General features: G+C 35.0%; 5 protein-coding genes and 1 long non-coding RNA gene across 9 annotated transcripts; 4 read left to right on the forward strand and 2 right to left on the reverse strand.

Annotated features, from left to right (window-relative positions):
• Nucleotides 1–952: 952 nt before the first annotated feature.
• Nucleotides 953–2052, reverse strand: LOC133852516 (uncharacterized; the record flags this gene model as incomplete). Its single annotated transcript, XM_062289284.1, has 1 exon — nt 953–2052. A coding segment is annotated over one exon (1029 nt), but the record flags the coding sequence as incomplete, so codon positions are not given.
• A 335-nt stretch (nt 2053–2387) lies between these two features.
• LOC133852766 (uncharacterized) lies at nt 2388–7343 on the forward strand. Of its 2 annotated transcripts, none has more exons than XM_062289512.1 (9): nt 2388–2525; nt 2804–2923; nt 4478–4539; nt 4633–4869; nt 4946–5113; nt 5286–5335; nt 5692–5824; nt 6623–6660; nt 6883–7343. In XM_062289512.1, the coding sequence occupies exons 1-9, from the start codon at nt 2486–2488 to the stop codon at nt 6977–6979; spliced, it is 945 nt and encodes a 314-aa protein (XP_062145496.1). In that variant the 5' UTR covers nt 2388–2485; the 3' UTR covers nt 6980–7343. The 2 variants fall into 2 exon arrangements, with proteins under 2 accessions (XP_062145496.1, XP_062145498.1); XM_062289514.1 differs by having other exon boundaries at nt 2433–2525; nt 2756–2923.
• A 21149-nt stretch (nt 7344–28492) lies between these two features.
• On the forward strand, nt 28493–33827 carry LOC133852493 (RNA-binding protein BRN1). 2 transcript variants are annotated; one of them, XM_062289259.1, is made up of 9 exons: nt 28495–28850; nt 29009–29091; nt 31590–31641; nt 31818–31943; nt 32060–32139; nt 32329–32508; nt 32724–33066; nt 33171–33314; nt 33420–33827. In XM_062289259.1, exons 1-9 carry the CDS (start codon nt 28679–28681, stop codon nt 33545–33547), a joined length of 1308 nt encoding a protein of 435 aa, XP_062145243.1. In that variant the 5' UTR covers nt 28495–28678; the 3' UTR covers nt 33548–33827. The 2 variants fall into 2 exon arrangements, with proteins under 2 accessions (XP_062145244.1, XP_062145243.1); XM_062289260.1 differs by lacking the exon at nt 33171–33314 and having other exon boundaries at nt 28493–28850.
• Nucleotides 33828–34143: 316 nt separating this feature from the next.
• On the forward strand, nt 34144–36460 carry LOC133852436 (uncharacterized). Its single transcript, XR_009895946.1, has 3 exons — nt 34144–34495; nt 34594–34749; nt 36109–36460. It is a non-coding gene; the product is annotated as an uncharacterized LOC133852436 (long non-coding RNA).
• Nucleotides 36461–44051: 7591 nt separating this feature from the next.
• LOC133852471 (protein OVEREXPRESSOR OF CATIONIC PEROXIDASE 3-like) lies at nt 44052–44846 on the forward strand. The gene has a single exon (XM_062289236.1). The coding sequence runs from the start codon at nt 44140–44142 to the stop codon at nt 44578–44580; it is 441 nt and encodes a 146-aa protein (XP_062145220.1). The 5' UTR covers nt 44052–44139; the 3' UTR covers nt 44581–44846.
• A 2202-nt stretch (nt 44847–47048) lies between these two features.
• LOC133852340 (rho GTPase-activating protein 2) lies at nt 47049–50402 on the reverse strand. 2 transcript variants are annotated; one of them, XM_062289081.1, is made up of 4 exons: nt 49904–50402; nt 48772–48901; nt 48309–48659; nt 47049–48073 (listed from the first exon to the last, which is right to left on the reverse strand). In XM_062289081.1, exons 1-4 carry the CDS (start codon nt 50212–50214, stop codon nt 47450–47452), a joined length of 1416 nt encoding a protein of 471 aa, XP_062145065.1. In that variant the 5' UTR covers nt 50215–50402; the 3' UTR covers nt 47049–47449. The 2 variants fall into 2 exon arrangements, with proteins under 2 accessions (XP_062145065.1, XP_062145066.1); XM_062289082.1 differs by having other exon boundaries at nt 48772–48892; nt 49904–50401.
• Nucleotides 50403–56412: the final 6010 nt, after the last annotated feature.

A 56412-nucleotide genomic window follows, 5' to 3' on the forward strand; every position in this document is an offset into this window, starting at 1 on the left:
TGCATTAAATGCATGTAGAATCACACCTACTTACATGCTTAAACACCTATTCGATTGAACGAATTGCACTTCCATCAATCGAAGCCTGACAGACCTATCTGATACGGTTCATTTCTTACCTACCTACTCGCTTGACACTTTCACGTGGAGATACTATTTCGATTGATTGAAACCCTACTTCGATTGACAAAGGCTGGCCAATTTAGACTCATTAAATGCTCATTACCAGATCAGTCGAACTCCCACTTCGAGTGACTAAGGTCTATTTGTCACGTGATACTTAGGTGGCCATCCCATTTTCTTAGCCCCAAAATCAACACCTTTAACCTTGATAGTAGACCGAGATCATCCAATGCCGAAACACTCCCATTTGGCCCAAAGGGCCATCCCCTATTGGCGGCAAACCACCTCAAAGGGCTAGAGGTGGTTCGACCACCCCCTGTTTGGCAGAAAGGGCTGGCTAGCCACCCCATCTATATTTTTTTAGTTTTATTATTCATTTTTGTTTGTCTATTTTTTAAAAAATTTAATAAAGCATATGAGCCACGTGACAGTTTCTGATTGGTTTGATGTGTCATCTTTGTTAAAATTATGGACGAAAGTACCATATAGCTATTTAGGCTCAAGACATGTACTATCTACGACACTTTTGAAAATCGAAGCGGTCATTTGATATTAGACCTTAGGGCATCTCCAGCAGATGCTCTACTTTAGCCAAAAAGTTAAATTTGGCTATTTTTGTGACTTTTTCTTCTTCCAGCAGACTAGTCATCTTAACTTTTTTCTTAACTTCATCAACAGTGAATAGCTACTACTGGTTATTTACTGTTCATCAGTTACCTAATTTTTTATTATATTTTCTCTTTCTCTCACCCTCACCCTCACTCCAGTCTCTCTCTCCCTCGCTCACTTCTCATCTCCATCCCTCTCTTTCAATCCCGCATGTCCCCCACTTCTCCGCTTTGGGTTCAACGAAAAAGGAAGGAGAAGAATTGAAGAAGGAGATCTGAGAAAAGGCGCCGATCAATTTTCTAAGTTAACTCTAACTTTGGAAGGCGTTCTTGGAGAATTAACTCTGACTTTGGAATGCTGCTTTGCTCTTCTTCTCTGTGAGTCCCTGCTTACATGAATAGATTTCCTCTCTTTCCCACTCTTTGACTTCAGCTCTTCAATTTTCGTTTCTTTCAACTTCTGCCACCCCGAATGTAGATTTTCTGTTGAGAGTCCCTCAGTTTCTTCCCAGTTCCGATTAGCAAAAACACCATCATCTGCATTAGTTCTTAGGCTAGCATTCTTAGAATTCAAGGAAGAGGCAGAAGAATGTTTCCTTGAGCCAGAAGCTACCAATTTGCACTTATCCCTCTTAGTTTTCCAAATTGTTTTTGGTTGTTCCCATTTCAATGCTTCTTTCTCTACTGATTTTGCAGACTCCCATTCTGCTTCATATGATCCTCCTCCTAATTCCAACAGCTTCTCTTCCATCGCCCGCCGATCCATTTTCCTCAATTTCCAATCTCTGCCAACCCTCCTCCTTGGTGTTCTGGATTCGGCTTCCATTTTCAGTGAAAACTCCACATCTCTGGGCAGTTCTCTCACTTTATTTAAACCCAAGACCATCTTGTTGAACTTCTTAGCGTCTTCTCCTTCCCCCACATCAGGAAAACTTGATCTACAGCCCCTTGAAAACGGAACATCCAGCTCATTGTCTGATTCATACCACACTGATTTCAAGACCCCTCCATCAATCTTCTCCCCATTAGCACCCCCTTCTCCAAACGACAGTCTCCAAAAAGAGCCATCATCATCCCCGCCATCAATCTTCTCCCCGATCTGGGAATTGCAGTCCCTGTTTACTCGTATCTCCTGATTTGTGAATTTGGGTTTGATCAATTTTGGAGATAATTTGTGTTTGTTGTTGTTTTGGCCGGAAGTTAATTGGGTGTGGAATTCTATTGAATCCACCGGCGAGGAGGAGTGAACGGAGAGCGTTTTGGCCGGAAGTTGGTTGGGGGTGGAATTCTGGTGAACCCACCGGCGAGGAGTGACCGGAGAGAGAGAGAGAGAGAGAGAGAGAGAGAGAGAAAGGGGAAGAGGGAGAGAAAAAAAATAAAGAAAAAGATTAAAAAATAATATTTTAAGAAAATGAAGAGTGGAATAGAGATTATTGTTGGAGTGTTTTTAAGATAGCCAATGGTTAAAGTAGAGATTGATACTTTTTGAGTAGCTATTTTAACTCTAACTGCTGGAGATGGCCTTATCTTGTATACTTTAAAGGTATTTAACCCTTATAATTTTATAAACTCATTTTAAAAAAACTATAGGAATTTATTTGTTACTAGGCGAAAACATATGGACGAGTCTAGCAACTTTTCCAATAAAAACACAAAAACAGCTGGACGTGACTAACAAAGATATCAAGATATCTGTACGTGCGCCTTGGTTTACTTCTCCGGGTCACGAACTGGAGCACCCAGGAAAGGGGAAAATGGACGACCAAAATGGTTCCCAGAAATCCTCCATTCCAGGTTACATTTCATTTCTCAAACAACGATCTAACTGGTTGTTTTGGTCGCCTAGAAAGTCGAGGGGGAAAAAAAAAAAAAAATCATATTTTGAAAAGATTTTCCTGTAAAAAACGAGGCTCCTTTCTCTCCCACATTTTTCTCGGCAACCAAACGAGATGCTACACAGAGTTTTGTTTTATTTGGCTGATATTAAAATATGGTTTTTTTTTTTTTTCTTTGGTTTTTGAAAGTAAAATTCATTCTATTTTGTGTGTTCGAATGAGTATTGAAACAATTAGGGTCTGGGAAACTCCACAATGAAGAGCGAAGTTGGGTGGTCTCGCCGTCCGATGTATTCTATCACTTTGGTACCAGTGGACTCTCTGTTGCGGTTGCCACCGGTGTCACCCATCCTCTAGGTTCTTCTTCCCTTCCTATGCTTTTTTGTATGTGTTACCTGAGAAAAAGTTACATACATACATATTTTGTGTTTGATTTCGTAATATTGGTGTGAAATAATTGGTTTAGCTGCGAGTCAATGCATGGTGGCTCATTGACATTATGGATAATAACTCAGGATATGTACGACAAGAAATGAATTTTAAAAGTGGGTAATAGATTTAGATGTTGAATTTGTTATTAAGAGACAGTTGTTGCTAATGTAATTGAAGTCTAAGAAAGGATTTATGGTGGTTTTGTTGAATTTTTTTTTTTGGGGTCACAGCTTTGCGATCTGTTTGAGATCGCTATGCAAATGTCTGCTGAATCTGGCGGGTATAGCCGGAAATGTTAAAATTTGTGCTCAACTACCAGAACTTGACCATAAAGTGGACTGACACGGAATTGGAACTTATAATATATTGCGATAAAATGTGCTTCTGTTGTAGAACACTATCATTGTCTCCAAGCTCTTCAATGACACATAAAATACTATATGTTTACAACTTTGGATTCAAGTTGTGCAAGAATGAATGGTTGTTTTTCAAAGGGAATTTTTTGGTTTATTATTGATTCTGTAAGGGTTGATGGTGAAGTTGCAAGTGGATCCATATTCAAGGGAAGGTTTTATATATGACAGAAAGTTTGTCTAACTGGCTCCACGCAAATGATGAGTAGTATATAGTAATCAGAGTAATGGTTCTCTTTCTATAAGCCCCTTGACTTGCAAGAATTTTGTAGAACATTATTTCCAAGTTGCTTCTGTTGAGGTAGAAGGCCATCTATGTGGTCAGGTACTGTTGTCAAGGTTCATTCTTGCATTTGGAGCATATCAGTGGATTGTTTACTGGCGTTGCAGCTTAGGGATCAAGTAAGAAATTGAAGGTGGTTTGCTGACTTTTGATCTTACAAGCTGGGAGTCTTTGTGTGAAAGAAAGAAAGTAACTACAGTTATGCATTTCAATTTCTACTGATAATACTCTTTATTGTCTTAGCAATCATAACCCCAAGGGGTTGCCTCAAGTGGTAAGGGCTTTGGTCTTTGTGGTAGTCCCATAAAGTCTAAGGTTCGAATCACCTTGAATGCAAACAATTCCTTGGGGCCAGCCCACCGACGAAGCGGAAATATTACCTGATCCGTGTGGAGGGGGGCGCTTTACACGGGTCCGAGGTTTACCTGACTGGGATGTGTACACGAAGTGACCCTGCCTTGGAGGGGTTCCTCGTCATTAAAAAAAAATGTCTTATCAATCATTCTTGAGTATTGAAAAAAGTGAAATGGCAAAAGTAGTATGAATTTGAAGTAAAGACAGAGTTATGGATCTTGATGCAACTATTCCTAATGTAATTTATTGCAAGGTGGCATTAGATCAAGATTTTCTATTGGATGGTGAGGTTAAGTCAGGACTTTTGAAAATTTTATACATTATCAAAGAAACTATACATAAAAACCAAGAACAAGAAATTATAAAAGGGCAATCATTGTATTACTGTTGAATCTATAGGTTTCTAATTTATCTCATATTGAAATGCAGATGTACTCAAAGTTAGGCTGCAAATGCAACTTGTTGGCCAGAAAGGTCCTTGGATAGGAATGGTATTTTGCTAACCCTTTGGTATGCTTTAATTATTATGATCTAGTTTATCATATTTCTTTGCCCTGAGGTTTGTTATATATGGATGTATACAGGGAAAGTTATCTGTTCAAGTATTGAAGAATGAAGGACCCAGGTCTATGTATCTAGGATTGGCACCTGCATTGACGAGGTCGGTTCTTTATGGTGGTCTACGTTTAGGCTTGTATGAACCCTCTAAGTTTGTTTGTGACTGGGCTTTCGGGTCCACCAATATCTTGGTTAAGATTGCATCTGGAGCATTCTCTGGTGGCATTGCAACTGCACTTACCAATCCAGTTGAGGTTCTAAAGGTAATGCCACCATGTCAGATGAATTTTAACTATTCTTTTTGAATTTGATCTGAAAAATCAGTTTTGCTTTCATCAGGTACGGTTACAAATGAATCCAAACTTGAGAAGAGGACCTATTGGAGAATTACAGAGAATTGTTTCTGAAGAGGGAATTAGAGCTCTCTGGAAGGGGGTTGGCCCTGCTATGGCCAGGGCGGCTGCTATGACTGCATCTCAGCTGGCATCATATGATGAATCCAAGCGGGTCAAGTTCTATGCATGATCTTTTTCACTTTGAATATCCACAAAGTAATCACCATTTCTGAATAGTTAATGTTATATTTGATCGGTAATCTGAAAAGAATGTTTGTCTTAATATATATTTTCTTTCTTTTTCCTGTTTACCAAAGGTTTTCTCCAACTTTCTATATGTGCAGATTTTGATCAGGCAGACATCACTTGAAGAAGGATTCCCTCTTCATCTCATGTATAGTACAACTCTTAGGTTTCCTTTTATCTATTGTAAAAGTTGGCAGGTCAATGGAAGATGATGGAGATTATTTACATCAAAATTTAACAATAAATAAAAATATAAAAACTAATATACATAGTAAATCTATTTTCTATTCTAAAGTAAATGAGAGATAATTTCTTTCTTTTTGGGGCATAGATAAAAATAGTATATCAGAAAAATGAACTGGCGACATTATATGTTAAACACTGTTTGAGACATGTATAAAGTATACTCACTCCATATTCTATTGTTGCATATCAAGTAGGGCAGATTATTTGTTTCATATATTTATTGCATTTATAGCTGACTGTATATTTCACTTTTTGAAGCTCAAGTACGGTTGCAGGCACTGTGAGTACCCTCGTAACTGCACCCATGGATATGATTAAAACCCGTCTCATGTTGCAACAAGAATCTAAAGGAGTTGGGGCCTACAAAAATGGATTTCATTGTGCATATAAGGTATTTTGACTTTGTTTTCATTTTCATTTTACATTCAATGCTATCATTTCATTCCTTTTTTACATGTGTGTGCATGTGGCTGTTATTGTTGGCAATTTTGTAACTTTGACCAACTGATATCACAAGGCCTTTTGCCTGTCAACTTCGGCCAGGTTTCTGTTACAGGGGCAGGTCTGGACATTTTACTGAGAGGGAGTATTGGATGTGCGTTAATAACTAGAAGTTAGTTTTGTGAATGGTATGATAGCCTAAAAAACAAACTATTGAAGTAGGACATGACAACATGTTGGTAGTTGTTTCCCCCGTTTTAGCTGAAGTGAGCTTTTTCTTAAGATGGTATTGTTGAAATGGTAGTCATTTTCCAAATTGTATGACTTCCTTTGGTATTTAGGGTTCCTTTGTGTTGATTTGCCTCTTGCTGGTCCTGTGGGTAGAAAACATGATTCTGTTGTGGCTATGTGGTATGAGCCAATAAATTTTAGTCCTTTTTTATTCTTGTGGCTCTAATGCCAGATTGGGCACAAAATTTTTTTCACCATTTGTCACATTTTTCTTATTGATGCTCTAAACTATAGACTGCTTTAGCTGCTCCACCTACAAATTCTGCACTGGCTTTCTGTTGTATTTTGAGCTTGTATTCTCAATTTTATTTTCATTTTGCTTGCTTTAATTTTTATACAGTTGCCATTCTGTTGGCTCTTGCTACACTGATATTTGAACAGTGATACTGGCGGAACATTTCTTTCATTTTTTGCACACAGCTTCATCTTTCTTGCCTAATGCATTTGTGAGTTTCAGGTTTTGCTTACCGAAGGGCCTAGGGGACTTTACAAGGGGTGAGTTTTGGTTCAAGCATTCACATTCTATGCTCTCTAGTTTGGTCCATGTATCACGTGTGTACATGTTTACTTCTTTGTAATATTCATGGCAAAGCTTGTCATGAAGTTTCAGATGTATTTCTACTACTACTAGGCTTCCAATGTTATAACTTGACCACATAACTGTTTTTATTTGTGGTCTTGCACAATATGAGGAAGCTAACTTCTATATTTTATCAGGGGCCTCGCCATATTTGCAAGATTGTGTCCACAGACTACAATTACCTTTATACTTGTTGAAAAGCTACGCGAGCTTGCTGGATTGAATGCCATCTAGTCTCGGAATCGACTGTTTGCGACTGACTGCCGTCATTTTCTGACTAGAACGGCTTTTTCTGTAGCATCGCACATTCATTGCCAGGAAGTCCTAATTGAGGGACCTTGTTTTAGACTTCATATACAATTCTTAGGTGACTGAAATGTCATTCCATTATAATGGAACCAGGATTCCTTTGGGGTCCAGTTGCAATGGTCTAGAATTTTCAGTTTCTCTGGATTTTGTTGTAATAATATTCTTTACCCGCCGTTCCCACATTTTCCTGGGGTCCGGCTGAATTCAATTGAACAGAATCTACTTGTTCTTCCTGTATTGCTTTCATGATTGTTTTAATAAAAGGGAGGGTGACATATCTATGTTTCCATGTGCTGCATCTATTATTATTATTATTTTTTGGCATTTTTCCATTATTTAAGGTTAAGATGTCCATGGAGATCTTGCTTGGGCTGACCTAGATGAGTTGGAAGCCTGATGAGGAACAGCTTGCAAGCCAGACTCGTCGTCATATGTTTGACCGAGACTTGGTCGACCAAAAATTTAGGTACAACTAACTTGTATTTGACTTCAGGGCAGTTTTTCACAGTTACAGTCCAGCTAATCCATTAACAGTTACGAATGTGCTACACTTCTCTTAAAATTGCCTTCCAATCTATAAACGATACGGACCTCATTGTCTGTGATTTATTATGTTGCCGTTTGTCAGTACTACATTCTTGTCTGTTTTTTTTTTTTTTTTTTTTTTTTTTTTTTTTTTTTTTTTTAACTTGGTATGATATGGTAATTGACTTTTACATGGTATTTTTAGTAGACTCATCATATTTTACTAATCAAAATAATTAAAAATAACTTTTTACTATTTTAGCTATCCCTTTTTTAAAGTGCTTTCATCGGTTATTTTAGCTATTTATTTTTACTATTTCATTTAAATATTATTTTTTCAAATATTTTTTTATTCTTTCTCTAACATTTATGCTTTTGAATGTTAGTATTTTCCTAATGGACATATTTTTAAATATTTGTTTTGTTCTAACAGTCATATTTTTAAAATTTTATCTTTTCTTAACAGTCATATTTTTGAAATAAAATATTTGTTTTATCTTAACGGTTATATTTTTTTTTTTTTTCCTCAACGGTCATATTTTTTAAAAAATGTCGTATGCTCTCAATATAAAAAAAAAAATTAGGATAAGAAATATAGAAAAAGAAAAAAAAGAATTCATTTTATTTTTTGGCTGGTGATTGGTCTCTGACCTTGATCAATGTTGAGAATTTATTTTAAAAATGGCCCATATAGACCGGAGGAGAAGCGGACCCTAGTTCAATAATTGCCAACCAATTGGGTTGTAACTTTGAAAACATAGCTGAGGACAGGTCATCGTCAGCCCACTTTCAGGAAATTTGACCTAGGATATATTCCGGCATGGCATGCAAAAGGTTTGGGTCCCATCAAAATTATTTTCTGGTTATTAGTGGCCGCCAAGTGCCGATCAATAAATTTCACCCATAATGTATTTAAAGTGAATATATATATAATTATGTATAGCTCTATGCAAATTGGATTGAGACATGTGTACAGGATAATATGTTCAATCTGAAAGATTTACAAGCGGTTGCGGTTGCGATTAGTAGTTATTAAAATTCATAATTGCAATGCATAACCGGTTTTTAGAAATGACTATTTTGAACCTATTTTTGATGTTTTGAATCTTCCTTGAACTTATTTTAGATGGTTTTGGCCCTTTTTAAAATAATTAAAATGTTTGAAAATGTAACAAAGGTCAAGAATATTATTATCATTTTTTTTTATGAGTAAAAATCAAGTTTATTAAACTCAAAATGAAAACCCTATATCAAACGCACCAATAAATTATATATATATATATATATATATAAAAAATGGTAGACGATTAGCGGTTATTAATTGCCTTCGCCTATCCGTAAAATCGCTAATTGCCCCGTCATAGACGATTAGAGATTTTTTCCAACCACTTACAGAAGCAATTATACAATTAATAACCGTCGGCTTGTACACTCCTAGACTATATAACATTCCTCTTTTGTTTAATTTTTTTTTAGAAAAAAAAAAAAACTTTGTTATTTTCTTACACTCTTTTGTCACTTTCTAAACGCAATGGACCAAAACCATTGTAAAGACTTGTCATATCGGTAACTGAACTTTTTTTTTAATATATATATATATTGGCAACTTAGAGCATTTTCAATGGCTTAATCATTTAGACTAAAATGACTAACCAATTTACTAAAAAGTCCCCCCATCCAATTATACAAATCAAATACAAAATGCATTTGTAAATAATGCAATTTCACGTGCATCTATTTTTTTATTTGTCTATTTTTCTTTCACTCACTCTCCTCCTTCTTTCTCTCTCTCCAAAACTCATTTACGTTATAGTAATATTTTAATATATCTTCAAATCTAGGAATAATTTTGTTGACTTTATAGAAAATACTATCTAAAAAAATGACAATGTTAAAAAAAAAAAAAATTTGACTTATTATTGAAAAAGTATATAAGAATTAAAATAAAAAAAATATTTAAATAATATAATGAAATAATAGATAATCAAATGGATGGTACTTTTTAAAATTTATTAATTAAAATAAATAAAATGGATTTTTAATTAAGTCATTTTACATATAAAAGTGCTTGAATTATTAAAAAGAAAAAAAAAAAAGGTCTAAATGGACGGTTTTTTTCTCTTTTGGCGTGGAGACGAGGGGAAGGTGAAAAGAGCCACTTGCAAAGGAGTTTGTTTACCTTGGAGTTGGAGGAATGAAGTATGAAGGAAGGAAGGAGAGGTTTGGCGGGACAGTCTGGGTCTGGCGTACTTATCTTTGTGCCTCGGTTTCCACGATGATCTACCATTGTACCCCGCCCTCCCTCTATTTACACTTGTACCCTTCTGCTTCAAAGTTCAATCAGTCACCAGATTCACACTGCCACCTCTCTCTCTCTCTCTCCATACTCCCCATACCACAATAAACAACGGTATCCGTACCCCCCTTTACACGAAAATGACTCTGACATAAGTTTGGTCAACCACACCGCAAATAACGCTATGGTCGCTTCTTTTTTGGATTTTGCTTCCCTTTAATAAAAATTAGGATTAAATACGTACTTGTTCCTTATAGTTTGCAAATTTTATTTTTTATCTTCTTAGTATTATTTTTTTTAATCATAAATAATACATGTGCTATGAAAAAGAATGTAAATAGTACCTCCGTCTACTTTTTTATCCAAACCTAACGAAAATTTACATCAACCCTACGTGACACCATTCAAAATATAACACGTGGCCACAATATATTTTTTTGACCGGTCTTGGGGTGGCCGAACCAACCCTGTGGTCCATGAAGGTGGTTCGGCCATCCCAAGGATAAAATAGAAAGTAAAAAAAATTGAGAGTTTTGCCTTGGGGGTGGTGGCCAAACCACCCCCGTGGCCCATGGACCCCCAAGGGCAAAACGGTAAGCAAAAAAATTTGAGAGTTTTGCCTTGGGGGTGGTCGAACCACCCCAAGACCGACCGATCTGGGGGTAGCCGAACCACTCTGGTGGTCCATGGGAGTGGTTCGGCCACCCCTAAGGGCAAAACGGTAAGCAAAACCCTCAAATTTTTTTCCTTCACATGAGTTGTCCAAGTGTCCTCTCACCTGTACGGATAGTTTATTACACCCCATCCTCATCTATAAAAGAAATAATAATTCTTAAGATTAGGATGCATGTATGCAAAATTTTCAAGCGTTAAATCTAAATATGGAGATAGGGAGTAGGTTATTTTTTCACCTATAATGGTTATAGTCAGAATTAATTTCCTAGTGGTTGTTGAAACGATTATTAATCAACTAATGTATGGATGTTTTCCACATTCTAAGTACATAATTATCCAAAACCATATCTACAAGAAAGCTACCTGCAGAAGTTAGCTTCTGCTTCTTTCCAAATGCAGGCAGATAGATATATACGTAATACGTTACTTCATATATATAGCGACCCTTGAGGTGAGAATCTAGCTGCAGGCTGCAGGCTGCAGGCTGCAGGCACCATCCTTTTCAAATAAAACCAGGTTCTGCATGTGGCACTGAGGATCATCTGAAAACAAACATGTAAATGAGGAAAGGAACATGAGCAAAGCCCGACAACTTTGTTTGATAATATCATAAAACCTTTTTGTTGTTGTTGTTGTTGTTGTTGTTGTGTCTTTTGTTTTTTTTTTTGTTTTAAATAAAAATATTAATAAATATACTTTAAAATACAAAGGGAAAACTTCATTTGTCTCTTTCGATTCATTGGGACTTAATGTTATAATCGGTATAAATCACGTGTGACTCAAGGTTGTATAAATATTGCTGTCATTGTTGGATGATAACTTGTAGTCGATGCAAACTGAGTTGTATTTTCTGTTTATAATATAGGGAAAAAAAAAATGGTACAAAGACTTAATCTTTTTTTTTCTTTTTTCTTTTTTCTTTTTTTTTTTTCTGAATAAAAAATAGGTAAAATTGCAAATGGGTAGTTGCGTATACACATACGAATGAAAAAGAATTAAGTCTCACGTTGAAAACATAACATAAAAACGAGTGGTTAATATAATATAATTGAACTCAAACTCATTAATTTAAACTTTTGAATTGATTGATTCTTAGTATGTAGTAAATAGGGCACCCATAATTAAGTGGGTAGCCGAAGACTGTTAATGAGGATTAACATTTGAACGTTACTCCTCAAGGGTTCAACTTCTTTATGCTAAAAGTGTATAAAAACGGTGGGATACAACATTTTAGTTGGTGTACGTGTGTGCAACAATTCGCAACATCGAGCATGTGAATGAAAAATGATCAAAGTGGCTCTCTATCTCTCGCTCCCTCTCTCTTGTCTCTCATTTTTGGAGAATGGTGAGACATTTAGACTGTGGGTATTGTAAGTATCGCTCTAGTAGCATATCCTATCGCTAAGAAAAGAAAATGTTACAACGCAGGAGTTAAAGGTACGTAAAAATAACTTCATCAAATCCTTTTTTCGGTGCATGAGAAGTACCAAATTTATATTTTTGTTGCGTAATATTTTTCTAACATTGGTATCAGAGCGTGCAATGATGGAGAGAGGGGGGGGGCCGGTGGGGGCCATGGCCCCCCCTCAACTCTTAAGAGAAAAAAATAATAATAATAAAAAATTTTAAAAAAAATTAGGGTAAAACAAAAAAAAATTAAATTAAGGTATTTTTTTTTAGATGAATCAAATTAAGGTTTTTTTTGCCTATTGGCTCCTAACAAGATTTTTTTTTTCCTTGCCCCCTTCCCTTTTATCATCTCTTCCACTATTGTCAAAACTTTTTCCTTTAATATTTCACGGGTAGCAATGGACATGCCTGAGAATGTAAGAATGGAAGGATCTTTACAAAGTTGTAGAGGCTTTGTTCAAAGTAAACGAAAATGGTTTAGTAAAGTAGTGCATTGGAAGAAGACAAGTGTAGATTTGAGGAGTCACAAGCTTAATCAAGCTCAATTTCCTAAGAATGTGTGGAAAAAATAACTGAGACTTTTTTTATTTTTTATTTTTTATTTTCTGAATCTTTGGACAATAGTTTTCTTTACTTTTTTTTTCTTTTTTTTTTCTAAAAACTCTTTTTACTTTTGCTTATTGATTTTTAATTTGAATGGAATAATAAAAATATCAAAACTGGGTTATGTTTAATTTACTTAAAATTTACCTTTATACATATATTTTAACCCCTACTTAAGAAAAAAAATTATTTGGCCCCCTCCCATTAAAATGTCTGACTCTGTCCCTGAGAGCGTGTTAGTTGTTCTTGTGCGTATCTGTACGTTTTTTTAAAAAAAAACAATAGCGCTTTTGAGTGCATGAGTAGCCGTGCTTTTAGGTGGTGGACTGCGTGCACCACCATACCATGCAACCCCACACACTGTATGCACCATAATAGGATGTCGTGCGCACACAACATGTAACATCCAAGATAAAAATAAAAAGAAATAAGAAATTATAAAACTTAATAAAAAACGTACGGAATAGTGCATGAACATAGGGTACGTTGTTAATGATGATGAGTTGAGCACGGGAGGGCTCGTAAGTGTTAGGTCGAAAGGACCGAACAACAGGGACAAAACATGACAAATTTGGGTTTCTGCATAGGCCTTGATTAACCAAGACACAGTCTCGATTGACGGAGATGTTAGTTGCATGTATCACAATGGATCTTGAGCGGGAAAATCATTTGTCGAGATTGATTTTGATCGGCCAGGCAAGTCATGCCACGTGTCAGCAAATGTGCGAGGTCATGTGGGGCATGAAACATCATGTAATGCTGACAAAGCATCTTTCAGTTGACCGTGAAGCAAACTTGATCCACCATGCTTGCATGAATCGACTTAGTGAGGCTCTTTAAAGGCCAAGCTGCTTGAGAAACAATTTCATTTCATCCTTGCTCATCCAAAACACTTAAAAGTCATGAGTGAGGTAGAGAATAGGGAGAGAGGGGATTGGAGTGGTGCAAGCTCCGAGTATATTTGGACTATATTTGAATAGTAGAGGCATTGGGTATACGAGTTGATGTGAGAAAATGGTGAAAGTATGGTTTTTGGGTGTTTCCACTTCGAGGAGGAAGAAAACTCTGTCCAGTAACCCCGGTCGACCAAGCAAGGACCTCAATCAACCAAGTGCACTTGAGAGCCTCAGTTGATGCTCGGTCAATCGAGAGCCACTGTCACGCCCCCGTTTTGGGAAATAAGGGAAACGCGAACTAGAGTGCTAAAACAAAACATTTTAAATGGAAGCGTGCATATACAACATATAAATTTAAATTTCCTATTTTTATACCTTTTTATTAATAATTCTTTACAACACCTTGAATTTTCCAAAAGAAACATACTATACAAAGTAAAGATTTGGTCGGTCCGCAATGATCTATTGCTCTTTGCGAGATCTATGCCAATACCAAGAAATGACGTCATCATATTGGGTCATCTGGAAAGGGTTGAGGGAAAAAGGGGTGAGTTCGACAACTAAGTAAGGAAAATACAACACCAGGAGAATAAAACATGCTGTAAAACCTTATTGTCATACTCTTTAGTCAAGCATAAAGACAGATTTAATCTAGCTCACTGAAAAGAATTAACTTCACATATGATGAATTGCATAATGTAAATTGATTTACAACCTAACCCAATAGTATGTTAATTTTAATTTATTTAGATGATTTAAGTGTTTTTGAATATATTAAAAATTACGATGATGTTTAGAAGTATGAATATGATATGTGATTTTAGATTGAGTATAAGTTGGAGATTCAAGTTATGAAAACTGTCTGAGAAGTGATATGCTAAGCTGTTTATGTTTTATAAGAAAACACATATTAAAGCATGATTCATAAAATGAAATATATTGTTTTATGACAGGTGGCATAGCATATAAACAATTAAATAGAATTTGAAGAATATGAATAATGGTATAAAAATGACAGTTTATGCAGTTTAACAAGATGAACAATTAAACAGATTTTCTAATGATTCAGTAAATTCTTTTTATCAGTTTTCTCTTTAATCCTTTATCTGTGGTTTAACCATTTACAGACTCTAAACCGCTGTTACTCGTGAGTGGAGCACGTTGGCTTTTGTCATACAGACCTATGGACTCAGCCTGTCGTCACAGGGGAGAGCCGTTCCGAGTTGGGGATCTTCCTTAGGTGAAGGCCAACCTCGGCTGGTAGCACACACCAACTTATGGTATGCTTGCCATGCTACCCTATGGGTACCAATCCTAACTGTAATAGTGCCTCAGGGTTAAACAATTACTGCACATGAACGTTTTTCTGTAATACTATAGGCTCTGCTTTATTTGTATACTTTATTTCAAAACTGTAAGAGCCGCTTTCATAACTGTAGTCATGTGCAGAATTTAACTTTAGAATATCTTTTCTTTCAAAACTGTATTCATGAATAGAGTCGTATACTTTGGATTGCTCTATAGTCATAACTTTCAAATGCTCTCTTTTTCATCATTGTAAGTATGCATAATTTCATAACTTTGAAATGCTTTTAATCATATCTGTAATTATGCATAAATCATAACTTTAGTATGTTCTTAATCATATCTATGAGTATGCATAATTCTTAATTTTGAAATGCTCTTAGTTTTAACTATAATTATGCATAAATCATAATTCTTAAAAATACTCTTAATCATATCTATGATTTATGCTCAAAATTCTTAAACAATATCATATGAGTAATAAAGCTTGGCATTAAAATCACATGAGCAACGCTTTGTAAAATTCCCCAACACTTTTTTTCAAAAGATTTGTAATAAAATCTTGTTGGGGGTTTTTCGGTGTTGTATCCCCTTACCTGAACTTTCCATTAGCGTCAGGATCGAGCCTTTACCTAATAAAACACGAGGATAGATTTAGCTGAGCGTTCTGAAATTTCAATTCTAAGACTTAAACTAAATTATCCTATATGTATATTCTATATACAAAATCTCTATCCAATTACAGCATAATTTATATTCATAAATTAGCATCACTACTTTAATAGACCAAATCTTCAACCCTTAGAAATTTCAACAAAAATACAGCCAAAACCCCTAGTCAAAGAATCAACTAAAACTATTTTACCCACTAATTAACCAAATTCCTCAAACAACATCAAATCCATAATATTCCCAATCCAAAACCCTCACTCTAAAATTATTCCATAATAATCATTTATAATAAAATATGTCAACAAAACCACTACTAGTAATCATCCACAATTCAAACTCAAACAGTGAACTTTGAAAATCACATGGCTAAACATGGGTCACCTCCTAATTTCAACCCCACGGGTTTGACCCAAAGACATCAAACCCAACCTACCCATAATCGGTTAACACCTACAAAACACACACAATAATTAAACAAGAACTCAACTATGCGAATAAAACCGGGTATACAACTTGGTTCCACACACTAAATACCCATTGCCATCTAACACGAGTTTTGCCTAAATTTACACACCCACAACATCAAGACAATAATCGGCCAACACAACACTGAATAACCCATTTGCCGGAACAATACACACCCAAAACACACGGCAGATCACCAAAATCAACAAAATCATGGCACTCATCCGGCTGTGAATCAAGTCTAATTAACAACAGAAAATAATCCATAATAACTCAGGAATAAAATCACAAGAAACTACAGAAAATCTACCAGAAAGATCATCAACGAATGATCCTCTGTCCAGACGCCGGAAATCATCTCCTATCGCCAGAAATCGTGCCCTTAAACCTCCGGAGATCGGCTCCTTGGTTCTGTCAGTGTCGCCTAGCACCACCCACCGGCCGTTCTACACGGTTTCTGCTTCTGAGTCACTCGGGTCTCGGGTCTCACCGGAAATCAGCCTCTGCTTTGCTGGACGACGCCGTCAGCCCGCCGTCGTCCCACCGGAAATCGAGCTTCCGGTCGGTCAATGGTACTGACCCACGGACGTGGGTCTGGGTTCATCGAGTCTCACCCGGGTTCTCTCCCTCTCGATCAGTCTCTGAATCTCTCTCTCTCGGTTTCTCAATTTCTCTCAGTGATTCTCCCTCTCGATCAGTCTCTCTGACTCTCCCTCTGTTTCTGTATATTCGGTGAGAAAAGAAGAACAGGGAGAAGAAACGAAGGAGGAAGAAGATGAAGGAAAGAAAGAAGAGAAGAAGATTTAATAAAAAAGACAACTTGCCGTGCAAGTTGTGAATTTTTTTTTTTTTTTTCTCTACTTATTGAATAAGTTAACTTAACTTACTCAATAAGTTTTTTTTTAAAAAAAAAAAAAAAAAAAAAATCTGGGGTATTACAGCCACGCCATACAGTGAGGCTCGATAGATTCTTCAATCGACCTAGATGGCCTAGTTTTGCGAAGTTAGGGTTTTTCATGGGCAAAAGATAGTTAGGAGTACAAGAAGAGTATTAGGGTTTTACGTACAGAAGAACAAATTCTAACGAGTAAACATAACAACTTGTAGACAAATGCATTATTCGAATTTAAATTGCATAGGCAAGAAAATTTTAAAAAAGTTGTAAGAAAGCTCCTTACTAACAATATTAAATACATTTTACATGAAATATTTTACCACATATATGCAAGTAAATAGATACATGCAAATTTTTATTTGTGATATAAGCCCGACAATTTACATAGTTTTACGTATATCAAAGTATGCTTAAATATAGTTAACATGTTTGTTTAGAAAATAGGATTTAAAGAAAAATAGATCGATTTTAAGAAATGGTTTCAGAGAGGAGAAAAAAAAACCAATTTTGAAATAATGATTTAAACACAAGATTTAAAGCAAGAAGAATTTAAGTAATGAAAAGAAAGAAAGGTTAAAGGAAGCTAGAAAGAAAAAGGAAATAAGTTCACAGTAGTAGAAAGTCAAAACATGATGTCAATCTTTTGCTTAGTCATGTTGTGATCGATTTTCTCAAAATGTCGGTATTTTTCTCGGTCATGTGAAAATTATTCTTTTGCTCAGTCTTTTGCTCGATCAGGTTGTGGTCGCTTTCCCATGATGTTGATCTTTTACTCGGCCATGTGGAAATTATTCGCGGCGTTCAGTCTTTTGCTTAGTCACAATTTTTGGGGTCACACGTGGTACCGACTTGGTGAGTGATCAAGGTGTGACCAGTTTTTCCCATGATGTCGGGTTGGTGTTCGTTCATGAGAAAATCCCTCTAATTTATGAATATCTGTAGAGTTAAATAAGCTTACGAGAACCATTTCTTTATTTAGCGAAGTCAATTTAGCAATAAAAGGCAGGATAAGCTTTTTTTTGGATTATTGTATTCTCATATTTGCGCACTAATAAATCTAAGGGCTTGAAACTAGAAATTGTCTCATCATATAAATGTGATATGGTTCAAATTAATTTCTCACAAATTCTAAATAATTTTGTTGTGGGGATTTGTTAGAGAAAATTAGACTTTTTTTAAAAACAAATTATTTTTTGAATCGCATTAGTGAAAAGTATAAGTTTTATGAAATCTTATTTAAAGTTATATGGTAAGAAAAAATGGATAACTTCACTAAAAAATATCAAACTATCGGTTGTTTTGAGAAAATGGTACTAAACTATCAAATTTCTCAAACTAATGTATCCAAGTTTCCAAATGTCTCACTTAAGGATACTCCGTCAGGATTTGCTGTTAAATCTTGCCAAAATCCCCAAAATACCCCTCCTTTTTTTTTTAGTGAAAAAAATGCTAGGATTTAAATATTGGTCAGAATTTAACAAAATTTGCAAAAATACCCATACCTGAATCTTTGAAAATTTAATAATTTTTTTTAAAAAAAATAAACACTGTGGTATTTTAGAAATTTTGACAGCATTTAACAGCAAATCCTAACGGAGTACCCTTAAGTGAGACGTTTGATAGTTCAATACATCTTTCTCAAAACGACGGATAGTTTGATACCCTTTTGTGAAGTTATCCCTATAAAAAATTATCACGCAATATTGTGACTTTTGAGAATGGTATGTTAGGTTAATAATGGCACAAAATATTAGTTATATCACATTTCGATAAATGTAATATGGGTTTGTTGCCTCAATCCTACCAAGTTGTCCTTGGATTAATTTCATTCATCTATCTAGTAATGGTGGAGTGATCATGAAATTAGTTGTCGCAATATGAATTTCAATATAAGTGATTTCTAAGAGATAAATCAAGGATCTAAGTTTTCTACTTTTTAGTTAAGTTACAGAAACTATTTACATTTTTAAATGTGAAATATTTTGTGAAAAAACATTTTAATTTGAAAAAAAAAAAAGGTTTTATTATGCCATAATACTAATACTTTTACAAACATTTTATAGGAAAGGTTGACGAGAATAGTGGAAGTAATTCTTTACCTAGTGGGAGTATACCACTAGAAGAATGTTTTACCTAGTGCGAGTGTACCACTAAGGAAATGACTCACATATTTCTGTTAGACTATAAGATCCTTAATGAGTAGCATGGTAGCAATATAGAACTTATTTTCTCGTCATTCAAATGCCAAAAATAATTTTTTATATGTGCTCCGTTAAATATATTGAATTCACGAGATATGAATGATTAAAATATAATATTAGATTTACTACACTTGAATGATCAGACATGGCATTTTTAATAGTTGAACACTGGTAAAGTAGACTTGGTAGAATATATATTTTCCCTGCTTAATAGGTAACCATTTGCTTCCAATGAGAAATTCTTTCTCATCTTCACATCTTCACATTTTATTCATGAAATGGGTTGGATTAGTATTAGTTTGCTCATTAGTTTACCCCATCTACCTGAATAATCAGTCTCAACTCGGGAGGAAGAACTAGTAATAGACACAAAACCAAGATCCATCTCATGGCCCTCAATGGGTTGCCTTAGAATAATCATCTATCACACATTTTAAAATTATTCTTAAAGGAGTTGGATAGTTGATTCTCACAGAAGAATTAGATGGTCAGTCTCGGTAAAATTAAAGGCGCGAATTATGAAGAGTGCAGAGATTGCAACTTGTACATTTTCACGTGGTCTAAAACAACCATCTATGCAAAGATACCCAATATATCTAGTCGTTATTATTAACGATTTTAATATATAATGGTTTCTTTGAACACTATCAACAATCTTTGAAAAATATCCTCTTAAGTGAATGTTGCTGACAATTCAGCTATCGTATGATGATAATTGTCGCCTAAGGTAGAGGTGGAACAAGAAATGTAGTGTGGGAAGGGGCCAAATTAAAAAATAAAAAATTGGGGGCAAGAAATTAATTTTTGAAGGTCTATTGTTAGTATTTTGGCCTTATTCTGTGTTTGGACAAAATCACTTAAGTGTAAAGATACTGTATACAGGGATTCCACTATTCAGAGTCTGCAAGTCAAAAGAATTCAAGTTCCCTGTTAGCCGTCAGGACGATCGAGTCATCTCGTCCGGATGCCCATCTGTCCACTGTTCCATCCGTCCAGACGACGTGTCATACCGTCCGGACACTAGACAGACCAGTATCATCTGTTCGGACGAAGTGTTCATTTCGTCCAGACCCCATACTGTATCGAGAAGTTTCTGTTCCAGCTTGCATCCGTCGGACGTTTCAGCAACATGTCCGGACGCCTTTCAGCACTCGATCAGTTTCTGATTTCTTTCCAAGTTCCAAGAAAGGGAAGATCAATCAACCATCCGGACGATGTGGTATCCCGTCCGGACGCGCGTCTCCGTAAGGCAAGAATCGCAATTCAAATATGACTGTCCGGACGTCTGACAGTTGTGGTCTGGACGCGCATGCATCAAAGAAGGAAATTGCCGATTCGACTTTAACCGTCCGGACGACTGTCTATCATGGTCCGGACGCGCACATTACCGATATGGAAATTGCGTGTTGAAGAATAGCCGTCCGGACTATCATTCCCCATGGTCCGGACGCTGGAGAGCCTTGTAAGGAAATTACTTGCAGCGGACGTGCGACCGTCCGGACGATGTGCCATCCCGTTCAGACGATGTCCTTAAACAGGAAAGATTTCTCCGTGAAAATTTCGGAAAATCTGTTCGCACAGTTGTCCATCTGGACGGCCCATGTCCACCGTCCGGACGGTGCCCAGGTATATTTTGCCTGACGCTCATTTGAGCCTCCAGCCTATAAATAGAGGCCCCTGGGCACTGAGAATTGCAAGAATTCGATATTGAATTCCTCAACTGTTCAGAGACGTGATATTTCCTCTGAAGCCATGTTCAAGTGTGCTGTTGTTGTGCTACAACTGAAGTCTATCTTAGAGGTCGGCTCTAAGGTAAGGAGTTTCATTGAAGACCCCTTCAGGTAGTTGAACCTGGTTGGGAAGTGTTCGTGTTGGGTTACACGTCAGAGATCAATGTACGACCACTGCATCGGTACATGTGAGTGTTACTGTCTTGTATTTAGCTATGTCTTCTGAATAGTAGAATTCCTGGGTTTGGCTGCCCCGGAGTGATTTTTCTCTTAACTGAGTTTTCACTTCGTTAACAAAAATCTGTGTGTCATTAACTTTCCGCTGTGCTTTAATTTTTGTTAACACTTATGCACACACTTTATTTTTAGAAGTCAATTCAATTTTTCATCTATGATCATATATATATATATATATGCTTTTTAGGGGATTTTTTTTTTTAAAAATAAAAATTTAGGAAACTAGCTTATGGCTTCTGCCCCTTGCCTTATGAATGGTTGTCCCGATTATGAGATAGTGGACATGAGTTTGTGAAATTTAGCTCAGACTAAGGTTTTGTGAAATTGTTTGGAGATGAATGATTTCTAGTAGCATATATTCAAAACCCACACACAATTAATGAGATGAAGAGTACAAAAGAATCTATATTCTGAATTTTGTGACTAAGATGGCTCATAAAGTTTTGGGTTTTTTGTTTCCATTGTAATTTACTCAGGGGACTTAAAAGGTTGAATTTCACTATAGGGTAGACATGATTTCTTTTGCTTTAGGGAAATGACTTTGTGGTACGATCTGGACAAATTATTGGAGGTAATAGCTAGCCTATTATGATTGTCTTTAAGGACTTAGTCTTAATCGTTTTACCTTAAATGAGTTAAAAAGTTGGTTATCTAACATGTTATTGCTAAATACAAGAGATTCCTTAAATGCCTCAATTTCGCAATATGATTTGCCGACTGAAATCTAAGGTCATATTGTGAGTTTGACCGAATATGAGAGTCGTAATTAGAGTCAATCATTTTGAGGTCGTTTGCTAAGATAAAAAGGAATATAATGGATGAAAGTTGAACATATTGATTGATTATAGTAGATTCAGGATTTTTGAAGAGTCACTACACGTGTAGTTGCGCATAGAGAGAAATAGTCCTAAAAAAACTACTTGATTTTTTTGGTTTAAATGTTTGTAGTTGACAATATGATATGTCTTATCTCTTAAATGATGAAGTTGCTTTTTGTGCACATTATAGTGATGTATTCTCTAATCATTGTGGCATGACTATGAATATTTTGAGAGCACACATATATTCACCATGTATTCGGTGCCATGGTGAAAGGTATGTCGACATGCTTAGGTTGGCTCACTCACACGAGCAACCATCTTAGGTGTTTAGGTAACGAGTAGAGATAAGACATTATGTCCTTTGATGCTTATGTAGCACATAGAGTTGGTTGACACAAACATATGTCGCCTTAGCTAGGGCAAAGATGAGATCTTTATTTTTGTTAAGTTCATGCATGGATGTCCCACAATCCTTATAGCCTGTGATTAACTAGATATAAGACCTTAATTTGGCGCTTGAGGTGGCGAGCAAATAAATGACTCGGTTAGGCACTAGCACTTAGACTAAGATTTGTATAGTGTATTGAGTTTAGAAATATGTTATTTTGAAAAGAGAAGTCCATCGTAGCGTGTATTTCATAATATATGTGCTTATTCAACTAACAATGGGAGCTAGAGGATCATTCCTATTTCCACACGGTGTGAGTCCCATAGGTCATTGCAAATAACCTTATTTATGCCCTATTTGACCTTTGACTATGTCACGATGTTAAGGTTTTAGTGTCTCCTATTTTAGCATGTTGCCTATGACCATGTATAATATGGTCTAAATGGGCATTGCTAGAAAAGCAAGTGGATTGAAATTGACTGAGATGGGGGTAAAGGGAAAACTATTTGGTAACACATCTGTCTTGTGTGTGTACTCACTACTAACAAATTGTATTGCATCTTGGATGTTGCAACATAACTGTGGGAACATCATGTGAAAGAACACGAGGTTCCTGTTCTACCCCTAAATTAACAAACGCAATCAATATATATATATATATATATATAAATTGCAATACGGTATTTAAAACATAACAACCATAAAATCAAACGCACATCCACAACACAAAGATTTGTTGATGAAGGGGAAAACCCTTTTAACAAATCAAAGGGAAAAACCATGGCAGGGCAGCCAAAAATCAGAAATTCACTATATGAAGAACCATATTATAGACAATAGAAAACACTTACAAACCCCTTGCAAGTAATTCTTCTAGACTCTGTAATACAACAAGCTTCCCACTTGCCTCATTGCTCAACTATCTTTATAAAGTGCATTTTCTCACCGAACCATCGGTAGGCTTCTTTGTAGACATAGTTGTGTATGGTTGAAGATGGTAAGACAATCAACTCATCAAGAGAGGAATAACTTAAGGCTTTTGCATGTCTTCTCTTGGAACTAACAATAGTGAATGATAGCTTCCCAATGGAGGGAAATCACTCAACCTTCATTACCCAAAAACCTTTGAAACTCTCAAGAATATTTCCTAAAAGCTTACTTAAAACAGACCCAAAGAGAAAATATATGCTGGAGTAGATTTTCAGTCTTCACGTCTTAACAAAAACTAATTCTCGTTTTTCTGTTAAGACGGGAAAAACAAAATATCACAAATCTGATTTCGTAAACTTCACGTCTTAATGGGAATAAGGTCGCGTCAAGACATGAAGAGTAAAAACTCATAAATGTGACATCTCTGATCTTCATGTCTTAACAGTCATCTAATGGGGAAAGCAATAGCTTCGTGTTACATTTCCGTCTTGATGTGACATCCAACGGGGAAGTCAGAAGCTTCACGTCACGTTCCCGTCTTGACATGCCATCCAATGGGGAAGACAGAAACTTCCCGTCACATTCCTATCTTGATGTGCCATCGAACGGGACCTCCAGAGAACACCTAAAACATCCTCATTACTTGCCTGTCTTACCGGAACATCGAACGGGACTTCTTTTTTCCTTTTTCACTTGCAATCAAACATCAAGACACTTGTGGAAACTAAAACCAAGATCTTTACATTGTACATTGAATAAGGCTAAAATAAAACCTAACATCATGCTTTTGTAGAGGTTAAGCATTACTCTAAGATATTGAACTCGAGAGGGATTAGAGATGCTTAATATCTAATGTAACTAAATGAGTTGAGGCATAATGAGACACATATAGGGATGTTACTATGCTGATTCTCATTATTTGGTATAGTGCTACAACATTTTCTGCAAGTGTGCTCAGTGGTTGCACAATTTATTTACTAGTATGAACATGATTGAAAGCATATAGAAAAATGCATCGCTGGACCTTGCCCATTGTGTTTGAGTGGGAGATATAGTAAATAGGGTGCCCATCAATGAGAAGTCCAAGAGGAGTAACGGTTGAACATTACTCCTCAACACACTAAATAAGGTTCCACGTTTATTTTTTTAGTGTATCAAATCGGCGGGACATAACGTGTTAGTTGGTGTGTGTGCAACAACTTGCAACAACGAGCATTGGATGAAAAATGATCAAAATGACTCTCTCTCTCTCTCGTTTTCTGATAATGTTGAGACATTTAGATTGTGGGTATTGAGGGTATTATTTTAATAGCTCACTCTATTGCTGGGAGAAGAAAATAATAGAACTCAAGAATTAAAGGCACATGGAACAACTTCACAAAATCTAGTTTTCCATGAATGAGAGATACCAAATTTATATTTCCAAGTTGTACCATTTTTTTAACAATCCTAATATCTTATGATATAGTTTTACTAAAATAACTCTTCTATGAGTAATTCTCCTCAATAAGTGGCATAAACTATTGTTATCCAATGAGTAAAGAATTGTTGGGCTCTTGATTATGATTTAGGCCCAAATTCATTATTTTTAGCTTTTGAATTGAATAATATCCTAACCTATCATATTGAGAAATGTTAATTCATAATTTATGATACACCTTTCATCCATTTTATGTTCAAATCTATCATTGAATTTGTAGGACTCGCCTGTATATCCAATTGTGAATTTTTAAAAAGATGAATGAGAGAGAGATATGTCACAAAATATGAAATGACATTTCTGTAACACTCCGGTCCCATATTGGGAAGAGATGAATAGTTCACAGAGTGAGTAGTTTATAAAGATACTCATGGGTGTTAAGTCCCACATTGCCTAGTTACTAGGTGAAACTGGGCTTTATAATGGATTCTTAAAAAAGCTTCAAATTGACTAGTCCTTTTGGAGTGATAGCGCAGATGTGGCTAGCGCTTTTCCTTGGGTCGTTATAAATTGCTTAACTGCGGAGTTCTGATAGGTTCATGACCATGCGTTGTGTCATAAATGGTGCATTTATACATATAAGCACATCCTCATTCCCAGGCGATGTGAGACGTCACAATCACCCCCTCTTTAGACCCAGCATCCCTCATTGGGACGTCCCACATCTGCGCTATCACTCCAAAAGACTAGTCAATTTGAAGCTTTTCTAAGAATCCATTATAAAGCCCAGTTTCACCTAGTAACTAGGCAATGTGGGACTTAACACCCATGAGTATCTTTATAAACTACTCACTCTGTGAACTATTCATCTCTTCCCAATATGGGACCGGGGTGTTACAATTTCTCTATTATATATTATGGTCTCATAACACTCCCATAAATAAATCTTTCAAATTCTATTTTATTTATTTATTTTTATTAGAAACAGCTTTCTATTCATAAGCTTATGAATGAAACTAGCAAAATAAACATAAACTATTAGGTGAAAACAAATACTAATCACAATTTTTTTTTGGTAAGTTATTCGCATAAAATATTACTCATAGGTTATTGGGTATGTGCAAAACTTGGGAAATTCGAAATAAATATTAAAAAAATAGATACACTTTTAATTTTATAAAAGAAGAAAGAAAAAACAAAATTTTCTTTAACTTCATAATTTTGAACGTAATTTCCAAGCAAGTAGTGTACAAACTCACTATCATTTTATGATTATTAATTTTTACATCTTATTATCTTATTTTATTGTTAATCTAATAGTAATAGGATTGGAATGAAATTACACATGGCTCATGTAAAAAAAATATCATTAATTTTCAAGGATTAGAAAAAGTTCACGTTAAATTATCAATTATTCTAAAAACTTAAAACTATAAAAAATAATAAATTTAGTCATTTAGTCAATATTTTAACATAAGTTAAATAAGAAAGTTCAACCATTCGTCATTATTGCTGCCACGTCTACAATAAGTTTGTCTTTCACATAACAAATCCTAGTTCTATCCATACATAAGCTTCTACCAGTACAATGTCGCCCCAATTTTTTATTTTTTATTTTGAGCTATAGTAACAACAGAAAGGAAAAGCAACACAGAACATTCTTAGTAGCCTCATTAAATTTTACAAGTCAAAATAGATAAAAATCATTTTTATCTATTCTAGTGAACCACTTTTTTAATGCATCCCCAATAGCCTCACCATTTTAACTATTCACTATTACTATTCAATTTAAATAATATTTTTTCATATTTCTTTATTCTATTTCTATTTATTCTTTTTTTGAATGTTTGTATTTTCTTAACGGTCATATTTTTAAATATTTATCTTATTCTAATAGTCATATTTTTAAAAATTTGTATAATATTTTATTATTTTTTACTATATTTAAAATTGTGAATACCGAGGAAAATTATTTTTTAAAATTATGTTTGGATGGTTTAAAGAACTCAAGACAAATTTTTTTTTTAAAAAAAAAATTGATAAAACTTGAGTAGATTTTGAATTTAAAAACTTATCCAAACATGTTTTTAAAAAATAATCAAAAATAAAATGTCACCCAAATATGCCTCTTCAATTCTACAAAATTTGTTGGAATATGTGAACAAGAAATTTGTTTGGCACTGAATGTCTAAAGCATGGAAATATTGAAGTTTAATAGAATATATATATATAGATATAGCCTAAAACATTGCAAAACGAAACAGAGCTGTCCGTGAGAAAGAAAGAAAAGAAAAAACGAAGAAAGAGAAATGAATAATTTTTTTATAGTTTTTTTAATGATTTTGTGAGTGAATAGTACTGAACATTTCTAGTAAATTCATAAAAATAGCTTTTTAGTGAGCTAATTTGATGAAAACATTAAAAAATTACTCCTAGCAGCCTCACTACTTTAACCAAAAAGTTTTGGTGAGTGAAAATACTCACCAATTTTAATGAGTAGTATTCACTCACCAACTCTTTTACCAATTTTGTATCTCCTTTCTCTCTCACATGATCACAACACTTTTTTTTTTTTTTTTCCTTTTCTTCTCTCATCTCTCATCTCCCACCTCTCTCACACGATGATGTCCCTATTTCATGGACATGAAAGTTTCTTTGTTCCACATAAACTTTGCTCTCACACGATGATATCCCTATTTAATGGACATGAAAGTTTATTTGTCCCTGACATAAACTTTGTGGTTATTTCATTTATATTTATTTTATTTTCTTTTTTTTCTTGAATTTGGTTGAGAAGAAAATGAAAACTTATGTGAATTTCTTAGCAATGATCTAAATATCAAGATGAAGATGTATGGTAACTTGTTGTATAAACAGATTAAATAGAAAAAGAATAAAGAAATCTGAAAAAATATTATTTAAAAAAGTAACTCACCAGAATAGAGAAAAGTAGTTTTTAACTACTTTAGTGAGTAAAATTTTGTGAGACTATTAAGAATGCTCGAGTACTATTTACTCATCAAATTTTTTTAGTTATAGTAATGAGGCTACACAAAGTAATTTTTGTATATTTTTACCGAATTATATCACCGAGGGGACTAGAAATGCTCAAAAGTGAGAAAAAAGTGGGATGCAGGTTCTTTTCGTTCCCTTTAATTTTTAGTTGCTTTTCGGTTGAATTTTGTCAATTTCTTTCTCATAATATTAAAAGATGTTTAATTAATGTGGTCCCTCCTATTACGTACATTAAACGGAGCATCCATTAAATACATTAACCAGATTATTATTTAATAGAAATAAAGCGACAACAAAGTCAGACTTCCAATATTCAATTTGAAGTTTAAATTAAAAGAAAAAAAATGAAAAATCAGAAAAACATTTATAATCATTCATTTTAAGATATATTATTTTACGGTCTAAATTTTATTTTATTATATTTAATAATATATATGGTGCTATTTTAAATAACATAACAAAATATACATTATTAAATTTATAATATAAAATAATCATATAATTAAGTTAATCACTCTAAGAAAAAGACAGATCTTAAACCATTAATTTGGGGGAGAAAATTGCAGTCCAAGTTACATGAATTGAAAGCCGCCACCTCAATCATCAATAATCTGCTGCCCCAATAAGGGTATTACCGTCAATTTCTGCTTTACAAATTACACAGGTTTGTTAATTTTTTTTTTTTTTTCAAAATAAAAATATTAACAACTAAAAAATTTATATTCAAAACACAAAAATATTGAAAATTACTTTCACGTTTATATTATATCTAACAAAACGAAAAAAACAAAAAAAACATCTCTTATTCGTTATTACCAAACAGGATCCTTCGGACAGGTCAGGGGGTGCGCACAGAAAGTGCTCGAACAGCTGTGATGGCACTGTCGTAATAAAACCCAACTTCAACCCCGAAATCAAACGTTTAATTATGATATATCTAGTGAAGACCCAAGTTTGCCATCCAGAAACCCCATTTTTTTTCCCTGCGAAGACTCCACGAAGAACTTAAAACCAAAAATAAAAAGGAAAAAGGAAAAAAGAAAAAACCAAAACCAAAACCGCTTGAGAGCGAAAATCTAGAGAGAGGGAGAGAGAGAGAGATAAATCACAGCGAGAGAGAGAGAGAGAGAGTAGGCATTAATGGCGGAGGGGAAGAGAGAGAGGAGAGCGAGCAGCGAGGAGAGCGTGAAGCTGTTCGTAGGTCAGGTGCCGAAGCACATGACGGAGGCTCAGCTACTCGCAATGTTCAAGGAGTTCGCGCTCGTCGACGAGGTCAACGTCATCAAGGACAAGGCCACGCGCGCCTCACGTGGTTCGCTTCCTCTATCACTCACATTCTCGAATCTACTTCTCCTCTCTCTGTCTCCGAATTTCTCTTTCGTTCGGAATGTGTGATTTCGCGTTGATTTGCTCCATTTCCGGTGTGATTCGCGTGTTTATAACCCTAATTTTTTGTATTTTTGCGCGCAGGGTGTTGCTTCGTGATATGTCCGTCGAGGCAGGAGGCGGACAAGGCCGTCAATGCGTGTCACAACAAGAAGACTCTGCCTGGGGTTAGTGTAACTCTGATCTCTGTGCTTGTGCCTTCTAGAATAAATAATTTTGAACATTATGACTATTACTGTGTTTGAAACTTGAAAGTTTCGCTCTTTGTGAATTATTGATCGTGACAACTTAGAAGTGGTAAAAGAGTTGTAGTTTTCTTCATCTAAAAGCAACAAGCTATGTAGTCTTCTGAGATCTTAATTGCACCCACCGAGTTATTTCTACTGTGCATTGTGATTAATGTTTGCGGTGAGTTATGGGCTAGTGCTACACGTAAATGGTGCTGACAACTAGTGGGTGTGTCGGTACCTTTTGGTGAAAACAGTTTGCAAGCATTTCACAATGATCATTTGTAACAACTGATGGCTACGTTTCAGATCTTCTCCACGTGTAGATGTACTATACATGAGTACAGTATGCACACATAGTACTGTAGCCTGTATTAGCTGCGAAAGGATTATAGACTCAGGATACTATGACTCAATTCTAACCACCTAGGTGAGAGTTGTGAAGTATTTGAGATTAATCAATATTGGGGGAAAATTGTAACCGAATTGATGATTTGTTCTGTCAGCGATGGAGAAGTTTGTGAAATTAGTTTTTCTTGCTTGATATCGAAGTAAAAAGGTTGCATCTTGAAAGGATGGCTGGTTACAACTGGGTTGCATCAATTGCAATTAGAGAAGATAAATGGTGCTTGTCTTTTTAGCATTCACACTTTATAAGAGGAATTATGGGTTCTAAGTTTATAAGTAAACGTGTGAACATTGCAAGTTGGTGCATTGTGTGGATTCTAAGTTTCTAGTTGTTCGTGAGTGTAAAAGAAGAAAAATATGTCAAAACAGTGTAACTTTGGCACACAGCATTAGTTCAGACCACCCAATTGCTCATGATTACTTAGGGCATCAGCATTTGTATACAACATGGAGAGACAATTGGCAATTGGCTCCTTAGTCTCTGTTTTTTTTTAATGATTTCTGGAAACATTTTCTGCAGAATTTAAAGTTGTTATACGTTTTGTTCCCATTGGAGTGAAGGTAGGGGCAAGAGCGAAATAGAGCCTGGCAGTTTGCTCTAAGAATGTTAAATTTTTTGGAGCTTGTCCGTGTGGTAGGTCTGTTTGTACTAGCATTACTGATGTACGGTGCTAGTTTAAAAGATAAAGATCTAAAGAAAAGTAATTATCTAAGTCAACTTGAATGAAATGGAGATTCAGTATATTCACTAACATTAATATGCAGAAGTATAAAATCTGGACAGGGCCCAATAACTTAGAGGTAAGTGGCTTGGAAGCACTTATATGATTACTTTGCCTACCTAATTAACCATCTAAGATAGCTTCTAACACTACCACATACCAACTTTAGGGAGGAAAATAATTATGCTCCATAGACTTGGCTTATATTCAGTTCTCCATGCTTTCTTTTCCTTGTGAATTGGACCATCTGAACAATGTCATCCGGTTAACACTCGGGACAACTTTTGTTAGATACTTTCGCAGCTGTCAGTAATACCATGCTTCCACTCACATAGCAAAAAGATTTGGTAAGGGCTGAAGAATGTCTTTTGTTGAAACACATCATTGTGTTTAGCAAATGCTGACACAATTGGTAGATTGATAAAAGAAAAAGTCAATTAAGACACCTTGCAGCAGATAATCAAAATAACTGGCATGGATGAGAAATTGTCCAATAATTGTGCCTTGAGATTGGGTTAGGCCTATTAGTGAGGGCTAACTGACGATGAAAGCTGCAGCCTACCAGAATAAGTTGTGATAGAGTTTAACAAGCATTTTCCGGTTGTGAAATAATGAACATAAAATTTAGTATTTGGTTAAATGTATGTTAAGGGGAATGTGCATCAGTCTGAGTTTACTAACGTTGCTGTGATAGAGTATTTACTTTCATGTTTTGGGTAATTGTTCTTTTGCACAATTTTTGGGTACCAAGAATCATGATTAGCAGATTGATGTCTCTTCCTCTAATCTTGTAGATCTTATGAGCCTTTTAGATTTTCGACCCCAAATAGGGTGGTTGCTTCTCGTGTATACTTCTCGTGTACGTGAGATTTTCTCCTCCTAATAAATTATTATTCATCAAAAAATGATTAGCAGATTGATGTATGGACCAGTGTTATTAAAATTGTATGCTTATGCAACTTTGGCAATTTTCTGACCTAGGTATTAAAGTCACTGGCGGAGCCCTATGTAGGCCTTGCTGGACCTTCAAGTGATTGCCCAGGCAAGCTTCTATTTGGGCTCTTGCCTTTGCCTGTATAGCCATTGTGATTTAATATTTGATCCAAGTGTTTATTCATCTATCTAAATGAAGTTAATTGAAAAATGTTAACGAAGGCATGTCAGAAATTTGTAATCAAGTACTTGGCACCCAATTATTGCCCCAGACTTTACTTTGTACAAGTTATATTGTGCCTTTAGATTACTGTGAGATATGTTTATGTTTTTCTCACTCTGATTTTAAAGCACCTGTTCTTTCTGTCCATCCAGGCATCTAGTCCGTTGCAAGTGAAGTATGCAGATGGCGAGTTGGAAAGACTAGGTGTAGTATTCATTTTTTTAATGACATATTTTGTCCTTAAAGACAGTTACTCTGAATTGTTGCTTCGGTTCTTCTTCCTTACCTGATGCTCTTCTTTTCTCTTTCATTGAAGCCTTTATTCTACGTTATATGTCATTTACCTAGATAAATAATTTTTTACTGTGGCTGTCATCCAGAACACAAGCTCTTTGTTGGCATGCTTCCGAAGAATGTTTCTGAAGCTGATGTTTCTGCTCTCTTCTCTAAACATGGATCTATCAAAGACTTACAGATATTAAGAGGTTCTCAGCAAACTAGTAAAGGTACTTATTTCATAATCTTGTCTTCTAGATTGGTTGCTTTTAAATCACTAAGATCTTAAACTTAACCAGTTCTCAGTGTATCCATTGCATGTATATATAATATTTTTCTACTGCAGGCTGTGCATTTTTGAAGTATGAGACAAAAGAGCAAGCAATTGCAGCACTTGAGGCCATCAATGGAAAGCATAAAATGGAGGTTTGTGCATATTACAAATTTTGGTGCAAATTCATTTTAGTACCATCATTCTCTATTCTCATTAGTCTTTCCAAGGTAGTTGGGCTGGTTGAGTTGAGTTAGTTTGTGGTTGATATTTGCTTATACGATAAATAACTCAGAATCAGCTGATCCATTAGCCAAACTGATGGTCATCTTTTCCTTTTTTAGGGATCAAGTGTTCCTTTGGTCGTGAAATGGGCAGATACTGAAAAGGAAAGGCAAGCGCGGAGGGCTCAGAAAGCTCAATCCCAGGCTTCTAACGTGCCCAGTATTGATTCACAACATCCTTCATTATTTGGAGCTTTGCCAATGGGTTATGTTCCCCAATATAATGGATATGGTTATCAGGTCAGTTTCGCAATATATGTGTATTCATAGCTTAATATGTTGGAACTTGTGGGCACTTCTTTTTGGTAAAAACATCTTTGCACTGTGTAACTATGCTCATTGCACTATCTTGCCTACCTAGACAAAGTGTCTCAATTGTATTGTTTTGTCATTCTCATTGTTTTTATCTAGTATCTTAGTGAGTTCAGAATTTAATGATTATCTCCTTTCTGTAGGCTCATGGAACCTATGGACTTATGCAATACCGCCTGCCACAAATTCAGAATCAACCTGGATTTCATAATATGATTCCTACAGTAAACCAAGGAAATGCATTGCGTGGAATTACGCCTGATCTTGGCCCCAGTATGGCGTCTAGAAATTACGCTATTCCTCCTGCAAGTTATGTGGGCTCTTATCCGGGGGTACCCGGACTTCAGCATCCCATGGCATATCCTGGAGGAATGATGAATCACCGGCCAATGAGTGGTTCACCTGGGTCAGTGCCACCTGCTGTTGTTAGCAGTAATTCTGCGACATCTTCTGGCATGGGTAAAAGTTCTGGGGGTCAGGTTGAAGGTTGTTATCAATAAATAGTTCTATTTCCCTCCCTCTCATTTATGTTTTCTTCTGGGTGTAAGTTCTTGGTGGTGTTATTAAGTATTTTGTCTCCTCTGACTTAGGTCCACCTGGTGCTAATCTATTTATTTATCACATACCTCAAGAATTTGGAGATCAAGAGCTTGCCAATGCTTTTCAGGCATATGGTAGGGTCTTGAGTGCTAAGGTTTTTGTCGACAAAGCAACTGGTGTCAGCAAATGTTTTGGTGATTACCATTACCTAGTTAACCATCAATCTGACATAATTTCTTTTGAGATTTGTCTCTAATACTATTTACTTACCCCAAAGAAAACTAATTTACTATTTGCAGGATTTGTCAGCTATGACTTACCAGAGGCTGCTCAATCTGCCATTACTATGATGAATGGATTCCAGTTAGGTGGCAAGAAATTAAAGGTTCAGCTTAAGAGAGATAATAAAGAGAGTAAACCTTATTGAATTGAAGGTGAGTTATGGAAGAAAGAAGAATTCTTAATGATATGCGGTCGCATGCAACCTGGTCATATGGGTGCCACTGCAGTATCAACATTTGGGATGGAATAAAGATAATTTGTTGTTTTATGCATTGCTCCATCCTACTTGTAATTGCCTCAATGGGATTGAAATTCCAGAAACTTGTAATTCATGGTGCATTCTGTGCCAGTACAATTTGTAATTTGTGTATCATGGATGTTCATTTAGACATTAATTATTAATTTATTGATTCTTCCCCACAGAACATCTGTTTAGTTGTATAATTTTGTGGAATCATCTCTTTTTTTTCTTAACAGAATTACAATGACCATTTCATTATATTTTCGTTTGGTTCTTTTTTATTTTTATCAGAGTAATCTAGACAGGGCTGTAGACTATCGTATTTCAAATTAAATGTGAGGTATCTATCTCTATATTTTGAAAGCCCTATGCTGCATTGTGATTTAATTCTTTAGTCTATCCTCTATATAAGTCATTCTATTTACTGTTTGATATGCATGTGTGTATATATATGTGTGTGTGTGTGTGTGTGTGTGTGTGTGTGTGTGGCATGCTTGTTAAGTTATAGATATTGAGTATCATCACAAGTACATTACCTGACCATAAGTTCTACAATGTGTGCTTCAAAGTACAAGTTAGATACATCACTTGTCTGTGTTGTCTCTGTTGGAGATGCATATTCGTGTCCATTTGGGTTCCCCACATGCACTGCTAATCATAGCCATTTATTTTGTATTTGAATTTTATTAAATAGATGCTTAGATTCTCTTCATCAATCTTACTTATGTCAATATTATGTTGTTCTAGGAATGTTTTTTTCAGTAACATGCTGGAAACTAATCTTCTTTTCCAGTCATTCATTTCAAAATATGAGATATTTTTCCCTAAACAGTTCGTCGGTGAACAATTCAGGTACTCTTGTTTTTTCATTGCAAGTCTTAGCACATTTTGGTGTGTAATTTGCTTTTGTTAACTGGTATTTATCTGCATGAACATCTCGATTGTTGTAGGGTATTGCAGATTCTATATCTTGGGTCTCTTTTGGTGCTTCCTTCCTACCAGCAGTCCAATATACTAAGAGTAAGACCGAGGGTTTTTCTGTATTAACAGGGGAAAGAATGAAAAGAAGCACTATCAGACTCAATTGGGATCAGAAAATGGTGAAGGTACTGTGCATTTGGCCTTTAAAAACCTCAATAATTTCCTCTTTTGATTTTAGCACCATGATCATGTAACTGAACTCATCTTCAACCATGAAATTCTAATATTGTTTAGGCTGATTTGAGATATCAGTTGATTTGTTTTTCTCTTTCCTATCTTGCATGACAAGTTCATGAATTCTTGTCTACCTCACTTTATCCATTCAGAGTATCACAAGTGATGTTCCTTTCTTGAAAATTTTATCTTTCAATTTCACTTATAGGGATCGATCGTGGTCTTCAAAGAGGCCTGGTCTCCATATTAGCGCTTTAGGTTACTTAGAGTTATTTCAGACCAATGTCTTTTATTTTTTTCTTGGTAAGTATGTACTAAAAATCAAGAATACTACTATAACATAAAAGGAGCATTCCCTCGAAAATAACCTCTACTTGACTAGAGGACTAATCACAAGCACAAGAGTCCTAGACAAGTAGTGGACCTAAAGTAACTACAGAACCAAAAGCTTAGGGCATACCGGGGCAATGCATACAAAACCATACACTCAAAGACACCCTCAGAACCTGAGGATTGACACAAAAGGAAACCTACACTGATTATTAAAACTGAATCCGGCAGCTTCCAAAGTACCGAGTCTGCTTCTTTCCACAAAGGCTAACTAGTCTTCTGCTAACACTCCAAATAACATCCTTCAAAATCTGTCCAGGAAGTTTGCGTTCATTCAGTAATATCGGAGCTTTTCATTCTTTCCAAAAATACAAAAATGATTCTAAATAAATAGCTACAGTGGAGGATAGTCTGATTCCCAACTTTTTGGGTAAGGCTTTCCCCTTTTGGGTTTGAACCAACCAGTGCACCTTGTTTTTTTAACTTCTGCAGTAGGGGAGATTGCATTTGTCACTCAACCTTGGCAAAATTCTGTCAGTACAAAGGCAATTGAGGAAGAGATGATCAAGGTCCTCACATGCTGCACTACAAAAAGCATGCTTCCCTTTAGATAAGATACCAAATTTATGCAGCCGGTCCTGATTACTTAGTCTTTCATGAATAGCTAGCCACATGATAAAGGAATGCATTGGAATTGCTTTGCTGAACCAGAACCTTAATGCAGATGATGATGTTAACCAACAAATGAGTTTCAAAATAAAGAAGAGGAGGTATTAATTTAGTTTGAATCATTTGTTTTGCCTTTGAGAGCCAGACCAATATCACAGTGCTGGGATGTGGAAATATAGTTGTTGACATGTTTGATTCTTTATATATTCAGTGATTTAAAATTTGAATGAGAAAGTTTTGCCAGAAAAGCACAAAAGAACTGGCTCGGAATTGATTGATTTAGTCATTAAGTCACTTCTGTCTTCTTGTAGGTTCACCTCCTTAGAAAAGATTTCTCTTTGGCCTTCTGCGAGTTAACTAGAAAGTATGTGCTTTGGGGCCGTTACTACATCATTCTTCTGGTTGACACCATGTGGTGAAAGACTGAAAGGTATATAGAAGAAGTCTGGACAGGGTGGGTACCATCTGGCTATGTGTCGTTATAAGTTTTTCATGTTATATAGTTTTTTGAGTTTTTCATTATATTGGCTATATATGCATTGTTTTGACTTTTTGGTTTTGATGTGCCAAATGTAAGTCATTTTAGGGTTTGATTTAAGTCAAAAATATATTTCATCCTTTCTTCTGCTTTAGTTGTGTACTTTTAGTAGCTTGACTCCTTTAACATCAGGTGTACTCTATCTGAAAAATGCTTATCTTGTATCTGGCATTGTCATAATGCTTTAGTACCATATGCACTGCATCTGTCACTCATTAGTTTGATTTCTTTTTAGCTTTTTAATGTTCCATGAGGAAGTTGAAATGGCATATAGGAAGAACGATTTGAGTCTGGTTTATCCAAAGACCCAATTTCTAAATTAAGTCTTTCAAACCTTTCTTCAAATGGCTTCCCACCAGCCTAGTCAATGCTTTAATTTCGAGGTTTGTTGCTGAGGGCATGGAACATCCACTTGAAGAATTAGGTAATGGCTTCTTAATCTATACAAAAAAGGCTGTTCTCTTTGTTTAAATTTGATTTCCCTTGCCCACCCTATCGAATAAAGCATTCCCCCCCCCCCCCCCCCCCCCCACCCTTTTCCATGGGCTTTGATTTTGTACCATAGATTCAGATGAAGACCTTTTAGAATTCTTAGGAGAGGTTACTCACTCTGCAGATTTCTTCAAATTCCAACCATTGTTTTAAAATGAAATTTTTGGGTTTTGCCAAATCAACATTTATTACTTTTCAAATATGATAGTAAATATTGAGTTGATAAAATCTCAATAATTGGGATATGAGAAAATCTACATAATATAACACCTTAGGAAATCTAGAGAATGATTCTTGATTCCCATGTTTTTACTTATTTTTGTAGAGCAGAACATGTAATATATATGATTGTTCTACAGACAAATGATGTGTGTGTTAAAATTAAGGAAAGAGTGCTCAAGGGGGAAAATGAACATAATTTGAGTTTAAGAAAGACTGAAAGCAGGCTTGATCATTCTGGCAGTGTCTAATGTAGATTATGGTATATCATCATTTGAGGAGTGTTTGTCGAAAGCTTTTGAGACAGGGACGAACAAATGTTATTTTAATGCTCTGTTTGGCTTTTGGAACATCTGTAATTTGCTAATCTAAGATGTAATCCAAGTGATGCGTCCATAGTCGAAAATGATTTGTGGGGGACGGAAAATATCAGCTCTCGTTCATAGTTGGGCCGATCACTGTTACGGGCAAAATAATGATAAAAGATGAACAAGGAGCAATCCTCCAATAACTGAAAACAGATTTCTGTTAACAGCCATACCCTCGTTGGGTTCCATCCCAAAGATTACTCACATGTACACTAACCAACGATATATCAGGAAGATAAACCTAAAAACCGCCAATATAACAGTTGAACGGAATATCTAACATAACCCACAACATAACAGGTGAATGGCATATCTAACGTCTAGACTTGGAGTGAGTTTGACGCTGCGAATTTTAGAAACCAAAAGTGGGATTTTGGTCGAAATTGTGGAAAATGTGTCATTTTGAAGAGTGCGTCTTTAAATAATAGTGATTTGAAAATGTAGAATAATTTCCGTTTTCCAATCTAAAGGGAGTGCGTTTTTAAAACTGCATAATTTTAAAGGTTAAACTACAGTTTTATCAAAACGTTTAATTGCTTTTATAAAAATTGCACGTTTTAAAAGTTGTTATTTTTAAATTGTAAACCCAAACAGGCCATTGATAATAGTAAGGCACCTGGACTGATCTACACCATAAATGAATGAAAGAATTTTTTGTAGAAAAAATGTTACACATTCGAAGTCTCATACTCTCTAGTATGACTTTTAAAATTACAATTAAATTAAAATTTAATAATTATTAATTATAAATTCAATGTAAAAGGCACGTCAAGTGGTCAGAAAGTGTGTGTATCATTACTTTTTTTTTTTTTTTTTTTTTTAAGTGCCGGAAAACGATATATAAATTAGTGAAATATGGTGGTCCAAGACTTTTGAGTAAAATGATTAGGCTTCTCTTCGCATAATTTGGGCTGAAATGGATTTAGCCTTTCATCTCCATTCTTGTAGGCCGTAATTATGGGAAGCCATTAAGTCCTTTGAATTATTTCATCATCCAGAGATTAACTGGCATCCATGATGCTTACGTGAATAAGAAGAAAGGTACTGAATCATAGGATTGACGCACCCCATTGATTGTTATGATTGGGTCAGAGTAGGTTAGGTTTAGGTCCCTTTCTCATATCTTTCACGGCAATGCCGACCTGACTCTTTTACGTGGGGGCGGTCACGTGACTCTCATGACTATTGTGTGCTTTTGTAGGTTTAAGACGATATCAAATTATATATTTGAATAGATAATTGTGAGTGATTATTTATAAAATTTATTTAATTAAATAAAAATTAAGTTATTCAATTATTTATCTAGTCAAGTTAATTTTATAAATAATTTTTTATAATTACTTATTTAAATCTTTTAAAATTAGTATAAATAATTTAAGAAAATTCTGCTTTGCTTTTACGTTGGATATCACAAATTGACAAGCACCCCAATTCCGTGATGGAATGGGATGTGACGTTAAATCCAGTTTCGTGTCAACTGGTGCGTATTCACTATCACATTAAACCCACAAGCCGTCCAATTTCATGCTCTCGCGATAAGCTTTTATGTCAAATCGATCGACAACTAAGTTTACAATTTTCAAAAGGAAATAGTGGGCTTGTTTGACATCCACTTTTATTTTAATTTTAATAAAAATAAAAAAAAACTTCAATCATTTTTTAACAATTTATTATTTTTTATATCACATTAATTACTTTTTAATAAAAAAATTTCACATTTACTTAAAAAAAAATTAAATTAAAACTTCTTTCTACTTTATATATCAATCACTTTTTATTACTATTAAAAAAAACACTTACCTAAAAAACCTTTACCAAACATACCCAGTACTTACAAATTCAAGTGAAATAAAAAATAATTATTTTATTATTTAAATTAGATTTTACAGCATTTATTGGTGTACATGTTATTTATGCGATGCTATTTAAAATTTTGGATACACAAACTCCCTTCAAATTATCAGCAATTTGTAATGCCTTCCTAAACTATCAATTCAAACAATGTCTCCTCAAACTACCTTAAAATTGCAACGTACATTTTTTTTTTTTTAATAAAAAGACAAAAATACCGTTAAAAGTTACCTTTATAAATTCCAAAAAAAGAAAGAAATAAAAAAAAAAAACCTCGGTGACCATGGGTCTATTTGGTTTTTTTTTTTTTTGGTTGAATTTTTGTATCTTTTTCTAAACTTTTTATGAATGGTATTTGTGTCATTTTTTGTACCGTGGGAGATATTGCAAATTTTTTAATTTGGGGAGAGTTATTGCAAATAGCCCAATAATTTAAAGGGATTATATATACTTTTTCTTAAAAAATTTAATTAATATAATATTATGTATACCATTAGATGCTATAAAATCTAATCTAAACCATAAAATTCCGATCCTTTAAAAAAAAGGACAGTATTCAACTAATTTAAGATTGTGTAGGACTCCGATGTGATATGATATGAAGGCAGTATTCAAGGAATTTAAGCTCCCATGTGATATGATATGATATGGTATATGTTTTGAATAATTAATCTTTGAGCAAAATACTTACCACAAAAGAGGGTTCTAAATTCTAATAGGCTGTTACTCAATGGGCGGACAAAGCGGATGAATGGGCCCTTCAACATATTTCTCTAGAAAGCACTTTATAGTGCTTTTCACAGCATCAACAAGGATGGATGGATGGATGGATGGGCCTAATTATTCTTCACTTTTCTAACAAATCCGTGAATCACGTCATGGGATCGCACCCATATCATCATATGTAACATCTTTATCATGACTTGTGATATTCGGTCGTTTTTTTGTCTGATTTTTGTGGCTCGCTGAAATCATATTGTTTAGTTGTATGGGGCGGCCCGGCGGTAATCGAGTCGAGTTTAGTCGAGCGTTAAGATTTTAAGAGTGGCTCATTTATGAGTCGAGTTTAAATAGTCAAGTTCAAACTTGTTCAAGTTTTAAATGAACTGAGCTTGAGCTCGTTAAAAATTTCATTTGAGCTAAGTCGGGTTACTCGATAAGTTCGGCTCAACTAGAGCTCGAGTTAGGCTATTAAATTTTTCAATGTGTGATTAAAATTGAGTTCAAGCCCGAATTTGTGAACAACCTTTATACATTTAATAATAACATAAATATAATATGTACCTGTATAAAAGATATTATAAAATATAGTATATAACTATAGTCTATAAGTAACAAATTAACAATATGTTATTATATATAACTAGAGAGTATAAACTATGGTATATGTATAATGTGAACAAGTAGTAAGTCTAATATATTTTATATAACTAAATAACTATAATATATAATTATTGTTTTTTTTTTTTTGAACAGATATAACTATTGTTAACCATGTGTGATGTGATATTAGTATTAATAGCTTAATATATATATACACACACACACATACAAACGAGCTAATGAACGATCCGATCAAACTTTAAATGAGCTGAGCTCGTGAGCCTTATCAAGTTATGTCGATTGAGTCGGGTATGTATCACTTACTAATCGAGCGCGTTTCTACAATAACAAGTGAATTTATACGGTATTAAGCTCGAGTTATAATCGGGCTATACCGAGTGAGTATTGAGCAGGTTGTCGAACGTACTGATTTATTTTATGCCTTATAATAATGGGGGCTCATGATTTCCGCCTGCATTTATAACACAAAGTTTTATTAAATTAACATGTGTTTTTAGAGCATTAAAAATGTACATAACAATCACATGCTCCATTAAAAACATGTGAAAAATGCAAGTTTAGTTTAATGAAAAGAGTTAGAGGAGATTTTTTTCAATCCAATTTGGAAGAAAATTTTAAGATTTGGGTGCTTTAGTTTTTTTTGGAGAAACTTCACTTAACCCCATAAATTTTCATCACTTTCATAATCTCCTCCTTAAAGTTCAAAAATTCTGAATTTACTGTACCTAACTTTTAATTTTTTGGAATCTCACTCTGTTAGAATTTTCTGTTAAATTTTAAAGAAAGACGTAAAAATTATCAAAATACCCTTTTTTTTATATATATATATATATATATATAAGAAAATTATTTAGTAATTTTGTAATCTTACGAAGTTTATAAGGATATAATGATCATTTTATCCTTTAAAAAAAGAGATTACAAAAGTGATAAAAATTTAGAGAGAGTATAAGTTACGTTAACTTTTTCCTCTTTTCTAAAAAAAAGTTGGACTTTTTCCTAATTTTTTTTTATTGTTTAAATTTTATTTTCTATCTTTCTCATTAAAAATTTAAAATTAAGCGAATTACAGCAAATATGTACGGATCGGACAAATCAGTTTTTATTATAATAATAATAATAATAATTATTATTATTATTATTATTCAAGTCGCCATCTAAATTATGTGATTGCAATGAGTCAGGTTGTGCTGCCACAAAAGTCAAACTTCTAAAGAAGTGTAATTCGGAGAATTGAATTTATAGAGAGCCCACTTCTACCTTTTAATATTTTCAATATATATCGGGTTGAATTTGAATTTCCCTTCGATCGAATTTATTCTTTGTTTGAAAGCTGTGGACCGTTGTTCGGCGTACGTCTGTGTGGTAGCCACGTTTTAATCATGTGACGAGACACCATTAATTGTCTCTCTTCACAAATCACACAACCAATGTTGTTGAATTGGAGAAACGTTTTATTTACTTTAATTAAGGAATATTTTAATTTTTTTTCTTGGATAATCACTGAGAACGTACGATGAAGTCGCACCCAAATTATACAAGTAATTAATCATGTTTAAACAATTACAAATTGGCTTATTAGATCAATCCCTTGGCATGCTTGTTTAAGACTCTCTCAAATATTAATATTATTTAATTGCTGACACTATCACATCGTTGAAGAAATAAAATTAATTTCCAAATGAGAGAGAAAGAGATGGGGGAGTCTTTTTTTGACTATATGGTTTTCCTTTCTTACAAAAAATAAATAAATTAATAAAAAAAATTATACCCATTTTGACTATATAGATTCTCTTCTCTTTCTTTGTAAAGTATTAATTACTTCAAATATATATATATATATATATATATATATATATATATATATATATATATATATATATATATATATATATATATATATATATATATATTACATCTTTTAAAGAGAGAAGATAAATTTTAGTAGAAAAATGCTACACTTTTCAAAAAATCTCTTCAAAATATGGTCTTCAAATAATGTGTCACGATCTCATGTAATTTATTAATTTGAAAAATGTGTCACTATTTTATGAGATTGTGACAAATCATTTGAAGATCAAATTTTGAAAAAAAAAAAATTGAGAACTCTAGTATTTTTCATTTTAGTAATAAGATTTTTTTTTTCTTTTTTGTTATTAAGTTGCCCAAATTTCTGTGTAATTCGGACTGACTAAGAGAGGGTTTGCGGGGCTTGCCTCGAGTAAGTGGGTCTCCACATCCTAGATTGCCTAAGGCAAGTGGGTTCCTGTAGCCAGGGGCATAGCTAGGTAGAGCCTTGGGGGGTCCATGGTCCCCCCAAGCCCCAAGCTTTTTCCCCAAAAAAATATCTACTCATAATTTTTTTTTAAAAATTTCCCCCCCCCCCCCCCGAAGCCTCAAGCTTTTTCCCCGAAGCCTCAAGCTTTTTCCAAAAAAAAAACTAAAAAAATAAATAAATAAATTTTATACAATTTTTTTTTTTTTTTTTTTTTTTTTTTTTTTTTTTTTTTTTTTCAATTTGGTCCCCCCAAAGCCTAAAAGCTGGCTTCGTTCCTTGGCTCTTTTATACTTCAAGCAACCTAATAACAAGGTACGTATCTTCATCTCTAGTTTTACAATTTAAAAAAGAGTAATGCTAAAAATCACATTTTTATTTCAGAAGGGTCACAACTATTTCACAATGTTGATGCGACCGTTCCAACCAACCTTTAGACCAGTCATTATTAAAAAAATAAAAATAAAAAACCGATTAAAATTGTCACGTCAGCATTATTAAATAGCTGTAAGATAAAATGGTCCGTAGTATATAGTAAAAAAAGAAAACAACTTTGGCAATCTAGGGAGTTGTAAGAACACAGAGATCGAGCTATAAAATTAATCCACTCATTTTTTTTATCCATTAATTAGAAACAGGAAAGGAGAAATTATATCCATTAAAATGAATAATATTCCTCCAGTGGGCATGAACAGAATTAGCAGAATGGAGAAACAGAAAAGGTCCAATAACAATCCCCTCCTCCCACGGTTTAAGTAACGCACTTTGTTTGTTTTCGTTACTCAAGTGCTTCAAGATCGAGCTTACAACTAGTGCAGCCAGTAACAAAAAGGCATGAAGTGGATACAGATATCCCCACTTCCCAATCTGCAAACGGGTGCGCGACACGTGGACAAAAACTGACTTTTCCTTCTAGACGATTTAGGTTGTCCATCCATGTAAGTCATTGTTTTCCTTCTAGAAAAGCGGGTCGACCCATTTTTGGCATGCCTTAGGTGTATTCCTTCTAGAACCCCCAGCAACGTGCTTCCACCAGTTAAGTTTTTTTTTTTTTACTTTATATTTCCTTTTTCTTTTCCTTTAATTAAAGTTGGCTGATTTGAGGAGGTCCACTTGGGAAGCTAACCCACCACTATACAAAAAGGTGTTAAACAAGCTGATAGCCGACGTTCTTTGATAATTACTTTAGAGTTTTCATATATATACAAGTCGCGCGCTGCGTCGTCTCGTCGTCTATGCATATATTGAGCTTTTGATGTTCTTTGTGAAACGAGATATGGACGTGTCTTCTTTCTTTCTCTTTGAAGCTATGGGAGATTCTGAAGAGGATTCGTGTGATACTATTCATCCCATGATCATGGGTGATCGTCAGGGTGACAATATTGCTGCCATGGCCGACGATGATGCAGAGTCATGCAGCTATGATTTGTCTGATTCTCCTGGGGTTGATGAGCTCCACGATTGTGATCTTCTTCAAGCGTGTGTTAATGATGAATGTGACGATGATGATGATGATGATGATGATGAGGAGGAGGAGGAGGAGGAAGGCCATAGTTACCCAGCATGGGCTTCGGAACATAATTGGAAGCTAGCTGCAGGCCGACGGAAATCAAGTGTTTCTGTTGATTCGAGTGAAGAGTTGATGGATGAGGCCGAGAAGAACAGGCTGTTTTGGGAGGCATGCTTGGCATCATAACCTGAATTTTGTTTTGTTTTTTATTATTATTTTTTTTCTATATGTTTATTTCATAGCTAGTATTCTTTTCTTTTTTTCTTCTTTTTCTCTATTTTTTTTTTTTTTTTCTTGTCTGGTGGGTTTTGAAAGAGAAACGTTGAGAATTGTACATAACATGTGTTAATATATAAATACTTATCATTAATTCTAACATTAATTGCCAACAATATTCTCAATTAATTATTAGTAATGTGTTATTTTCATAGCACGATGGTGATTTATATGTTAAATACCCAGTTATGTACGTGGATTGCAGCAAATTTGCTCGATCGCCCAAATTAGCTAGCAATGAGACGCCTGGTTCTGCTTCAATTGAGATCAGCCATTCACTAGCTTTCTATTAAGAGATCGATCAACTCATATTTATTTGGTGCCAAAAATGTTTTTCTTTTTCTTTAGGGCCAAAGATATATCAGTTGGAGTAGCTTGGGAAGAGGCAACTGGCCGGCCGGGTGGAACTTCCGATACTGTTTTTTGACAGAGGAGGGGAGAGTAGTGAATCACAGTGAGAAGATTGGATCAGGATTTTCTGTAATTAAACTTTTCAAATATTATAAAAATTCTAAAAATTAAGAGATCGAGATGGCTACGAGCCCACCTATTACGTACAGTTTAAGGTATCATCGAGTTCACCGGCTCGAGACAAGTGAACGTCGCAATCCTATCTCTTAAATCGTACGAATTTTTAAGGATGGAATATGAAGAAATGGCAATTAGTTGATTAAAAGGTGATTTGAAAGACATGCAATTAGCAAGTTGTGGTTTATGATTAGATCAAGTTCCACCATCTCAACACTAGTAAATTTCCCATCAGGCCAGGGATTATTTGGTAAAAACGTACAAAAAAAAGGACAAATTCTTGGTAAAATTAATTAATTTTTTCTTTAATTTCCGCATATTAATATAGATGTGAACATCTAAAGTAACCGATTCTTTAGGGGGATTTTAAATCACTTATAAAACCTACAACAATTGGGAAGAAGACAGATAATGAGAATGCTTTTACTTAGTAAAGGTAGTCTACTTAACGGGAGACAATTTTTGACAAATTCGATATGAACCCAAATAAATTAATGAATTAGGGTTAAAGAATCTGACCAGTTTAATTAAATAAATTGAATTAGAGTTGACTAATATTGTCTTATATCTATAACTCGATACAACCCAAACCCAACATAATATTTAAGGTTGACAATTTTTTGGCACGACCTATAAACTCGATACGAAATTAACAAGTTAGAACTCTAACCCGTTTAATTAAATTGGTCGAGTTAAAATTGACATATATAGTGAGCATCTCTAGGATGATAATCAAATGCCTCAAAATAGTTAAATTTGACTATTATCAATTTTATTTTTCAATCCAGCAAATGATGCAAAATGACTATTTTCCTTGTAGAATGAATAGTGAATAGGCTGCTCTATAGCCTACTAACTATTCATTCTATAACTAATAAAATATTGAGGAAAAAACTAAAACTAAAACTAAAACTAAAACAATTTGATATTCATGTATCCCACTCTATCTCCCACCAACTTTTCATTGCAAAAGCGTGCATAATAATAAATAACATGATTATTGAAGATGAACGAAATGTTGACAATGCTAGTGACATTGAATATGAACAAATCGATGAAACTCTTTATATACAAATTTCTCACGATCATACTCCTGAATTTTTGGAGTTCATTGAAAGGCATGTGAATGTTAGAGTCGGTCAAATTCATTCTCAGCTGCAATCTGACCTTATCAAGCACATATGACAATTGCATGGTCAATCTTAAGAATTATCAGTCTTATTGTATGTTTCTAGTTGCTATGTTTTCCTTTTATGCATTGTTGTTTTTTGTTGCTTTTTTTGTTTTTTTTTTAAATGTTCAATTGCTTTGTTTTTGGTTGCTTTGCTTTCATAAATTGTGTAGTTTTCCTAGAATATTGAACTGGTGCAACATTCGTACGGTGTAGCTCAAAGAATGTGTAAAAATTCAATATTTTATCTTTCTTCGAGTGTTGGCAAAAATATAATAAAAAATATATATATTTAAATGCAAGTAAAAAGTAGAATAGAAAATCTGTTTGGAGAGCTAGGGTATAAAAAAACAATAGCTAAAATAGAGAATTATATTTTTTTTTTAATAATTACTCAGGTTATTATTGTGGAGATACTTATACTCGTGCCCCTAATTGAGCACGGGATACAATGAACTTTATGAAACGATCATATCCATAATGAGGTTCAAAAGCGGACCAGCAGTCTACTTTTCTCTCCCATCTTGTTATTGCTTGCTTTCGTTGTCAACTAGGCTGTAGATTGGTTAGCAGGGAAGACATGGAACCCATCTTACGAAGTTGTTTCCTACGATAACCAATGAATGTCATGCCATAATGGATTCCAACCATGAGCATAACTACAATGCTAAAGTATGAGTTCCTTTGAATCTGAATCATACAAGGCATGTGAATCTAGCATACATATAACAAGCAGAGTTTCACACAAGAAAATCAAGCTCCCTAGCTAAGACTCAATACAGACTTCTGAAATGCTAAACATAGAAACAGGACTGGACTTCTAACAACAATTCAGTCAAATCTGAAAAAGCCAAGGTTAGAAATCGTTCACTACTAAAAGATACAAACAAGCACGAGTTCAGCCCTAAGCTGAACCCGTGACTCTTTCACAATCCACAAGCAACACTCTCTCTCCCTACCCGAGTCTAACAAAAGCCCCTCTCACCCACTGCTGTATTAATTTACACAAGCAATCGTGAATGTGGGGAGCAAATCATGAGCAAACAAAGTATATTACCGACGCTGCAGAAACGAAACAAGTTAGGCAGATTGTGTAGACGCGAACAACGGCATCGGTGAAATGAACTCCGATTTATCCATCATCTCTACATCATTGGTGCTTGCACTTCCTACTGATGGGCTCTCTTCCCCAACCTTTGATCCCACATCAATCAGACTGGTCCCCATGTCTTCTTCCACATCACTGGAACTCGAGCTGGATTTCCCATCTTTGCTTGCCGTGAATGACACACCACTGATACCAGATTCCACATTGCAACTTGAGGGACTTGCATGCTCCAACCGCAAATCATTTTCTGGTTGTTCGGAGAGACTATTTGTAGTGCTTTTATTCTCATCCAATTGCCTTAGGAAGCATTCCTCTACCTCACCCAGTGACTCCACCTCATCTTCATCTTCACTGCTGATGTTATGAGGGGCGTTATCATCATTATCTGACGTCGGTCCTCTCAATTCACAGCTCATATCCATCTCTTGCTGACTGTCAAAATCCTCATCAATTTCCTGATTGGATGAACGGGATGACATAGGTGAATATCCTCCAGTTACAGATTCTTCACGATCTCTTAGTGTTTTCATAATCAGGGTCTTGAGCAAGTTCATTACTTGAACAGCATGCATTAGAGCCGTCAATGGATCAGACATCTAATCAAAGAAAAAACAAAAAGTAAATTTACTGCATGAGATGACTCACAAAAGAAGAATTCGGGGCATAAGAAGTAAAGCAAATCCACGGACTTGTCGAATTCAAAACAAAAGCAACTATAACAAATTATCGGTTATCAGCTTGAAGGTATATTTCTTTTCTTTGAAAGCAAAACAGATTTGGAGCAAGCAAAAAGGGTTACTCAAAAATGCTAACTAGATAATAGTTATGTACCTGAGTCATATTTGGAGAAAAAACCATGGCAATGTTTCTGGCATTCATTTTGTTAGATTCCTCTTCTTCAACAACATCAGCCATAAGATCAACAGCCCAATTGAGCAATGCAGTCTCAGTTGGCTTTAGCTGCTTCACAAGCTCGACAGATTCTTCTTCAGTGTTGCATTGGAGAACTTGTTCGGGAGAAAGTCCATCAAGGACTCCTGAAGGAAGCTCTCGGAACCAGGCTTTAATAAGCCCTGCTAAGCAATGGACATCAATATTGTCAGGGACAATGCCCCTATTCAGCTGATCCCTTACACGCTCCTCTTGGCTATTCTCTGGGTTTATCCTGAAAATTCCTTCCGCCTACAAAGAAACATTTAAAGAACCCAGTAAGAGAACTCACTTATTATCAAAATTAAGATAAACAATTAACCATGATCAAGTAAACGAATATCGGTATTCAGAAAAGTAGTACCTTTAGGCCTCCTTGAGAGTATAAGCGCTCCTGCATTAGTAGGAGTATAGTGGGTACACTATTTCCCGCTGAATCATAAGAGCATTGCATTGACTCTGCTGAAACTCCAAACACGCTTGCACTACAAAATCTTAGAAATAAAAGTTAGAACAATCTACAAAATGCAGAATCTAATCAACAGAAGAGGAAATTTTTAAGAGAGGCAAGGTAGGAGAAAGCAAACTGACAATTAATTTGAGCTACTAGAAAATTGTTGAGTTGAAAGTAGAAGATTCAAAAGTAAACGTGTCAATAGTAAAACGGTAGAGAAAAAAATTTCCATTTTCCAACTCTTTTATGGTAATTAACTGTACTGTAATTTCAGATGAAAATCAGTCAAGTACATTTTGTGGCTAGGGGAATCTAACATGCAACATCTAATGCCTGGAAACAACCCAATTTCATCTATACCCACAAGAGAGTTACAAATTTACAAGAGCGTGGAATACTTAGAAGAACCCAAATCATCAGTTCAACGGAGTTCCCCAAATTTTGTTGGACTCCCTTCCACTAAGTAACATTTCCCAGCTCAGAAAAGTAGAGGAAAAGATTTTTTTTTATTTTTTTTATTTTTTTTAAAAAAAAAAACTAATTTTTTTGAATAGTGAACTATATGATTTAGGGACCTGCGAAGACCAAATAATCCCTCAGCTTAGTAGAACTATTTGGCTTAGTTGACTTCAGATAATATTTTTCAATGAAATATAACTTGTAAACAACATAAAGAACAGCCTCTCAACATTTTGTCATTTCTCCTCCGCATACTCTACAATAAAGGGGCGTTTGGGGCTTCTAATCACAACATTGTTCTCCTTCCAACTTTCAAAAACTCTAAATTAACCATCTGAGGTTTATTCAGCTAGAAGACCTTAAAAAATTTCAACCATAAGCTCAGGTCCTGAGCGAATCTCTGTAGATCCATAATTTAGTAAATAAAACAACTTGTTTCCTACTCTATCAGATCTAAGCTCCCCAAAGAAAAAGAAAAACCATATTTTCAAGCATTTCAAGCAAAACCCAGATAAAATCTGGCAAAACCAAGACCGCACAGAAAGTCAGAAACGAAAAGCTGAAAAGCAAGAGCAGTTGATACCTAGCACTGGGAACTCGACCTGGGATCTCAACCTCGAACTCCACAGGCAGACCCAGAAACCCATTGAACCGATCGAAGGTCACGTGGGTGATGTGCTGCACGTTTGTGGGCCACCCGATGTCCATGTGATGAACGGTGGACATCACATCTTCTCCCCTATCGACCCGGCAAGCCACCATGGATTTCCTCAGAGCCGCCACGAGAAACGCCACCAGCGAGAGCTGGTTTTGCTCTTCCTCCGAGCTCTTCGCTCCCTTCCCTCCCTTCCCACCACACCCACCTCCCTTCGTCACCATCACGAGCCCCGTCATCTCTCTCTCTCTCTCTCTCTCTGAGAGTGTCTGTGAGTTTCTTTATCAGCAACGGACCAACGGTGTTTCTTTGTGCCTTCAATTCTGAGGCTGTGTTTTGTTTTGGTTTAATGGGTTTTGTTGGGTTGCATTCAAGTTGGGTTTTTGAAGTTAAACAACTTTGAACCTCTTTCAACTTCAAACGGCCACTCGTTTCAAATTCCTTCCTTGGGGGGTTTACTTTATCTTAAACTATTGGGCCTTTCTGACCTTCGTTTTTTGTCACATTTACGTGACTGCCACTGGCAGGATTCGGACAATTACTGACCTTAACGTAACTCAAGGGCTAATTAGGCACCATCTAGACTTGTCTCCCTTACAATTAGTAAAAAGTACGTATTAGAATTAGCAGAATTAGTTCAAAAACCTTTTTTTCTTCTTTTAGAAATTGGTATTTGGATTTAACCAAAAAAATATATATATATATATTTTAGTTATTATGATTTGGAATTTTGGAGTGTATTGATGATAATAATAATAATAAAAAAAAAACCCAGTTATAAAGGATTGGTCTATTTAATTTGACTTAAGGATATTGAACTTCAAAACGTTTCAAACTAGAATATCCAATTTTCTAAACATCTCAATTACAAGTCCATTAAGATTTGGGAAATGCTCTACTTCTCAAATTTTTATCCTCAAAAGTGGTTTTCAAATAATATGTCATCATGGGAAGATGATATATTTTTCAAAATGAAAGATTACTTAAGATTATGACATATTATTTGAAAAAAAAAAAAAAAAAAAATTAGATGGATTATAGGACACAAATACTTTTTCTTTTTTTAATTTCGAATCAAATATTGGTCGGTCTTCTATTAAATATTTGAAATTTTTCATTTTTTTTTTTTTTTTTTTTTTTTTTTTTTGCTGTCTTCTTATAAAGAAGATGTGAAGCCAAAGTTAGTTTGAAGTAATAATTGGATTTGGTAGAATAGAGATGACCTTTCTTCAGGTGGACTTGACAGTGTCACTTTCCAAGAAAATCCAGGACATTCTTCATTGGAAAAAAAGACTGATTCGAATTTGTAGAAGACCGTTGGGGAGCATGATTCTGATTGGCCCCAGCCAAATGAGGACAACTTTGATATTTCCAATGATGACTATCTCGTTCCCGTGATTATAGGTAAATGGGATTATGCTTTTATTTTAGATTTTCTTAACCTTAAACACATTCCTACTTCTATAAATATTAGAAAAAATTGCACTCTTCGTCCTTGTGATTTTCTTAAATTACAAATCGTTCTATCTAGTATCAAAATTAATTTAAAGATCCTTGTGGTTAGCTTAATTTACAAATTACTCCCTATAATTAAATTCTATTAAAAAAATTGACAAATTTAATTAGGCGCCACGTCAGCGTCAATAAGAGTGACACGTGTCAATTATAATAAATAAATAAATAAATAAAAAGAAAAAATGGGTGACTGCCCAACCAGCAGCCACCCTTTTGGGGGTGGCCAAGCTACCCCAACCAATGGGGGTGGCGATAGTGGTGGATCTCCAATTATAGATGATATATCATCCATTCCAATAACAAAGAGTCATGGAGAGAGAGGTTGAAATTATCGGTGGGGGAGGAATGGCGGAACCGGCGGCAACAACGTTTGGTTGGGCGGTTTTTTTTTTCCTTTCTTTCAAATTGAAAGAGTGAAATCAAGGTTCAATCGAGGGTTTTGCAAATATTTGTTTTTCTTGTTCTAGGTTGATGTGTCAACCTCTTATTGGATGGCACAAAGGTCTTGGTTTATGCTAAGATCTTATAGAAGTTCTTCTTTTTCTATAAATATTTATGAGATTTCTGTTTTCATGGCTTAGAGCCTAGTTTGGATTTTATTTTTGAAAAAATACACTTATTTCTTGAGAACTTACACTTGGCACTTAAAATATCAAATTTTATATATAAAAATAAGTGATACTTAAAAGTACTTGCAGTAACTTTCCTAAAATGATCCCTAAACCAAGGGAACTACAAGTGCTACCCTAAATCTATGGTATACTTTTGCTTCCCTAAAAATTCGTTTAATATAAAAAGGCATTATCTCTCATTTCTTTTTCTCTCTCTTTTCTCTAGCATTTATTTGAAAGAATATTTAAATGATTTTTTTTTTTTCTAACATTTATTTGAGAGACATTCTACTCCTCCAACCAATAAGAACCTCTCTATTTTAAATGAAATTGATACTATTCATTCGATGGTCAGGATTTAAAGTTGATGCATCTAATGATGTATATGATTTCACATTATTTAAATTTTTTAAAAGACGTGCTAACATTGCCTTCATATACACTATTAGATACATCAACTTTAAATCCTGACATTTCATTTAAAATGGAGAGGATCCTATTCCCCTCAGCGAACATTTTTTAACCCAATCATTGGATATGTTTTCCTACATGTGATCTTACATATTAAATGATTGATTTTTTTAAAAAAAAAATTGTTAGAATTTGATGGGAATTGGAGAAATAGCATTTCTCTTTGAAAGATTATTTAAATGATATAGTGTTACATGAATGATTTCACAAACACATAACCGGATAATTTGTTAGGTTTTAAGGGAACCTAGACCCTTATGAATATTAAAGGGAACCTAAACCTTTTTCAAACACGAGGTTTGGAATTAATTTTCTACATCCATTCTCATTATTTCATCATGCTTAACTATAAAATATTAAAACAGTAGAGGTGAAAATAAAAATAAGTATAATAATCATTCCAACTCGGGGGATTAGGCAAGGGGACCCTTTGTCCCTTTACCTTTTCCTCCTTTGTACAGAATGTTTGAGCCCTTTGCTTGCAAATGCTGAACAGGATGGGAGGATTTCGGGGATACCTATTGTTGCTAATGGTTACAGGTTGAGTCATTTGTTTTTTGTAGATGATAGCCTGATTTTTTACAGGGCTAATTTTCCAGAATGGGTACATATGCTCAATTTGGTACAGAGATATGAATTAGCTTCTGGACAGAAGCACAACATTGCTTAGACCTCCCTTTTCTTTAGCAAAAACAATAGCAGGGCCTTCAAGGAACTTATTAGGACAGCAGTGGGAGCTACGACCTTTAGTGGATATGAAAGATACCTTGGATTGCCTGCCATGGTGGGTCGAGCCAAGAATGCCATTTTTGCTAGAATCATTGGGAGAGTACAAGCTCAATTGGATGGTTGGAAGGAAAAGGCTTCTATCTCAGGCAGGGAAGGAGATCTTAATCAAGGTTGTGGTCCAATCCATTCCTACATACAACATGTCAGTTTTTCTTCTCCCTAAAGCTCTTTGTTAAAAACTCAGTTCCATGAGTAGCAGGTTCTGGTGGGGGCAGCATAACTCCTCCAAAAAGTCGTCATGGCTTAGCTGGGAGACATTGGGGAGGTCAAAGTTGGACATGGGAATGGGATCAGAGACTTTGAGGTCTTCAACACTGCCCCCTTAGTAAAACAAGGATGGCGTATTCTTGAACACCTGAAATCCATGGTGGCCATTGTCCTCAAAGAAAAATACTTCCTTGGTGGTTCCTTTTTGCAAGCTTCTTTAGGGTACAATCCCTCGTATGCCTAGAGGAACATTATCAAGGCTAGGGAAATGCTAGAATGGGGTTTGATTTGGAGAGTCGGAAATGGTGAAAGCAATAGGGTGTGGGGCAACAAATGGCTCATAGGTAATCCTCCCTATAAGATGCAGTCTTTAGTCTTGGATTGGAACCCAGACATGCGAGTCTGTGATCTTATAGATCGAGACTCGAGATGGTGGAAAGTTGGTGCTATTCGGGACTTTTTCCTTAGTTCAGATGTGGAAGCCATTTGTAATTTGGCACTTAGCCCTCTGCGGAACACCGACAAATTGGTATGGATGGGCACATCTAATGGCTATTTTTCAGTCAAAAGTTCATATCATCAAGAGATGGCTAAAAGAGGTCAAGAAAGGGGGGAAAGTTCGAATCAAAGGGCGTCGACTGAGGTATGGAACCAAATTTGGAAGCTTCTCACCCGGGTGTGGTAAAAAATTTCATCTGGAAGCTATGCTCGAATGCCCTTCCACTAAGGAAGTTCTATTTCACAGGCATTTTGTATCGGACCAGTTGTGTCCTATGTGCTTGATAGGTCATGAAATAACCTGGCACATGGTTTGGGCATGTCCAGACTCGGTGGCAGTTTGGCAGGAGTGTTCTAGGCGAATCCAGAAGGTCTCTTCAGTGGAAGATGATGGCATTAGTTGGTTTACCCAGATAAGGGAGCGACTATCCAGGGATGATCTGATTGAAGCAATGACTGTTGCACGCCTTCTATGGCTACACCGTAATGCTTGTGTCTTTGGAAGGGAGGTTACTTTCCCGTTTCACGTGGTGCAGTCAGCACTGGAGGCAGTGGTTAGTTTCAAGCTAGCGGCTATTCAGGAGCATAGGCCATAACGACAGGTAGGGCCGAGTACGAAGAAGTGGGAGCATAAAACTGGGGCTTCCTTAAGATGAATTGGGATGCTACACTTTGCCCATCAACAAAAACAATGGGAACGGGGGCGATGTTGTGGGATAAACATGGGGTAGTCCTTGCTGCACTTGCTTCCATAACCCCATACATACGAGACCCTACTGTGGCTGAGGCTATTGCTCTCTGGAAGGCGGTGAAACTATGTGGAGACTTGGGCTGTCAACATGTGGTATTTGAGTGGGACTCCATGCAGGTGGTGCAAACCTTGTGTAATGCTCAGGGTTGGAGCATGTATGCTCAATTGCTGGAGGATGTTCGAACTATGATGTAAGTTTTTTAGTATCATGCAGTTCAATATGTAAGTCGAGATGCTAATCAGGTAGCACATGGTTTGGCAAAACTAGCTGTTAATCAGTCTTTAGATACTGTGTGGATTAATGAATGTCCTTCACCAATTCAACATATTGTAATAGCCGAGCAAGGCTCTTTTGCTTTAGTAATGGAATTCAACATATTCTTATGAAAAAACAAAAAAAAGTATGATAATCAAATTATTTGATTTGATTACCATCAATTACAATGAACCCTCTAATAAGTAATTATCTTATATGGTAAGTATCAAATCATAACATATATTCTAACATAAGGAAAATATTCTACTAAATTATATATTCTATTATTAATATCTGCTCCACCTTGAATACCATTGTTATGAAAATGGAATTCTGCCATATTATATATTCTACTACTAATATATGCTCCGTGTAGAATTTAACTTTTTTAACATATAGAGAAAGAATAAGGGAATGTATTATGGAGTTTATTTGAATAGAGAACTAAAAAGTAGTTTAATTCTCTAAATTTAAGAAAAATCTAAGAGAATCTACTGTTCTAATGCCCTCCAATTACTATTTCGTTAAAAGCTACACCCTCCATTAGCCTTTAGGATTACAAGTAATGCTACGAGTAATTCTAGAAGTTACTCTTGTGTCCCTCCAAGAATGATGTGTCCTTTAAAATCACAACTTAATCAAAATTCAATAGTGATCAATTACAAGCTCAATGGTAATTTTAAAAACCACATAATTTTTAAAGGAACACAACAGTAACAAAATAGTGACTTATAGCATGTCACACACGACTTCTTTTAACTTGAACTATTTAAATTACCCTTAAAAATTATTAAAAAAAAAAAAAAGAACCACTCCTCAATTTAGTTGGGCCCTCAAATTTTATTTTATTTTTTCATGTTTTTTTCTTTGTTTTCAATTTTTAATAATTTTTAAAGGTAATTTGGTTAAGTCAAGTGAAAAAATGCATGTGCACGTCATGAATGGTAATTTTTTGTTCATTTTATAGCAAAATATATTTTCCCCTTTTTTACGACAAAATTAGTAGCACTGGCACACAATAAGCATCATTGACGAATTTTATTAACACAACCAAAAGATTCATGATTGTATAATATTCTCGTCGTTATTTTATTTCTATAAGAGATAAAAATATCATTTGATAAAAAAAATTTATTAGTAAAAGTCAAAATTTATCTTTTTATAATGTAATTCCCATCGTAATACTTGAACCTTAAAAGAAGAAAAAAAAGAAAAAAAAAGAAAAAAAGAAAAAAAGAAGAAGAGAAATATCTAAGGGAAAACTTTTTTTTATCCCTATGAAGTTTGAACTACATATAATTACTTCATATTTCATGGGTAAGAGAAGTTTCCATAAATA

The sequence above is a fragment of the Alnus glutinosa genome, chromosome 12 (genome assembly GCF_958979055.1).
Source record: "Alnus glutinosa chromosome 12, dhAlnGlut1.1, whole genome shotgun sequence".
Classification (NCBI taxonomy): domain Eukaryota; kingdom Viridiplantae; phylum Streptophyta; class Magnoliopsida; order Fagales; family Betulaceae; genus Alnus; species Alnus glutinosa.

What these genes read in the sequence shown, in the direction of transcription:
- LOC133852766 (XM_062289512.1), top strand. Translation starts at nt 2,486, where the DNA reads ATGGACGACCAAAATGGTTCCCAGAAATCCTCCATTCCAG. An exon ending in CGGTGTCACCCATCCTCTAG is followed by an intron (nt 2,924 to 4,477) that starts GTTCTTCTTCCC and finishes ATTGAAATGCAG; the next exon opens with ATGTACTCAAAGTTAGGCTG. An exon ending in GGATTCCCTCTTCATCTCAT is followed by an intron (nt 5,336 to 5,691) that starts GTATAGTACAAC and finishes CACTTTTTGAAG; the next exon opens with CTCAAGTACGGTTGCAGGCA.
- LOC133852493 (XM_062289259.1), top strand. Translation starts at nt 28,679, where the DNA reads ATGGCGGAGGGGAAGAGAGAGAGGAGAGCGAGCAGCGAGGAGAGCGTG. An exon ending in TGGCGAGTTGGAAAGACTAG is followed by an intron (nt 31,642 to 31,817) that starts GTGTAGTATTCA and finishes GCTGTCATCCAG; the next exon opens with AACACAAGCTCTTTGTTGGC. An exon ending in ATAATGGATATGGTTATCAG is followed by an intron (nt 32,509 to 32,723) that starts GTCAGTTTCGCA and finishes TCCTTTCTGTAG; the next exon opens with GCTCATGGAACCTATGGACT.
- LOC133852471 (XM_062289236.1), top strand. Translation starts at nt 44,140, where the DNA reads ATGTTCTTTGTGAAACGAGATATGGACGTGTCTTCTTTCTTTCTCTTT.
- LOC133852340 (XM_062289081.1), bottom strand. Translation starts at nt 50,214, where the DNA reads ATGACGGGGCTCGTGATGGTGACGAAGGGAGGTGGGTGTGGTGGGAAG. An exon ending in GGTCGAGTTCCCAGTGCTAG is followed by an intron (nt 48,902 to 49,903) that starts GTATCAACTGCT and finishes TTTATTTCTAAG; the next exon opens with ATTTTGTAGTGCAAGCGTGT. An exon ending in ACTCTCAAGGAGGCCTAAAG is followed by an intron (nt 48,660 to 48,771) that starts GTACTACTTTTC and finishes GTTTCTTTGTAG; the next exon opens with GCGGAAGGAATTTTCAGGAT.